General features: G+C 45.5%; 2 protein-coding genes and 2 non-coding genes across 8 annotated transcripts; 1 reads left to right on the top strand and 3 right to left on the bottom strand.

Annotated features, from left to right (window-relative positions):
* Positions 1–1,425: 1,425 nt before the first annotated feature.
* trnat-ugu (transfer RNA threonine (anticodon UGU)) lies at positions 1,426–1,499 on the bottom strand. Its single transcript has one exon. It is a non-coding gene; the product is annotated as a tRNA-Thr (tRNA).
* An 8,908-nt stretch (positions 1,500–10,407) lies between these two features.
* On the bottom strand, positions 10,408–17,034 carry LOC137312822 (transmembrane emp24 domain-containing protein 10-like; the record flags this gene model as incomplete). The annotated part of the gene is made up of 4 exons (XM_067979237.1): positions 10,408–10,656; positions 13,227–13,382; positions 15,100–15,220; positions 16,462–17,034. Coding segments are annotated over 4 exons (972 nt in total), but the record flags the coding sequence as incomplete, so codon positions are not given.
* Positions 16,398–32,405, top strand: LOC137312820 (zinc finger protein 79-like). Of its 5 annotated transcripts, none has more exons than XM_067979233.1 (3): positions 16,398–16,589; positions 19,074–19,231; positions 29,135–32,405. In XM_067979233.1, the coding sequence occupies exon 3, from the start codon at positions 29,485–29,487 to the stop codon at positions 30,112–30,114; it is 630 nt and encodes a 209-aa protein (XP_067835334.1). In that variant the 5' UTR covers positions 16,398–16,589; positions 19,074–19,231; positions 29,135–29,484; the 3' UTR covers positions 30,115–32,405. The 5 variants fall into 5 exon arrangements, with proteins under 5 accessions (XP_067835334.1, XP_067835336.1, XP_067835335.1 ...); XM_067979235.1 differs by lacking the exon at positions 16,398–16,589 and adding an exon at positions 16,781–16,933; XM_067979234.1 differs by lacking the exon at positions 16,398–16,589 and adding an exon at positions 18,042–18,283.
* Positions 32,406–34,837: 2,432 nt separating this feature from the next.
* Positions 34,838–34,931, bottom strand: trnay-gua (transfer RNA tyrosine (anticodon GUA)). Its single transcript has 2 exons — positions 34,895–34,931; positions 34,838–34,873 (listed from the first exon to the last, which is right to left on the bottom strand). It is a non-coding gene; the product is annotated as a tRNA-Tyr (tRNA).
* Between the last annotated feature and the right edge of the window lie 18,261 nt (positions 34,932–53,192).

Here is a 53,192-nt window from a genome sequence, read left to right as displayed (position 1 = left end):
CAAGTTTCAACCATTCATTTTGGAAAAGTAAACTGACAGTAGACAGCTGTTATATTGGTCACTGCAATCAAAAAGTTCAGCTCAGTGAGTTACTGGTTCAGTGGGTGACTTCTTCACCTGTCTCGGTGGTGCTATCGGTTGGTGCAAAAGTTTGATGTTTCGAGCCCTAATTTTATTTTCCCTCAGGATTCATCGCCTCAAAGTTCCAGGGTTTCAAAGTGTATTTTGTCTGCAAGAAAATGTACCGTGATCATTGCCGGCTGAGCAGAGCTGATATTCCACCATTTACCCTGTTGTCGGAGAGCAGGCACATGAATCATATAAAGGAATGGAACATTGGCTTCACGGAAATCACAATTCATAACCCATTTATTTTAAGCGGGTTTATTTTAAATGAGTCAACGCCTGCCTTAAATGGTAGACTCAGGACAGTCACACAAACAGGTTAAATCTTCATAGAATAATTACCACAGTCATTTTTAGACTGGACGCCTCACAGCGACTTTGCTGTCAGTGAAGAGAGACGAGAAAGACCAAAGTGCCGTTTGCCCCTCTCAGTGTGGCCCTGAAGGACTGTGTCCAGGCTGAAGTTATGTTCCCACCGGACGATCCTCCCCCCAGATAGTCCTTTCTGAGCTCTAGTCAGGTGATGCTGAACACTCAGGTGGGAAAGACCAAAATCTACAACAAGGTGATTAAAACAAAGCTGATTTATTTAACAGATATCCAGAATATTAAACTCCAGCCCAGTTATAGGGCTTATTAACATCAGGAGAAACAAACCCCAACTGTCAGAATGAACATGGTTCAGTCCTGGATGGGATTAACAGCAGAATCCAACCCCTGTAGTTATATGTGAACTCACTGGTGTCTCAGTACGTGTGATGACTGAGTGAATCCCTTCCCACACACGGAATCATAGAATCAGAGAAAGCTACAGCACAGAAGGAAGCCATTCGGCCCATCGTGTCTGTGCCGGCCGAAAAAGAGCTATCCAGCTTACTCCCACTTTCCAGGGCTTGGTCCGTAGCCCTGTAGGTTACGGCACTTCAAATGCACATCCATGCACTTTTGAAATGAGTTGAGGTTTTCTGCCTCGACCACCCTTTCAGACAGTGAGTTCCAGACCCCGATCACCCTCTAACTTTATCACTGTTATCCGGAGGTCGAGGAGACAACCATTCGCTCCTCTATGACATAAATCGTGAATTATACCCTGACCCCGACGAGCCCAGAAACAAGAACGTGTCCTTAAATTAAAGTGTTACAGACACATTCTATGAGAGGTCTGTCTGTGCGATGAAATGGTGTTTTTGAACAGTCATTCTGATATCGGTTTCCTCCTCAAACCTGAACAAATACCAATTCCAAAGTGTGACTTTGTCGCTGAATTCCACAAATTAGGTAAAAATAATAAATTACACAAGACACTGCTGGGAGTTGAACCCAGGATCGCCTGTTTACAAGACAGATGCTTTAACCAACTAAACCACAGCACCAATTCACAGCACCTGTTCCCCACCTCGTCTCACTAATATCGATCAGTGACACGTTACTGTCTGTTCGAGGCACAGACCGTTTTATCTTTGTCTGTTTCCCTTGTCCGTTTACCTGTGCATCCTGATACTGCCTGCATTTCTCACTGTGTTTATCTTTGTGTATCCATCAGTGTGTTGATACACGGATGATTAAGTGTGCTTGTGTTTGTTACATTAAATAAATTAGGGGTTCAGACAATTCGGGGTTCAGACAATTCTCGCTCTGACATTGGAGAACTATTGAGTCATAGAGTTATACAGCACGGATAGAGGCCCTTCGGCCCATCATTGAGCTGAACTTTACAGCGAAGTCTTGTTTATTGTGGTGCTGAAACGAAAAACCCGAAGAGGTCCAAAAAGGGAAAAGGAGAAAAAACTTGTGAGGGAAAATAACGACAACAATCAAGGTATTTACAGGTATATTAAGAGAAAGAAGGGTGACTAAGAGTAATGTGGGACCCTAAAAGACAGATGGAGGTGATATTGTAATTGAAAATCAGGAAATGGCAGAGTTGCTAAATATTTACTTTGCATCGGTCTTCATGGAAAAGGATGAGGCGAACATAGCAGAGACACGAGGAAAACTGTAAATAAATCAAGGGGATTCAGTGTAAATAAAATAATGGCAATGGAGAAAATAATGAGATTGAAGATTGTCAAATCTCCAGGACCTGATTTTACCATCCCAGGGGAATAAGAGGAATAGGTAAGGAACTTGTACTCATGATCGATCAAAACTCTCTTGATTCAGGAATTGTTGCTTTAATTGAAACATTGTCAATGTCACTCCATTATTTCGGATGGGTCGGAGAGATAAAGTTGGAAATTCTAGGCCTATCAGTCTGACGCCTGTTGTGGGGAAGTTACCAGTATCCGTTATTGGGGAAAGAATGACTGAGCACTTGGATAAATATGGAGTAATCAGAGAGAGCCAGCATGGATTTGTAAAGGGGAAGTCAAGTCTAACAAAGCTCGTTGAACTTTTTGAAGATGTAACTAACGTGCTCGATAATGGAGTGTCTCTGGGTGTTAGATGGACATTGACTTCCAAAGGCATCCAATAAGGGACCACATAAGAGACTGTCAACAAAAATGAGAGTGCGTGGAATTTAAGGCAACCTATTGAAATGGGTCGGGAGTTGGTTAGAAGGTGGGAGGCAGAGGCCCGGGATAATAAGGGATGTACTCAAATTGGCCGGATGTGATTAGTTCTGGAGCATCAGCTTTTTCCGATATGTATAAATGACGGAGATGAAGGAATAGAGAGCCGAACACTCACGTTTGTCGCTGACATCGAGTTAGGAGGCGCAGTGAGTAGTGTAGATGGGAGCATAAAGTTACAAAGGGAAATTGATAGATTCAGTGAGTTGGTAAAACTGTGTCAGATGGAGCTTACATAGAATTACATCGAATGTACATCACAGAAACAGGCAATTCGGCCCAACCAGACTATACCGGTGTTTATGCTGCAGACGAGCCTCCTCCAACCCCTCTTCATCTAACCCTATGAGTAAACTCTAATATTCCCTTCTCCTCTATGTGCTTATCCAGCTTCCCCGTAAATGCATCCATTCTATTCGCCTTAACTACTCCTTGTGGTGGCGAGTTGAACATTCTAACGCCTCTCTGGGTAAGTCTGTTTCTCTTGAATGCCAGATTGGATACATTAGTGACTGTATTAATGTTTCAGAAGATGGGATGATCGAGTGAATCTCTTCCCACACACGGAGCAGGTGAAAAGTCTCTCCCCAGTGTGAGTGCATCGATGTCTCAGCAGTTCGTTTCTGATTTTAAATCTCTTCCCACAGTCAGAACATTTAAAGGTCTCTCAGTGTGAACTCGCTGGTGTCTCAGCAGGTTGGATGACTGAATGAATCTCTTCCCACACACAGAGCAGGAGAACGGCCTCTCCCCAGTGTGGGTGCGTTGGTGCATCAGCAGGGTGGATGACCGAGTGAATCCCTTCGCACACGCAGAGCAGGTGAACGGTCTCTCCCCAGTGTGGGTGCGTTGGTGTGTCAGCAGAATACTTTTGCTTTTAAACCTCTTCTCACAGTCAGAACATTTAAAAGGTCTCTCATCAGAGTGAGCTCGCTGGTGTGACAGAAGGTGTGATGACCGAGTGAATCCCTTCCCACACACGGAGCAGGTGAACGGCCTCTCCCCAGTGTGAGTGCGTTGGTGTCTCAGCAGGTTGGATGCCCAAGTGAATCCCTTCCCACAAGCAGAGCAGGTGAACGGCCTCTCCCCAGTGTGAGTGCGTTGGTGTGTCAGCAGAATACTTTTGCTTTTAAACCTCTTCTCACAGTCAGAACATTTAAAAGGTCTCTCATCAGAGTGAACTCGCTGGTGTGACAGAAGGTGTGATGACCGAGTGAATCCCTTCCCACACACGGAGCAGGTGAACGGCCTCTCCCCAGTGTGAGTGCATTGGTGTTTCAGCAGAATACTTTTGCATTTAAACCTCTTCTCACAGTCAGAACATTTAATAGGTCTCTCATCAGTGTGAACTCGCTGGTGTGTCAGGAGGCCGGATGACTGAGTGAATCCCTTCCCACACATGGAGCAGGTGAACGGCCTCTCCCCAGTGTGACGGCGTCGATGAGTTTCCAGCTGTGACGGGTAATTGAATCCCTTCCCACAATCCCCACATTTCCACGGTTTCTCCGTGGTCCGGGTGTCCTTGTGTCTCTCCAGGTTGGACGATCAGTTGAAGCCTCGTCCACACACAGAACACGTGGACGGTGTCTCCCCACTGTGAATGGTGTGATGTTTTTTCTGGCTGTGTAACTGGTTAAAGCTCTTTCCACAGACAGTGCACTGGAACACTCTCACTCGGGTGTGTGTGTCTCGTTGCTTTTCCACTCACACTGATGTTTGAAACCTTCTCCCATGGATAGAACAGACAAACATTTCTCCTTCGACATTCAAAGGCCGATGATATTCAGGTCCTGATGAATCGAGTGACTCTGTCAGATCTTGACGTGATCTTTGGTTTGAGTTTCCCTCTGCAAATCCTCCCCTGTAAAAGTAGTTTATAAAAGTTATCACTGTAAGTACAGGATAGAAATTCAGATCAGACAACTCTACTTTCTATGGAACATTATTTCCTCTCTCATTCCTCAAAGCTGTAAATCCCCGTCCCACACACTCTCCCTCCTCCCTGTGCTGAAATCCAAACCCATCGCATCATCTTTCAGTGGCCCGAAACCATGAGTGAAAGGGTGAGAGAGGAATGTGAGAGAGTGAGTGTGTGAGAGTGTGAGTGTGAGTGAGTGTGAGTGTGAGAGAGTGTGAGTACAGCAGTGGGCTCGGTGTGGAGAATGAAGTGGGGCAGGTGGAGCATATTTCATTGGGGCAGCAGTGATCATAATCTCATTAGGTTTAGAACAGTTATGGAAAAGGACAGGGGACAGTCAAATGTGAAAATTCTTAACTGGAGGAGGGCAAATTCCAGTGAGTTAAAAAGGGATCTTGTCCGTGTGGATTGGTATCAAAAATTGGCAGGCAGAACAGTAATTGAACAGTGGGAGGCCTTCAAGGAGGAGTTGGTTTGGGTACAGAGTAGACAGATTCCCACGAGGAGGAAAGGAACGGCATCCAAAGCTCGAGCTCCCTGGATGACTGAAGATGTAGAGATCACCATTTCTCCTTTATTTACAGACTCTCCCTGACCGATCACCATTTCTTCTTCATTTACAGACTCTCCCTGACCGATCACCATTTCTCCTTCATTTACAGACACTCCCTGACCGATCACCATTTCTCCTTCATTTACAGACGCTCCCTGACCGATCACCATTTCTCCTTCATTTACAGACGCTCCCTGACCGATCACCATTTCTCCTTCATTTACAGACGCTCCCTCACCGATCCCCATTTCTCCTTCATTTACAGACGCTCCCTGACCGATCACCATTTCTCCTTCATTTACAGACGCTCCCTGACCGATCACCATTTCTGCTTCATTTACAGACGCTCCCTGACCGATCACCATTTCTCCTTCATTTACAGACGCTCCCTGACCGATCCCCATTTCCCCTTCATTTCCCGGCGGGTAGTGAGGGGGGGATAATGTTCACTGTTTTATATTCGGGTCTGGGGCCGCACTCGGGGTTTGTAAAGCCTGAGCCTGGGCCTGAGCCCGGACCCGGGCCCCGGGGTTTATTGAGCCTCTTGCTCCGATCCTCTGACCTGCACCGAACGCGCTCCTCCCGCAGCCTCGACTGGCCGCGCATGCTCAGGACACACTGACCGATTATGAGTCACTACTGCGCCTGCGCACTGGGCTCCACTGATTCGGATAGGGCACAATCTGAACCGCGCTGCATGCTGGGTGATGCAGCCGCCATTGATGATCTTAATATCAGACCGAAAAACAAAGACATTGGAAGCAGGGAGAGCGCGTTTGGACCAAGGATAATAAAATAAACTGAAACCCCAGCCCTTCGTGCCATTTAAACCGGCACAAACACACAGCGCAGACGTTCCACCAGTTTGGTGAAATCAGGAAATATTTTTTACGGTAACATTTATTAATTTCGTTTTATTAATTGTTGCAACTGACGGGTTCAATTAATGTTTATTTTCCAACTGCACCTCAGGATGTCAATTTCACCTCTAATCCCGTCCTGGTGATTAAGGAGAGTTCCGGACCAATCGGAGGAGCGGAAATCGACAGGAAGGGTGAGAGGGTGAGTTGGTCCTCCAACAAGTCGGAGTGTGTGAGGGGCGGGAGTTGAGGCACAGAATGGGCGGGTCTAAGCCCAGATGTCCCTCATCGTCTGAAACATAATATTTAAAACCTAATTCATCTTAAACTCCAGGAGACAACTCGACCTTTCTGTTGCGTCTTGAAACAGATCAAACCAGATGAGGTGGAGCAAACATTTCAACATTTGTTAGAAAAACATATTAATTATCAAAGGCAAAAATGAATCATTTGAGATAACTCAAGTCTACTGATAAAGTGAATGTAGTGGATGTTGTGTACATTGATTGTGAAAGGGTTTTTGGTAAGATGCCGGACAGGAGGCTTGTTGATAAAATTAGTACTTACCGTATTAAAAGGAATGAGGCAGTGTGGAAAGGAAGTTGTGTGAAGGGCAGAAAACAGAGAGTAGTGGTTAATGGATGTTCTCCAGACTGGAGGGATGGAAACAGTGGTGTCCCCCAGGGTCAGTGTTGGGACCATTACTAACCACAATATAGAGAATGATATGAGCTTGGGTATGTGGGACACAAGGTGAAAATCTCTAGATGACTCCAAAATTGGCACCGGGGCAACTGTGAAGAGGAGTCAGTGACTTCATTGTGACGTCCACGGGTTCGTAAATGGACCAGGTGAAATTTAATGCAGAGAAATGTGACGAGATGCATTTTGAGAGGAAGAAAAATGAGATGAAATGTAAACTAAATGGTGAAAGTTTAAAAGTAGAGCAGCAGAGAGACTTAGGGATGGAAGGTTCTAAATAATGCATTGTCTTATTAATTAACAAGTCTGAGAGTCAGCAACTTTAATACCTCATGAAGAAATATATGAGTAAATTCTCTTTCCTCTCCCATACCAGACTAAACATGCAAATCCCCCGTGTAGACGAGATCAGCCCTCTGGATGGAACCACGGACTCCCTGAGCTTGATCTCCGGTGTCTCCAGTCCCAACTGCCCCTTACTTCAGTAGCCCCTCACTTTTATACCCTGTTGTGATCCATCTCTGTCACTGGAGCTGGAACTTCCCTAATCTGTGGTTTACAAGGACACATTGCTTGGTTCCCAGCAGTTACTTTTCTTCAGTAGTGTTCTCATGATCCCTGAACTACCCTGCTTACTGTTAATCAGAATCATAGAATCATAGAAAATTTACAGCACAGAAGGAGGCCATTCAGTCCATTGTGTCCGCGCCAGCCGAAAATGAGCCACCCAGTCTAATCCCACTTTCCAGCACTTGGTCCATAGCCTTGTCGGTCACGGCACTTCAGGTGCATATCCGGGTACCTTTTAAATGAGTTGAGGGTTTCTGCCTCTACCACCCTTTCAGGCAGTGAGTTCCAGACACCTACCAGCCTCTGGGTGAAAAATGTTTTCCTCAGCTCCTCAATAATCCTTCTACCAATCACTTTAAATCAATGCCCTGCCCCTTGTTTATTGACCTCTCTGCTCAGGGAAATCGGTCCTTCCTATCCAGCCTATCTCGGCCACACATAAATTTGTACACCTCAATTAAATCAATCCTCAGCCTCTTCTGTTTCAAAGAGAACAATCCCAGCCTATCCAATCTTTCCTCATAGCTAAAATTATCCAGTCCTGGCAACATCCTCGTAAATCTCCCCTGCACCCTCTCGAATGCAATTACACCCTTCCTGTATTGTGGTGACCAGAACTGTACGCAGTACTCAAGTTGTGGCCTAACCATTGTTTTATACAGTTCCAGCATAACCTCCCTGCTCTTATATTCTATGCCGTGTCTAATAAAGGAAAGAATTCCATTTGCCTTGTTAACCACCTTATCTACCTGTCCTGCTACCTTCAGGGATCTGTGCACATGTATTCCAAGGTCCCTCACTTCTTCTACACCTTTCAGTATCCTCCCATTTATTGTGTGCTCCCTTGCCTTATTTGCCGGCCCCAAATGCATTACCTCACACTTCTCCGGATTAAATTCCATTTACCATTTTTCTGCCCACCTGACCAGTCCATTGATATCTTCCTGCACTCTACAGCTTTCCTCCTCACTATCAACCATGCGGCCAATTTTGTATCATCTGCAAACTTCTTGATCAAGCCCCCTACATTTAAGTCCAAATCATTAATACACATCACAAAAAGCAAGGGACAGAGTACTGAGCTCTGCGGAACCCCACTGGAAACAGCCTTCCAGTCAAAAAAACACCCCTTGATCATTACCCTTTTCTTCCTGCCACTGAGCCAATTTTGGATCCAACCTGCGCCTGGTTATCAGTATCTCAGTTTGGAGATTCAAACACGCACAGCCCACCAAACAAACTAGTTATTTTTTTCGCTATTCCCAATACTCTGGAATGCAGGCAGCTGGAGGCTGATCTTAAAATAGCTCCTGCCCCCCTCCCGGGGAGGAACGGCCAGTCCTGTTCCAGCATCACGCTGGGCGAGTTTGGGAAACACACGGACATGGAGCAGTTGGGACTGGGATTATCGGGGGGTCACATCAGATGGACGAGTGGCGTCTTGTCGATATTGTGAGTGATGTTGGGACTGAGAACTTGTCCGTCAAAGCGGAGAGCGATTTGACGAGCGCGGCTCTGGTGACTCTCTCTCTCTCTCTCTCACCCTCCGCAAAGTGCTTAAGCCCGGCCTTCGGGAATCTCGTTTCTTATTCCTGAATTTTGCCTCGGGCCAGTGCAGGGAAAGTTTTTATTAATGATCCAGCTTTCAGACTGATCGTGGTGTGAAAAGATGGGAAATACAGAATGTGAACTTGCACTGGATTACAATGAGAAGTGTTTCATTTTGGACTCTGTATAAATTCAGTATCTTTTTTTTGAAAATACACATTATTAAAATGAGTTTCTTTGTGTCTCACATTCCCCTTAAAGTTCTTTCATCCCCAGGGTCCTCACTCACCTCCTGTTAGTTCACAGTTGACTTCTGCTCAATTATCCGGTGGTGGGAATTAAGAAATGATTTCAATTTGAATTAACTGTTAATTCAAAAAGCAGCCACTTTAATTTAAGAGCAGCGGAGGCTGTGAAGGTTCGACAGGAATAAACCAGGCCTGGACTCGCAAGGAACAGAGATTGTGCCTGGAAACAATAAACCGTTTTGTTTTTCCAAAATAATTTATCAGAGACGCCGTTTCTTGTCGAAAGGGAAGAAAATTTGATCCGTTTGCCTTTCTCTCCCGACCTTTCCTGGGCCGTGAGGTCGAACAGCTTCTATCAGGTCACTGGTGCCAGGCCTGGGCACCAGTTAGACCTGCGTTGCCCACGCTGAGGAGGAGGCACTGTGCTTTCCCTGGCGGTTATAAGGTGTCCAAAATCAGAATACCAGGTTAATAGCACAGGGGAGAGAGATGTCACCGGTGGACACAATGCCTGGACTTTCCGGCAACAGGGTGAGGGCGGGAATTCTGCCCATCGCCCCCTGACCGCACCCTGGTCATTACCCAGTTTCCTGTGTCAGCGGCCATTAGTCACGGTGGGCCCCGGCCCCTGATGGAAATTCCACCGGCGAGCAGCAGCCCAGCGGCCCCCGGGGAAATTTGTAATAACTTTCAAAAGGGAACAGGATAAATATTTGAAGGGGAGAAATCTGCAGGACCGCGGGGAAAGAGCAGGGGGGAGTGGGACTAATTGGAGAGCTGCTTGAAGGAGCCAGCACAGGCACGATGGGCCGAACGGCCTCCTCCTGTGCTGTAAGATCCTATGAGGTTCAAGGTGCAGCGGGGTCAGGGTGGAGCGGCTGTCACCAGCTCTGCCTGATGACCATCAGGTGAAGTCCAACACAGTGAAGGAAATGCAGCCCCCAGTGCACTCTCCCTCCCTGCAGCATTCCTCCAGGAATCCACTCGACACTGTGCAGCATCACACCGGCAAATGAGTTGGAGAGGAACTTCTACAAACGTTAGATTTTTCCCAAAGAAGTTCGGACGTTTGTCTCTCTCTCTCTCTCCTGGGGAGCGACGGGGCCGGGTGGAATTAATCCCAGTACCTTCCGAAAACAATCAATCAATCATCGAAAGCTCAGGGCAGCGAACACTATTGGTCCCACCTCCTGATCCAGGGCATGTCTGAGGATACTGATTGTTTCCAGGACTCCCTCAGACTGGTCTGAAACACCGACCGTGGGCCAATTACTGACTGCAATGCTACGAATTAAAACACAACCTGCAGTTTAAACATTCAAAGCACCCCATTTAATATAAAGAGACATTATTGTAAATTAACCCCACCCACTGAACACTCTCCAGGCACAGACACACACACACGGGCCAACGTTTTACACACACACACATCGTTGTTACTCAATGAGCTTCTTGGCTTTGAAGAAGCGTCGCAGGTAGAAGACCTGCCAGGTGGCCAGGCCGACGAGGCAGCACATGGAGAAGATGCTGAAATACAGGACACGAGCACTGGTGGACTCTGCACGGAGGGAGGGAGGGAGAGGGGCTCATCAAACAGGTTGGAGGAGTGGATTCAATCTGCACTAAGATCACTTCACTGAAGGCAGCCCTCCCTCTTCCTTTCACCTTGCTGCCCCGAGCACCGTTTCCCTGCTCCTGGGTCACTGCTGCTCCGAGTCTGGCCTTTGGTCGATGCCTGGGGTCACTCCCTCCCCCGAATCCCCATCCTGGATCCACTCTCGCTAAACAGCTCAGGTGAGAGCAGGGACATGGCAGGCCTTTCATGGGAGCGTCACTCTGTCCACAACTGACACCCTGTCCCTTTCTAACAGGTCAATCCTATCACCTGGAATCTTACAGCACAGGAGGCCTCTCGGCCCATCGTGCCTGTGCTGGCTCTTTGAAAGAGCTGTCCCATTAGTCCCACTCCCCTGCCCTTTCCCCATAGCCCTGCAAATGTTTCCTTTCAGTGTTTATCCAATTCCCTTTTGAAAGTTATTATTAAATCTGCTTCCACCGCCCTTTCAGGCAGCGCATTCCAGATCATAACTCGCTGCGTAAAATAAAACCCTCATCGCCATCTGGTTCTTTTGCCAATTACCTTAAATCTGTGTCCTCTGGTTACCGACCCTTCTGCCACTGGAAATACTTTCTCTTTATTTAATCTATTAAAACTCTTCATAATTTTGAACACCTCTATTAAATCTCCCCGTAACCTTCTCTGCTCTAAAGAGAACAATCCCAGTTTCTCTACATAACTGAAGTCCCTCATCCCTGGTACCATTCTAGTAAATCTCCTCTGCACCCTCTCCAAGGCCTTGACATCCTTCCTAAAGTGTGGTGCCCAGAATTGGACACAATACTCCAGCTGAGGCCTAACCAGTGTTTTATAAAGGTTTAGTATAACTTCCTTGCTTTCGTACTCGATGCCTCTATTAATAAAGCCCAGGATCCTGTATGCTTTTTTTAAACAGCCTTCTCAATTTGTCACCTTCAAGGATTTGTGTCTGTGCACTCCCCAGGTCTCTCTGTTCCTGCATTCCCTTGAAAATTGTACCATTTAGTTTATATTGCCTCTCCTCATTCTTCCTACCAAAATGTATCACTTCCCACTTCTCTGCGTTAAATTTCATCTGCCATGTGTCTGCCCATTCCACCAGTCTATGTCCTCCTGAAGTCTGTTACTATCCTCCACATTGTTTATTACATTTCCGAGTTTCGTATCATCTGCAAAGTTTGAAATACCCTGAATACCCAAGTGCAAGTCATTAATATATATCAAAAAGAGCAGTGGTCCTAATACTGACCCCTGGGGAACACCACTGTATATTTCCCTCCAGTCTGAAAAACAACCGTTCACCACTACTCTCTGCTTTCTGTCCCTCAGCCAATTTTGTAACCATGCAGCCACTGTCCCTTTAATCCCAGGGGCTTCAAATGATCCCTTCTGTCTCTGGACCCCGTTTATACCGTCCTTCCCCAAAAACTTATTCCACAACTCTGCCCTCTGGTGTAGAAAGGTCCCAGCCCTCTGACTCCAACTCCCTGGTTTAGATGAGTGGAGGCCTCCAGCCCATGGAGCACCCCATCTAACGGCCCATGAAAGGACTCTGTGTTTTCCCTCCGCTACCCTACTGAGAGCCTCCCCTCCGGGTGTTCCATCCTGCCCACACTCGCCCCAGTTTGTACACACCTTCCCTTATCCTGCAGTCAAACTTGGAATGAAAATATGCAGAATCTTATCTGCCTCTACAAGGCCCCCTTGTCAGAAGATGGTGGGTTCGAGCCCCACTCCAGAGACTCGAGCACCTAATCCAGGCCGACACTCCCAGTGCAGTACTGAGGGAGTGCCGCACTGTCTGAGGTGCCGTCTTTTGGATGAGACGTTAAACTGAGTCCCTGCCTGTCCCTCTCAGGTGGACGTAAAAGATCCCACGGCCACTAATGGGAGAAGAGCAGAATTCTCCCCTGGGTGTTCTGGCCAATATTTATCCCTCAACCAACGCCACTAAAACACAGATTATCTGGTCATTATCACAATGCTGTTTGTGGGATCTTGCTGTGCGCAAGTTGGCTGCCCGTTTCCTAAATTGCAACAGTGACTACTCTTCAAAATAGTACATTATTGGCTATACAGTGCTCTGGGACGTCCCGAGGTCGTGGAAGGGGCGAAATAAATGTACGTTTTTTTAAAAAACTAAGTCCCTTTGACACTGGGGATCAGTCCTGCAGTCCTTTTAACCCCTGGTCCCCTGGTACCCAAGCCCTAGACCACCCCTCTTTACTCCGAGGGCGAGTGGAGGGCAGTTGGGGCAAGGGATGCTTTGCCACAAAGTGCCTGAAGCAGAGCCCACTGCATCTTTCACAGGACGACTGGATAACCGTATGAAGCTGAGGCTTGTGCTATGGGGGAGAGAAGGGGAGAGGGGCATATGTCCCGGGAGGTGGAGGGAGCTAAAACCCACAAACTTCTGACTCGGAGGGGTGAGTGACGCTGACCGAGGAACGAGACAGGGTCCCCGAGACCGAGAGCAGTAAGTGGAGAAGGGGCGGGTGTTGCAGACTGAAGCCTGTGCTGGGTGCTCCTACCATTGGTGTCCCTCATCTCTTCCTCTCGCTGCTTCATGTAGGCAAAGTCATTGACGATCGACTCTGACAGATCCTCCAATCGTCGCAGCTCCACCTCAAGTGGCTTCTCCGCCTTGGCGATCTGGGCAGGGAGAGAGAGAGAGAGAGAGAGACGGTCTGGAAGATCAGACAAAGATGTAGTAAATCCATTGTTGACTTGAGAGACCCACACTACAGAAAGGATATTGAAGCACTGGAGGCGAGGGGAGGAGATGCAGAGAGGGGCTAGGTTCTTAACACTCCCAATCTTGTTTCTTGATATCACGTGGAGTGAAACAAATTGGCTGAAGACTGGCTTCTGTGATGGTGGGGATATCGGGAGGAGGCCGAGACGGATTATCCACTTGGCACTTCTGGCTGAAGATGGTTGCAAACGCTTCAGCCTTGTCTTTTGCACTCACGCTGGACTCCGCCATCATTGAGGATGGGGATGTTTACAGAGCCTCCTCCTTCCGTTAGTTGTTTAATTGTCCACCACCATTCACAACTGGATGTGGCAGGACTGCAGAGCTTTGATCTGATCCGTTGGTTGTGGAATCGCTTAGCTCTGTCTATAGCATGTTGCTTCTGCTGTTTACCTTGCATGTAGTCCTGTGTTGTAGCTTCACCAGGTTGGCACCTCATTTTTAGATACGTCTGGTGGTGCTCCTGGCATGCTCTTCTACACTCGTCCTTGAACCAGGGTTGATCCCCTGGCTTGTTGGTAATGGTGGAGTGAGGAAAATGTCGGGCCATGAGGTTACAGATTGTGCTGGAATACAATTCTGCTGCTGCTGATGGCCCACAGCGCCTCATGGATGCCCAGTTTTCAGCTGCTAGATCTGTTCTGAATCTATCCCATTTAGCATGGTGGTAGTGCCACACAACACGTTGGATGGTGTCCTCAGTGCGAAGACGGGACTTCGTCTCCACGAGGCCTGTGCGGTGATCACTCCTACCAATACAGTCCTTTTATACTTGTTTTAACCGTCTGATTCACTTTTTTTATTCCTTATGCTATCTGCACTTGTGGAGAGAACTCTTATTTGGGCAACAGACCGACTAGACCATATCTAGAATATACTGTGTGCAGTTTTGGTCTTCTTATTTAAGGAAGGACATACTTGCTTTGGAGGCATTTCAGAGAAGGTTCACTCGACTGATTCCTGGGATGAGGGGGTTATCTTATGAGGAAAGGTTGGACAAGTTGGGCCTGTACAGGCTGGAGTTTAGAAGAATGAGAGGTGATCTTGAGGAGACGAGAAGGGGTAGATGCTGAGAGGATGTTTCCCCTTGTGGGAGAGACTAGAACTCGGGGACCACAGTTTAAAAATAAATGGTCTCCCATTTAAGACGGAGATGAGGAGAAACTTTTTCTCTCAGAGGGTCGTGAGTCTGTGGAACTCCCTTCCCCAGAGAGCGGTGGAGGCAGGGTCAGTGAATATTTTTAAGGCTGAGTTAGATAGATTCCTGATTAACAGGGGAGTCAAAGGTTATAGTTGGTGGATGGGAAAGTAGGGTTGAGGTCACAATCGGATCAGCCTTGATCTTATCAAATGGCAGAGGGGCCGAATGGCCTACTGCTCTTAATTCGTAGGTTCTGATGCTGTTTTTCTCACTTCTTAAAAATATCACACTTGTTTTTCATCACTGCTGTATTATTTTTTAATCAGTTATTTTATTATTTCCTGTATTTTTTGATGAACCTGAAGTATTTATATTACCTGTGACACTATTTGTGACCTGGACTTTGTTCTCATCCCTTTTTCTTATCAGTGAGCTATTTTCACTTTTATTATTATTTCTGCCCGAGCCCTCCCCGTACCCCAGGATCCCCCCCCTCGGACTCACTCACCCGGGGGCAGGCGGCTCTCGAAGCAGATCTCGAACATGTCGTAGTCGTCAGTGGTGAAGGCGAATTTGCCCTTCGTCGCCTCCTCCTTAGAGTACAGGATGTGGCCGGAGGAGTCCGTCACCTGGGGGAGGGGAAACAGAGAGGTTACACCCTGGCTCCAGCCCGGAACTGTCCCCCACAGCTCCCTCCCCACACCACCCTCCCAATGGTGGAAAGGTACAAAACGATCATTAAAAAGGATAATGGAACGTTGGCCTTTATCTCGAGGGCTGGAATACAAAGAGGTGGAAGTTATATTACAGCTGGACAGAGCTCTGGTCAGACCCCATCTGGAGACACTGCGTCCAGTTCTGGGCACCGTCCCCTCAGGAAGGATATATCGGCCTCGGAGGGGGTGCAGTGCAGATTCACCAGAATGATACCGGGGCTAAAAGGGTTAAATTACGAGGACAGGTTGCAGAGACGAGGCTTGTATTCCCTCGAGTGTCGAAGATTAAGGGGTGATCGAATCGAGGGGTTTAAGATGATTAAAGGATTTGATGGGGTCGATAGAGAGAAACTATTTCCTCTGGTGGGGGGAGTCCAGAACAAGGGGGAATAATCTTAAAATTAGAGCCCGGCCGTTCAGGGGTGATGTCAGGAAGCATTTCTTCACACAAAGGGGAGTGGGAATCTGGAACTCTCTCCCCGGAAAAGGGGGAGGCCGGGGGTCAATTGAAAATTTCAAAACTGAGATTGATGGATTTTTGTTGGGTGAGGGGATTAAAGGGAATGGAACCAAGGGGGGAAATGGAGTGAAATACAAATCAGACATGGTCGGACTGAATGGGGAACATGGTCGGGCTGAATGGGGGGACATGGTCGGGCTGAATGGGGGGACATGGTCGGGCTGAATGGGGGGACATGGTCGGGCTGAATGGGGGGACATGGTCGGGCTGAATGGGGGGACATGGTCGGGCTGAATGGGGGGACATGGTCGGGCTGAATGGGGGGACATGGTCGGGCTGAATGGGGGGACATGGTCGGGCTGAATGGGGGGACATGGTCGGGCTGAATGGGGGGACATGGTCGGGCTGAATGGGGGGACAAGCTCTCCCCCCCCTCCCTCTCCCCCCCCCCCCCCCCCTCCCTCTCCCCCCCCCCCCCCCTCCCTCTCCCCCCCTCCCTCTCCCCCCCCTCCCTCCCTCCCTTCCCTCCCCCCCTCCCTTCCCTCCCCCCCCCCCTCCCTCCCTCCATCCCTCTCTTCCCCCCCCCCCCCTCTCCCCCCCCTCTCTCTCTCCCCCCCCCCCCTCCCTCTCTCTCTCCCCCCTTGAGGTGGGGGCGGGCGGCCGGCTGTTCGCTCAGCTCGGACTCTCCGCTCACCAGCCTGTCCTTGTGGATCTCCTCCCGCAGACACTTCCTGGCGTTGGACGGCAGCTGGAAGGAGATGGCGCCGGCGGCCAGCAGCTGGTTCAGGGCGGCGAGGGGCAGGAGCAGGGCGGGGGGAGGAGGTGAGGGCCTGAGGCCGGGGACTGGGAGTCGGGGAGGGGCCTGAGGCCGGGGACTGGGAGTCGGGGAGGGGCCTGAGGCCGGGGACTGGGAGTCGGGGAGGGGCCTGAGGCCGGGGACTGGGAGTCGGGGAGGGCCTGAGGCCGGGGACTGGGAGTCGGGGAGGGCCTGAGGCCGGGGACTGGGAGTCGGGCCTGAGGCCGGGGACTGGGAGTCGGGGAGGGGCCTGAGGCCGGGGACTGGGAGTCGGGCCTGAGGCCGCTCTCGGGTCGCTCGGTTCCTGCGCGGTTTCCAGGGGCAACGGATTCCGGGCCCAGGCCCAGCGACCGTTACTATGGGCGGCCTGGTATTATGGGATGGAGGGAGAGGCCTGTCCCCAACTTTAGTTCTTTCAATGTGGACGCCGGGCAGGGTGGGATGTGTCGGAGGTCCCCGGGGTGTTTGGGTCACGGGGGGAGGGGGGAGACAGGCTGAGGGTGGGGGGGGACTCGGTTTGGGGTGAGGGAAGCGGGGGAGACAGGCTGAGGGTGGGGGGGACTCGGTTTGGGGTGAGGGAAGAGGGGGAGACAGGCTGAGGGTGGGGGGGACTCGGTTTGGGGTGAGGGAAGAGGGGGAGACAGGCTGAGGGTGGGGGGGGACTCGGTTTGGGGTGAGGGAAGAGGGGGAGACAGGCTGAGGGTGGGGGGACTCGGTTTGGGGTGAGGGAAGCGGGGGAGACAGGCTGAGGGTGGGGGGGACTCGGTTTGGGGTGAGGGAAGAGGGGGAGACAGGCTGAGGGTGGGGGGGACTCGGTTTGGGGTGAGGGAAGAGGGGGAGACAGGCTGAGGGTGGGGGGGACTCGGTTTGGGGTGAGGGAAGAGGGGGAGACAGGCTGAGGGTGGGGGGGACTCGGTTTGGGGTGAGGGAGAGGGGGGGGGGAGACAGGCTGAGGGTGGGGGGACTCGGTTTGGGGTGAGGGAAGAGGGGGAGACAGGCTGAGGGTGGAGGGGGGACTCGGTTTGGGGTGAGGGGAGGGGGGAGACAGGCTGAGGGTGGGGGGGACTCGGTTTGGGGTGAGGGAAGAGGGGGAGACAGGCTGAGGGTGGGGGGGACTCGGTTTGGGGTGAGGGAAGAGGGGGAGACAGGCTGAGGGTGGGGGGACTCGGTTTGGGGTGAGGGAAGAGGGGGAGACAGGCTGAGGGTGGGGGGACTCGGTTTGGGGTGAGGGAAGAGGGGGGAGACAGGCTGAGGGTGGGGGGACTCGGTTTGGGGTGAGGGAAGAGGGGGAGACAGGCTGAGGGTGGGGGGACTCGGTTTGGGGTGAGGGAAGAGGGGGAGACAGGCTGAGGGTGGGGGGGACTCGGTTTGGGGTGAGGGAAGAGGGGGAGACAGGCTGAGGGTGGGGGGGGACTCAGTTTGGGGTGAGGGAAGAGGGGGAGACAGGCTGAGGGTGGGGGGGCTCGGTTTGGGGTGAGGGAAGAGGGGGAGACAGGCTGTGAGGGTTTCAAATCAGTAAAATAGGTCCTTGAAATGTGGCTCATTCCAGCAGACAGGTCTCCTGGTCAAACCAGTCCTGCCCTGGGCTGTCGCTGGATTAACATGAGAATGGACAGGTCCCTGAGGGAGACACATTGAGATTCAGTCTAATATCTCAAATGATGTGGAGATGCCGGTGATGGACTGGGGTGGACAAATGTCAGGAATCTTACAACACCAGGTTATAGTCCAACAGTTTTATTTGAAAATCACAAGCTTTCGGAGGTTTTCTCCTTTGTCAGGTGAGTGTGGGATTCCATGAAAGGCACCGCTTTATAGTCAGAGCACAATGCCTGGTGATTACAGATAATCTTTCCAACTGCCCGTTGTCAAGGCAATCAAAGGAGTCGAATAGTGTTCAGACAGAGAGACACGACATACGGGACAATCAGTATATTCAGTAGTCCCGTATGTAACGTCTCTGTCTGAACACTATTCGAATCCTTTGATTGCCTTGACAACGGGCAGTTGGAAAGATTATCTGTAGTCACCAGGCATTGTGCTCTGACTATGGAATCCCACACTCACCTGACAAAGGAGAAAGCCTCCGAAAGCTTGTGATTTTCAGATAAAACTGTTGGACTATAACCTGGTGTTGTAAGATTCCTTACATAATATCTCAAAGGCTGAAGCAGGGAGCTCCCCGGGGGTAGGGGATGGCCGTGTGTCTCGTCCCAAACCCTCCCCAGGGGCGGGGACAATCTCTCAGTCTGCCGGGGTCCTCCAGCCTGTCCTGAGTGTATTTCTCTCTCTGTCTCTCTCCCAACTTTTCTCTCTCTTTAGATTCTCTTGTTTGTAACCGGGATTTGTGTTTCAGTGTTGGGGCTGAGGGATTGTCGGTGTAACTGGGAGAGGGAGTGGGAGGGAGGGGGGAGAGAGAGGGGAGTGGGAGGAGAGGAAACTCTGGGCTCTTGCTGTGCCTTTTTAATCCCTTGCTTTTGTGTTGTAATCAATTCCCTCTCTCCCCTCAGGAAACTTTTCGATGAAATGCTGCAAGGAGATGATCCAGGAAAGAGACATTTTGTGAGAAGGAGGAGGATGAGGGGGAATCCTGGGCCAAGAATCGTTCTCTCCGCTGGGAACTGACTGACTGAGACCTTCACCGCAGCCTGGACCTGATGGGGGTCACGTGAGTAATGTCTGGGTTACTCTGGGATCACTGGGATATTCAGGGGACACTGGGGGTTCACTGGGACATTGTGCAGGAGCTGACACTGAGACACACACTGACCGTCTGACAGTGCAGCGCTCCCTCAGTACCGACCGTCCAACTGAATATCACCATCTGTTCACTGCAAGTGCAACTTTTCAGAAATAACACAAAGTGGATCAAACTATTATTCAGAGGCTGACAATGTGACATATCTCGGGTCTTAATTGAAATTAAAAGCACTTTCAGGGAGCGTCCTGCAGCACGCAGAGGGCCCAAATGTGAAAACAGCCTCCAAATGTTTTCTTAGTTTGAAGTTTAATTTTTGAAAAGGTCACTGACAACTCAGAAAGAAATCGTGTTAATTCTCAAGCCATTTTGGGCCCCCATGTGAAATTATATTGTAATGGAACCACACAGACACATGGGGAAGCTCGGGTGCAAACTGATTGGAATTTGAGATTTTAATCCCATATTCATTTGTGGCACAGCTCAGCTCAATTCAAACCCAATGTCTGTGCAAGGGACACGTGTCTCCTGACTGTACAGTCTGTGTCTGTGTGTGTGTGTGTGTGTGTGTGTCTCAGTCTCACTGGTCTCATAACATAACTTTAAAGCAGTAAAATTAACCAGAACTTGCTCCAAAGACAAAACCGATCCGCACCCATGAGGACGGTCTCAACCGGGATCTTGGGTTCATGTCACGCTGCACGTAACCCCACCAGCGAACAAAAGCTATCTGTTTTTAATATAACGGGTCATATGCTGGCTTTCTCTGCCTTCTGGATGTTTCTGCCTCTCTCTTTTCTGTTTTTATTTGTGTTGACTGTATATTCGGGGGCTCTGTAGGTAACACCTCTCTGTCTGAACACTGTGATTGCCTTGGCAACGGGCAGTTGCAAAGACTATCTATAATCACCATGTATTGTTCTGTGATTTATAAATGCGTAGGCTTCGAGGAGTTCCTGACATTTACCTGAGGAAGGAGGAAGCCTCCAAAAGCTTGTAAATTTCAAATAAAATCGTTGGACTATAACTTGGTGTTGTAAAATTGTTTACAATTGTCAACCCCAGTCCATCACCGGCATCTCCACATCATGGCTAAAACCGATCCAGATCTTGAAGGTGTGATGATTTCCTCCTTCTCTCTGCTCTGTTGGTGGGAGGCTCATTTCCAGTCCCAGGTATTTGTCTATTCCCCATGTCTGATGGGTTGGTTCCTGTGAACAGTTTGTCAGAGAGTGTTTCACTGCCTCAGGGTGTTTACAGAGAGAGAGAGAGAGAGAAGCAGCTCCCATCCTGGTCTGAAAGACCCAGTCAATGAGAGATTTATGAACAATCCAGCCCAGTGCAGTTAAACCTTGTCCCCCATTAATCCAAACACACCATATTGTGAGCAAAATTCAATATTTCACAGGGCCAGTGAGTCCAAGACACAGATTGTACCCACCTCCCTAAACTCAACTCCTTACTGTAAAAAGTGTCTGTCAAAACACAGCCCGTTTAGGGACTGAACCCCTCAAATAACCGTTACACTCAACATTGCAATCTCTCAGTGAATCGTTCCCTTTTACCCACTGTGTGCTGTACATGTACAGGAGCTGACACTGAGACACACACGGGCCGTACCGTACCTGAGTACTTTTCAATCAAGAGAAATTCAGAAAGACAACAGAGAGAGAGGGGCAGAGAGAGAGAAAAGGACAGAGAGAGGGGGGGCGAGAGGCAGAGAGAGAGAGAGAAAAAGGCAGAGCGGGGAGAGAGTCAGAGAGAGAAAGACAGAGAGGGTGAGAGAGAGAGGAGCGAGAGGCAGAAGGAGAGAGGGGGACAGAGAGAAAGAAAAAGAGAGAGAGAGGGGCAGAGAGTGTGGTAGAGAGGCAGAGAGTGGATTGGTCCTGCCTGGTGATTTACCCATTTCCCGCGAGCAGCCAGGCCTCTCTGGGCTGTTTAATGGCTTCTCACCAGCAAGGGAGGGCCCCCATCTCCCACCTCGCAATAAACTCTTTCAATCAGATGCTTCCTCTCACCCTCACACATTACCACTGTTGCAAGCCGCACACCCACAACCCACAGGTCACACACACTGGCACCTATTCAACCATGACAGGCACATCACCCAAACAACCACCAGGTCCCTCACCGACACACGTCCCGTTTTCTTGCAGGGAGTCCCTCTCTCTCTGTCCCCCCTCTCTCTGTCCCCCCTCTCTCTGTCCCCCCTCTCTCTGTCCCCCCTCTCTCTGTCTTTTTCTCTCTCTGTCTTTTTCTCTCTCTGTCTTTTTCTCTCTCTGTCTTTTTCTCTCTCTGTCTTTTTCTCTCTCTGTCTTTTTCTCTCTCTGTCTTTTTCTCTCTCTGTCTTTTTCTCTCTCTGTCTTTTTCTCTCTCTCTCTTTTTCTCTCTCTGTCTTTTTCTCTCTCTGTCTTTTTCTCTCTCTGTCTTTTTCTCTCTCTGTCTTTTTCTCTCTCTGTCTTTTTCTCTCTCTGTCTTTTTCTCTCTCTGTCTTTTTCTCTCTCTCTCCCACTCTCTCTCTCTACCGCTATCTCTGTCACTCTCTCTCTCTCCCTCAGCCCTCTCACTGTCTTTTTCTCTCTCTCTCTCTGCCTCTCTCCCGCTCTCTCTCTTCCCCTCTCTCTTTGTGACTCCCTCTCTCCATCCCTCTCTCTGTCCCCATCTCTCTCTTTCTTTTTCTCTCCACCTGTCTCTCTCTCTCTCTCTCTCTCTCCCCCCCCCTCGCTGCCGCTCTTCCTCTCTCTGTCCCTATCTCTCTCCCCCTGTCTCTCTCTCTCTCTCGCTGCCTCTCTCCCTTCTCTGTCTTTTTCTCTCTCTCTCTCTCTCTCTCTCTATCTTTTTCTCTGTCTCTCTGTCCCTCTCTCTCCCTCTGCCTCTTTGCCCCTCTCTCTCTCTGTCTCTCTCTCTGTCTTTTTCTCTCTCTCTGTCCCTCTCACCCCTCTCTTTCTCTCTCACCCCTCCCACTCTGTCTTTTTCTCTCTCTCTCTGTCTCTCCCCCTCTCTCTCACCCCCCCCTCTCTCTGCCTCTCTCCTGCTCTCACTCTGTCTCTCTCTCTTCCCCTCTCTTTCGCTGCCTCTCTTCCTCTCTCTGTCTTTTTCTCTCTCTCTCTCTCTCTCTCTATCTCTCTCTGCCTCTCTCTCTGTCTTATTCTCTGTCTCTCCCCCATCCTCTGTCGTTTTCGCTCTCTCTCTCTGCCTCTTTCCCCCTCTTCCTCTGTCTCTCTCTCTCTCTGTCTTTTTCTCTGTCTCTCTGTCCCTCTCTCTCCCTCTGCCTCTTTCCCCCTCTCTCTCTGTTTCTCTCTTTCTCTGTGTGTGTCTCTCTCTCTCTGCCTCTCTCCCTCGTCTCTCCGTCCTTTTCTCTCTCTCTATCCCTCTCTCCCGCTCTCTCTGTCTTTTTCTCTCTCTATCCCTCTCTCCATCATTCTCTCTCTCTCTCTGCCTCTCTCCTCCACTCTCTCTGTCCCTCCCTCTCTCAGCCTCTCTTCTCCTCTCTCTGACCTTTTCTCTCTCTCTCTCTCCCCCTCTCTCTCTCTGTTTTATTCTCTATCTATCTGTCCCCCTCGCTTTCTCGCTGCCTATCTCCCCCTCTCCCTCTGTCTTTTTCTCTCTCTGACCTTCTCTCTCTCTCTCTCTCTCTCTCCCCCTCTCTCTCTCTGTCCATTTCTCTCTCTCCCCCTCTCTCTCTCTCTCTCTCGGCCTCTCACACCCTCTGACACTGAGACACACATGGGCCGTACAGTACCAGACAGGAGTGAATCGTTCCCTTTTACCCACTGTGTACTATACATGTACAGGAGCTGACACTGAGACACACACAGGCCGTACAGTACCTGAGTACTTTCCTAACAAGAGAAATTCGGAAAGACAACAGAGAGAGAGGGACAGAGAGAGAGGGGGTGAGAGGCAGAGAGAGAGAGAGAGAGAGAGAAAAAGACAGAGCGGGGAGACAGAGAGAGAGGAGGCGAGAGGCAGAGAGAGAGAGAAAAAGATGGAGACAGGGCGAGAGAGAGGCAGAGAGTGAATTGGTCCTGCCTGGTGATTTACCCGATTCCTGCGAGCAGCCAGGCCTCTCTGGGCTGTTTAATGGCTTCTCAACAGCAAGGGGGGCCCCCATCTCCCACCCACCAAAAAACTCTTTCAATCAGATGCTTCCTCTCACCCTCACACATTACCACTGTTGCAAGCCGCACACCCACAACTCACAGGTCACACACACTGGCAGCTATTCAACCATGACAGGCACATCACCCAAACACCCTGCAGGACCCTCACCGACACAAGTCCCGCTTTCTGGCAGGAGACCCCCTCACACTCTCTCTCCCCCTCGCTCTGTCTTTTTCTCTCACCCTCTGTTCGCTGTCTTTCTCTGCCTCTCTCCCCTCTCTGTCATTTTCTCTCTCTCTCTTTCTCTCTCTCTATCTCTCTGCCTCTCTCTGTTATTCTCTCTCTCTCCCCCCACTCTCTCTGTCTTTTTCTGTCTCTGCCTCTGTCTCTCTCTGCCTCTCTCCCCTTCTCTCTGTCCCTCTCTCTCCCTCTGCCTCTTTACCCCTCTCTCTGTCTCTCTCTCTCTGCCTCTCTCGCCCTGTCTTTGCCTTTTTCTCTGTCTCTCTCTCGCTCTCTTTCTATCTCTCTCTCCATCATTCTCTCTCTCTCTCTCCTCCTCTCCCTCTCTATCCCCCTCTCTCTCTCTCGGCCTCTCTTCCCCTCTCTGACTTTTTCTCTCTCTCTCTCCCCCTCGCTCTCTTTCTCTCTCTCTCTGTTTTTCTCACGACCTATCTGTCCCCCTCGCTGTCTCTCTGCCTATCTCCCACTCTCCCGCTGTGTTTTTCGCAATCTCTGTCTCTCTCTCTCTCTCTCTCTCTTGCTGTTACTCTCTCTCTCTCTATCTCTGTCACCCTCTCTCTATCTCGGCCTCTCACACCTTTGACACTGAGACACACACGGGCCGTACAGTACCAGACAGGAGTGAATCGTTCCCTTTTACCCACTATGTACTGTACATGTACAGGAGCTGACACTGAGACACACACGGGCCGTACAGTACCAGACAGGAGTGAATCGTTCCCTTTAACCCACCATGTGCTGTACATGTACAGGAGCTGACACTGAGACACACAGTAACAAACTTTATATGGTATCAGGAGTTAACCCCTTACATGCTGTTTCTAGCAATACAAAAATATAAGTTAAAGAAGATGGTGGGGAGGGCAGGAATGCTGTGGATCCAATCGCTCATCTCTGCCCAGCTCCGTCATGCCAGAATATCAGCATCTGTTCGAGCCCAAATTCCTCCCTTCGTTCATTGCAAGTGCAACTTTTCAGAAATAACACAAAGTGGATCAAACTATTATTCAGAGGCTGACAATGTGACATATCTCGGGTCTTAATTGAAATTAAAAACTCTTTTAGGGAGCGTCCTGCAGCACCCAGAGGGCCCAAATGTGAAAACAGCCTCCAAATGTTTTCTTAGTTTGAAGTTTAATTTTTGAAAAGGTCACTGACAACTCAGAAAGAAATCGTGTTAATTCCGAAGCCATTTTGGGCCCCCATGTGAAATTGTATTGTAATGGAACCACACAGACACATGGGGAAGCTCGGGAGCAAACTGATTGGAATTTGAGATTTTAATCCCATATTCATTTGTGGCACAGCTCAGCTCAATTCAAACCCAATGTCTGTACAAGGGACACGTGTCTCCTGACTGTACAGTCTGTGTGTGTGTGTGTGTGTGTCTCAGTCTCACTGGTCCCATAACATAACTTTAAAGCAGTAAAATTAACCAGAACCTGCTCCAATGACAAAACCGATCCAGATCTTGAAGGTGTGATGATTTCCTCCTTCTCTCTGCTCTGTTGGTGGGAGGCTCATTTCCAGTCCCAGGTATTTGTCTATTCCCCATGTCTGATGGGTTGGTTCCTGTGAACAGTTTGTCAGAGAGTGTTTCACTGCCTCAGGGTGTTTACAGAGAGAGAGAAGCAGCTCCCATCCTGGTCGGAAAGACCCAGTCAATGAGAGATTTATAAAACAATCCAGCCCAGTGTAGTTAAACCTTGTCCCCCATTGATCCAAACACACCATATTGTGAGCAAAATTCAATATTTCACAGGGCCAGTGAGTCCCAGACACGGATTGTACCCACCTCCCTAAACTAAACTCAACTCCTTACTGGAAAAAGTGTCTGTCAAAACACAGCCCGTTTAGGGACTGAACCCCTCAAATAACCGTTACACTCAACATTGCAATCTCTCAGTGAATCGTTCCCTTTTACCCACTGTGTGCTGTACATGAACAGGAGCTGACACTGAGACACACACGGGCCGTACAGTACCAGACAGGAGTGAATCGTTCCCTTTTACCCACCGTGTGCTGTACATGTACAGGAGCTGACACTGAGACACACACGGGCCGTACAGTACCAGACAGGAGTGAATCGTTCCCTTTTACCCACTCTGTGCTGTACACGTACAGTACAGTTGTGGTGGTGGTTGTTGTGGTGGCCCAAACGCAAAGGCCGCCGCTCTGGCATCGCTCTGGGATCCCCGGCTGCACCCTGGCCTCACTCTGGGCTGACTGGGTGCACTCTGGGACCCCGGCATCACTCTGGGGTCACTGGGACATTCTGGGGTCACTGCGGGATCACTGGGACATTCTGGGGTCACTGCGGGATCACTGGGACATTCTGGGGTCACTGCGGGATCACTGGCGACACTCTGTCGGCCTCTTGCCGCCATCTGATAAGATGACGGCGGCGGCCATTTTTTCCAAGATGGTGGCCGTGCTTGCCGCCATTTTATCCAAGATGTCGGCCGCGCCTGCCGCCATGTTTTCCAAGATGGCGGCCGTGCTTGCTGCCATTTTTTCCAAGATGGTGGCCGCGCCGGCCGCCATTTTGTCCAATACGGACTCTGCGCTTGCCTCCATTTTGTCCAAGCTGGCTTCATTTATTATATAAATAATTGAAAAGTTTAAAATGTAAAATAAATAACTCAATATTTTAATTCATTAAATAAATGCTTATTTTATTATATCAATAATCAAATTGTTTTCAAGTGTTTAATTTATTATATGAATACTTCAAATGTTTCATTTATTATAAAGTGAATTCAATAGTTTAAATTATTCGATTGATTAATTTATTATGTAAATAACCGAGTTTAATTTATTGTATAAAAAATTCAACAGCTAAATTTATTATGTAAATAGTTCAATTGTTTAATATTTTATAAATAATTCAAGCGTTTAATTTTTATGTAAATTATTGAATTGTTTAATTTATTATATGAATAATTAAATTGATATATTTGATAAATAATTCAGTAGTTTAATTATATAATTGAAGTGTATAATTTACTATATAAATAGCTCCGTTTAATTTATTGTATAAATAATTCAATTTGTGAATTTATTATACAAATAAACAAGTGTTTAATTTATTATATGAAGCATTCAAGTGTATAATTTATTACGTAAATACTTCATTTGTTTAATTTATTATCTAAATAATTCAACTGTTTCATTTATTATATAAATAATTCAATAGTTTAATTCATTATATAAATAATCATTTGTTTAATTTCTTACATAACTACGTCAGTTGTTAAATTAAACTATTGAATTATTTTCATAATAAATTAAATATCCAAATCATTCAATAGTTTAATTTATTATATAATAATGCATGTCTAATTTATTATATAAAAAAATCAATTGTTTAATTTATTATATAAATAATTCAAGTGTTAAATTTATTCTATGAAGAAACAATGGTTTAATTCATTATACAAATAATTTGTGTTTAATTTATTATATAAATAATTCAACAGCTTAATTTATTACATAAATCACACAAGTGTTAAATTTATTATATAAATAACCAATTATATTGTTTAGTTTATTATATAAATAATCCAAGTGTTAAAATTATTATATAAAGAGGTCAAGTGTTTAAATTGTATAATTAATTCACAGGTTTAACTTATCATACAAAGATTCAAGTGTTTATTTAATCATATTAATAATCCATTATTTAATTTATTGAATGAAGAATTTCAAAACGTTATTCATTATATAAATAATCAAGTGTTTCATTTATTATATAAATAATCAAGTGTTTCATTTATTATATAAATAATCAAGTGTTTCATTTATTATATAAATAATCAATTGTTGACTTTATTACATAAAGAAGTCTCGTGTTTAATTTATTATATAAATAATTCACCTAAATATTGAGTTCTTTATATAATAAATTAAACGAAGGAATATTTATATAATGAATTAAACTATTGAATTATTTCTATGATAAATTAAACACTAATTTTTTATGTAATAAATTAAAGAATTGATTATTTAATGAATTGAACTATTCAATTATTTATGAAATGAATTGAATGATTGAATTATTTAGAAAATAAATTAAACACTTGAATTATCTGCTTCCAATGTCTTTGTTTTTCGGCCTGATATTAAGATCATCAATGGCGGCTGCATCACCCAGCATGCAGCGCGGTTCAGATTGTGCCCTGTCTGAATCAGTGGAGCCCAGTGCGCAGGCGCAGTAGTGACTCATTATCGGTCAGTGTGTCCTGAGCATGCGCGGCCAGTCGAGGCTGCGGGAGGAGCGCGTTCGGTGCAGGTCAGAGGATCGGAGCAAGAGGCTCAATAAACCCCGGGGCCCGGGTCCGGGCTCAGGCCCAGGCTCAGGCTTTACAAACCCCGAGTGCGGCCCCAGACCCGAATATAAAACAGTGAACATTATCCCCCCCTCACTACCCGCCGGGAAATGAAGGGGAAATGGGGATCGGTCAGGGAGCGTCTGTAAATGAAGGAGAAATGGTGATCGGTCAGGGAGCGTCTGTAAATGAAGGAGAAATGGTGATCGGTCAGGGAGCGTCTGTAAATGAAGGAGAAATGGGGATCGGTCAGGGAGCGTCTGTAAATGAAGGAGAAATGGTGATCGGTCAGGGAGCGTCTGTAAATGAAGGGGAAATGGGGATCGGTCAGGGAGCGTCTGTAAATGAAGGAGAAATGGTGATCGGTCAGGGAGCGTCTGTAAATGAAGGAGAAATGGAGATTGGTCAGGGAGCGTCTGCAAATGAAGGGGAAATGGGGATCGGTCAGGGAGCGTCTGTAAATGAAGGAGAAATGGTGATCGGTCAGGGAGCGTCTGTAAATGAAGGAGAAATGGAGATCGGTCAGGGAGCGTCTGCAAATGAAGGGGAAATGGTGATCGGTCAGGGAGCGTCTGTAAATGATGGAGAAATGGTGATCGGTCAGGGAGCGTCTGTAAATGAAGGAGAAATGGTGATCTCTATATCTTCAGTCATCCAGGGAGCTCTAGCTTTGGATGCTGTTCCTTTCCTCCTCGTGGGAATTTGTCTACTCTGTACCCAAACCAACTCCTCCTTGAAGGCCTCCCACTGTTCAATTACTGTTCTGCCTGCCAATTTTTGATTCCAATCCACCTGGACAAGATCCCTTTTTAACTCACTGGAATTTGCCCTCCTCCAGTTAAGTATTTTCACATTTGACTGTCCCCTGTCCTTTTCCATAACTGTTCTAAACCGAATGAGATTATGATCACTGCTGCCCCACTGAAACATGCTCCACCTGCCCCACTTCATTCTCCACACCGAGCCCACTGCTGCTCTCACACTCACTCACTCTCTCACCCTTTCACTCATGGTTTTGGGCCACTGAAAGATGATGCGATGGGTTTGGATTTCAGCACAGGGAGGAGGGAGAGTGTGTGGGACGGGGATTTACAGCTTTGAGGAATGAGAGAGGAAATAATGTTCCATAGAAAGTAGAGTTATCTGATCTGAATTTCTATCCTGCAATTACAGTGATAACTTTTATAAACTCCTTTTACAGGGGAGGATTTACAGAGGGAAACTCAAACCAAAGATCACGTCAAGATCTGACAGAGTCACTCGATTCATCAGGACCTGAATATCATCGGCCTTTGAATGTTGAAGGAGAAATGTTTGTCTGTTCTATCCGTGGGAGAAGATTTCAAACATCAGTGTGAGTGGAAAAGCACCGAGACACACACACGAGTGAGAGTGTTCCAGTGCACTGATTGTGGAAAGAGCTTTAACCAGTTGCACAGCCAGAAAAAACATCGCACCATTCACAGCGGGGAGAAACCGTACACGGGTTCTGTGCTTGGACGAGGCTTCAACTGATCGTCCAACCTGGAGAGACACAAGGACACCCAGACCATGGAGAAACCGTGGAAATGTGGGGACTGTGGGAAGGGATTCAATTACCCTTCAGAGCTGGAAACTCATCGACGCAGTCACACTGGGGAGAGGCCGTTCACCTGCTCCGTGTGTGGGAAGGGATTCACTCAGTCATCCGACCTGCTGAAACACCAGCGAGTTCACACTGGGGAGAGACCTTTCAAATGTTCTGACTGTGAGAAGAGATTTAAAAGCAAAATTGAACTGCTGAGACACCAACGCACCCACACTGGGGAGAGGCCGTTCACCTGCTCCGTGTGTGGGAAAGGATTCACTCAGTCATCCAACCTGCTGACACACCAGCGAGTTCACACTGGGGAGAGACCTTTTAAATGTTCTGACTGTGAGAAGAGGTTTAAAAGCAAATTTAATCTGCTGAAACACCAACGCACTCACACTGGGGAGAGGCCGTTCACCTGCTCCGTGTGTGGGAAAGGATTCACTCAGTCATCTGCCCTGCTGACACACCAGCGAGTTCACACTGGGGAGAGACCTTTTAAATGTTCTGACTGTGAGAAGAGGTTTAAAAGCAAATTTAATCTGCTGAAACACCAACGCACTCACCAGCGAGTTCACACTGGGGAGAGGCCGTTCTCCTGCTCTGTGTGAAAGAAGAGATTCACTCGGTCATCCCTCCTTCTGTCACACCAGCGAGTTCACACTGAAGAGAGACCTTTAAATGTTCTGACTGTGAGAAAAGATTTAAAATCAGAAATGATCCGCTGAGACATCGACGCACTCACACTGGGGAGACAATTGTAAACAATTTTACAACACCAAGTTATAGTCCAGCAATTTTATTTTAAATTCACAAGCTTTCGGAGATTTTCTCCTTCCTCAGGTAAATGTTGAAGAAGAGCAGGGGAGAGACTGTTCACCTGCTCCGTGTGTGGGAAGGGATTCACGAATTCATCCCACCTTCTGAAACATCCACTTGTTGACACTATTGAGTGACCTTTTAACTCAGTGACTGTGAGAAGAGCTTTAAAAGCAGAAATGAACTGCTGACACATCAACGCATGCCCATTGGTTGAGAGACTGTTCACCTGCTCCGTGTGTGGGAAGGGATTCACTCAGTCATCACATGTGCTGAGACACCAGCGAGTTCACATATGACTGCAGGGGTTGGATTCTGCTGTTAATCCCATCCAGGACTGAACCATGTTCATTCTGACAGTTGGGGTTTGTTTCTCCTGATGTTCATCACCCCGATAACTGGGCTGGAGTTTAATATTCTGGATATTTATGAAATAAATCAGCTTTGTTTTAAACACCTTGTTGTAGATTTTGGTCTTTCCCACCTGAGTGTTTAGCATCACCTGACTGGAGCTCAGAAAGGACAATCTGGGGGGAGGATCGTCCGGTGGGAACAGAACTTCAGCCTGGACACAGTCCTTCAGGGCCACACTGAGAGGGGCAAACGGCACTTTGGTCTTTCTCGCCTCTCTTCACTGACAGCAAAGTCACCGTGCGGCGTCCAGTTTAAAAATGACAGTGGTCATTATTCGATGAAGATTTAACCTGTTTGTGTGACAGTCCTGAGTCTACCATTTAAGGCAGGCGTTGACTCATTTAAAATAAACCTGTTAAAAATAAATGGGTTAAAGTCTGAATTAAAATAGCAGAGGGAGGAGTTCACAGGAGCCTGTTAACTGCTGGTACAATTATACAACAGTCATTCGATCTCCAGATAAAGAAGGACCTGCAGTGTGTTCCAGAATTCCCGGTTTTATTGATGTGTGCGTGTTAGACACCAGGATCACTAAAAATACACGATCCGGACCATCCACAGGGTGGGGGCGATCCCGACAGTTACTCTGGGATCACTCCCACTGCGGAACTCCACCACTGACCCTGCTGAAGGTTGCAGGCTCAGGGAGTGGGGCCTCCAGGAGTGGACTGTGAGAAAGCTGACAAAGATATGCTGAGGTACCAGAGGAATCCTTACTAAGGAACCGTCTGGGTCTCAGTGTGGGTCTCGCGGTGAATGATTCCTGACTCCCCGAACTGTCTTACATTTAACCCAGATCGGATCAGGATGAATTCAGTTTACAGGAGAATTGGGTCAAATATCACCCACAATCGAGGGAGACAAAAGCAGCCATTAGAGAAGCTCAGAGATCTTTGGAAAAGAAGATGGTGCCCAATTCTGAGAATAATAGCAAATGTCTTTCCAGCTACGTCAGGAGTCAGAAGACCATTAAAGATGCTTTAGGGCCACTGAAAGACAGTTCAGGACAGATTCCCGGGCTATGGCAGAGCTGTTGAATGATTATTTCTCATCAGTCTACACTCCTGTGGATGAGGCTCAGATTCCAGCTGTGGGATGTGCTGTCAACAATAACATCATAAATATTAAAATAGAATGGGATGTCACTTTGGATAAAATATGAACTCTCAAAATGCATTGTGCTCCAGGTCCAGATGATATCCACCCCCGGGTGTTTAAAGAGATGGGACGGGTGCTCTGTGAGCCCCTTGCCTGTATCTTCAACAGCTCAAGAGTCAGGGATTGTCCCCTGAGATAGGAAGGGAGCTCACGTAGTTCCCATTTTCATTGAAGGGTCAAATCAGAGCCGGGGAATGACAGGCCCATCAGTGTAACCTCGATCAGAGGGAAGATGCTTGAAGGGATCCTAAGAGATGCTGTTTATGATCACGGGGAAAGAGAAGGAGCCATTAGAGATACTCAACACGGCTTCTGGGAAAGAAAATGGTGTCTTACAAACTTGCTTGAGTTTTTTGAAGAAGTTGCTGGGTTAGTGGATGAGGGTAATCCGGTTCACATTGTCTATCTCAGGGATGTCAAACTCATTTCCTGTGGTGAACCTGACCCGATATCCTGGCACTTGGCCTGGGCCACATTCAGCAAAAGTTATTAAACTAGAAATAGATGAAGATGAACTGTATTGGTATTTACTTACATTTAGATTTTATTTACAGCTACTGCTGCTCCCGATACCTGGCACCTCTGAGCTTGAACTATTGCACCAACATTTAGAGTAAATGACTGGGCTGAGGCCTGTTTTGGATAAAAACATGAGGACCACTTGTCATTACAGAACTGTGTGCCCCAAACACTAACCGTGGAAGTGAATTCCACAGACTGCCTACTCCCTATGTAAAGAAGTTTCTCTTGACTACTGCTCTAAAACAGAGAGTGGGGTTAATTGTAGCGACTCACACTGTATAAGGTGGAAAGTGGGGCTCCACAAGGATTGGTTCTGGGACCACTGTTCACAATTCACATCAATGAATTGGACTCGGGAATCGGAAGTACAATTTCAAAATTTACAGATGACACCAGATTGGCGGGGTGGGGTGGAGTTTGGATAATATTGATGAAGATTGCGACCAAATACAAAATACATTAATAAACTTGCAAAATGGGTGTATAATTGGCCAATGAATTTTAATGCAGATGACAGTGAAGTGGAGCATTTTGGTAGCAAGAATTTGGAAATTGTGCCCTGTATCCCCAAGTCCAAGTCATTAATGTATATCAAGGAAAGCAGTGGTCCCAGCACCGACCCCTGGGGAACACCACTGTACACCTCCCTCCATTCCGAAAAACAACCGTTCACCACTACACTCTGTTTCCTGTTATTTAGCCAATTCTGTATCCATGCTGCTACTGCCCCTTTTATTCCATGGGCTTCAATCTTGATGACAAACCCATTATACGGCACTTTATCTGACACCTTTTCGAAGTCCATACACACCACATTAACTGCATTGCCCTCATCTACTCTCTGTTACCTCATCAAAAAACTGTATCAATTTAATTAAACACGATTTGCCTTTAACAAATCCGTGCTGGCTTTCCCTAATCCTTGTCCAATTGACTGCTAATTCTGTCCCGGATTATCGTTGCTAGAACTTTCTCCACTACCGAGGTTAAACTGACTGGTCAGTAGTTGCTGGATTTTTTCTTTCACCCTTTCTTGAACAGGGGTGTAACATTTGCAATTCTCCAGTCCTCTGGCATCACCCCCATTTCTAAGGATGTTTGGAGGTTTTTTGCCAGTACCTCTGCAATTTCCACCGTTACTTCCCTCAGCAACCGAGGATGCATCCCATCCGGACCAGATGACGAATCTACTTTAAGTACAGTCAGCTTTTCCAGTACCTCCTCTTTATAAATTTTTAGCCAATCCAGTGTCTCTACAACATCTTCCTTTACTGACACTCTGGCAGCGTCTTCTTCCTTGGGAAAGACAGATGCAATGTATTTATTTAGTACCTCCGCCATGCCCACTGCCTCCCACTGCTACTAATTTGTTATAATCTGGGCCAGTGGTGCAATGGATAACGCATTAGGTTCGATTCCTACCTGGCTTAGATTTTTTTATGCAATATGTTATGGCCTTCAATACCTTGCAAGCTGTCCTACTTGGTGGTGCTGCCTGGCTCCATACCTGGTAAGTGCCTTCTCAGTGCAGCAAGCAGTGCATCAGTGTCATAATCTGAAGGGCTTGAATTCAATCTTCAGAGAAGGCATCAAGGATTACGAAGCTTTTTTTCCATCTCTCACCTCATCTTTCCATCTTTGCTGCATCGCAAAATCAAGAACCTTTGCTGACTGCAGCACATCAAAAGATTTGCTGCCCCTTGATCTCTCTGTACCCAAACACACAGTGAAGTTTAGGAAGTCCATGGGCGATGGACTCACTGACAACACTCTTGTTTCTGTATAATTGCCCCAAGACAAACGGTGAGTGGAGAATATAATCAACGATCCCGCTACTTCTCACAGGCCAAGTGAGCGCTCCACCAGTTGAGCTAATTCCTCGTTTGCTGTTTGTAAATCGCCCCTCACAGTTCCTGCCTCACACTCGCCTTCAAGCTGCTCCAAGACCAGCAGAGAAATCTTGCCTTGGGTTGCCGCTCCCTGAATATATTAAATACTTTGCTCCAATCGGCGGTATCGAGCATCAGCAAGTGAGGAACAGCAGAACGGGAAGCCACAGTAATCATGAGTGATGCTGAGAAGAGCCCGAGCCTTCGGAAGGAAGACGAGGTCACCGGAAAGCAACAGCCGCCCGAGCTCGAGGAGCAGCGAGAGCCCTGACTGACTGACTGATCGAAGACCATTTTGCCTGAAATTGAGGGCGATTTGAAGTGTTGCTGCTCAAAGGCACTCCCTGCTGGTGAGCAGAGGGAAATGCTCGAGTGAAACAGCCGTGCTCGGGCAGACACAGAAAGCTTTTCGGTTTTGGAAAGGAGAAGAGGTGTCCTGTGCCTGAGTGACAACATGTTAATCTGTGAGCTGCCTGTGAAGTTCAGAGAGTGACCTTGAGGTAATTGCTGCTTATTCCAAAATCACACTCACTCCTTCGAGCCGGAATTGAACCAGCGACCTAAGGATGACTTTATTTTGTTTTATTCACTACAGTCCTCCGCTCTACCAGCTGAGCTATCGAAGGGAAGTGATAAACAGTGCTGTCTTTGGTGATTGTTCACCGTGCGCCTGTTGACACGTTCAGACTCGTGGAGTCCGGTGCTGATCGAAGACTTCTTTTGCCTGAAAGCGAGAGCTGAGTGTTTTGAAGTGTTGCTGCTCAAAAGCGCTCCCTGCTGGTGAGCAGAGGCAGAGCAGCCTTGTTTGGGCAGACACAGAAAGTTTTCAGGTTTGAGAAAGGAAAAGAGACGTCCTGTGCCTTCATGGCAACATGTTAATCTGTGAGGTGCCTGTAAAGTTAAGAGAGCGACCTTGAACTAATTGCTGCTTATTGCAAAATCACGCGTTCTCCTTCGAGCAGGAATTGAACAAATGACGGAAGGATGACTTTGTCTTATTTTCCACGACAGTCTTGTTGCTCGACCAGCTGAGGTATCGAAGGGAAGCGGCAAAAATGTTTCACTTTGGTGATTGTTCACCGTGCACCTTTGACACACCCGGACTCGTGGATTCCAGTGCTCATGACTGAGGCTGACTCGGTACCTGCTCATACCGCAGTGCTGTGGGAGTGGGAGCTGCTCCGTGTTCTCCACAGCCTGGGCCAGTGACACAATGAATAATGGGACTGATTATTGATCTGGAGATTGTGGGTTCAAGTTTACGGAGGGTGTAAAGTGGAAGGCCGGGCCTGGAGAGCATTGGAATAGTCGAGTCTGGAGGTAAACAAAGGCACGGATGAGGGTTTCAGCAGCAGAACTTCATTCTGGAAGTTGGGATTTGTTTCTGCTGATGTTAATAACCGCTACAACTGGGCTGAAATTCAATATTCTGGATCGATGTCAAATAAATCAACTTTGTTTCAAACAGAATGGGTCAATTACTTGATGAATTCAAGATAAGAGACTAATTGATGTCCTCATTACCGATTATTTTGCCTTTTCTCCTTTCTCACTGGAGATTATTTCAGTTCTCATACCTTCAATTACTCTCATGGCCAAGTCCCAGCTCCCCGGTCCTTCCCGAGTGCCTCTCCCAGCCTTGGGATCCAGGGAAGGTATCAGTAATGTACCCGGGATCACTAAACACAAAACCCAGTCTGTGAATCACTTTCAGCGACTGGACTTATCGTGTGTCCCACAGCATCTCTCTCACCTTCGATGTGTGAATAGAGCATCAGGCCTGGGAATCTTGTCTTCAATTTAAATACACTCAGCAAATGTATTTAACAAAATACAAACAAGTAAACACATCACGGCTCAATAATCCAGCACTAAATTCAAAGGAGTAAGTCTGTTATCAAACTCCTTGAGTGGACAGAATAAAGAAAAATCCCAACTCTGAGATCCCCTCGAATCCTTTGCAAATACCTTATAAATCTTGACAATAATCAACAAGTCTAATTGAATGTTGACCTTTATCTTGAGTGGGGTTGGAATACAGAAGTGATGCTTCAGTTGTCATGAACCTTGGTCAGACCCCACCTGGAGAACTGGGCACCGAACCGAGGGAGAGATAAATCGGCCTTAGAAAAGGTACAGTGCAGATTCACCAGAATGATGCCGGGGTTAAAAGGGTTAAATTATGAGGAGAGGTGGCATAAACTTGGTTTTTATAACACTGAGTTTGGAACATTGAGATGTGACCTCATCGAGGTGTTTAAAATAATAAAGGGATTCAATAAGTTAGATACAGAGAAATGATTTCTTCTGGAGGGGGAATCCAGAACAAGAGAGCACAAGAAATCGGAGCAGGAGTGGGCCATACGGCCCCTCGAGCCTGCTCTGCCATTCAGTAAGAACTTGGCTGATCTTCTACCTTAACTCCACTTTCCTGCCCGATTCCTTGATTCACTTGGTGTCCAAAAATCTCTCGATCTCATTCTTGAATATATTCAATGACTGAGCATCCACAGCCCTCTGGGGTAGAGAATTCCAAAGATTCACCACCCTCTGAGTGAAGAAATTTTTCCTCATCTCAGTCCTAAATGGCCGATCACTTATCCTGAGACTGTGCCCCCTCGTTCTAGACTCTCCAGCCAGGGGAAACTTCCTCTCAGCATCAACCCTGTCAAGCCCTCTAAGAATTTTAGACGTTTCAATGAGATCACCTCTCATTCTTCTAAAATCCAGAGAATATCGGGCCATTCTACTCAATCTCCCCTCATACAACAACCCTCTCATCCCAGGAATCAATCTAGTGAACCTTCGTTGCACCCCTTCGAAGGCAAGTATATCCTTCCTCAGGTAAGGAGACCAAAACTGTACACAGTGCTCCAGGTGTGGTCTCACCAAGGCCCAATATAATTGCAGCAAGACTTCCTCACTCTTATTCTCCAACACACTTGCAATAAAGGCCAACATAATATTTGCTTTCCAAATTGTTTGCTGCACCTGCATATTAACTTTCTGTGATCCATGTACAAGGACACCCAAATCCCTCTGAACACCAACATTTCTTAGACTCTCACTTTTCAAAAAAATATTCTGCTTTTCTATTCTTCCGACCAAAGTGAATAATTTCCACATTTCCCCACATTATACTCCATCTGCCACCTTCTTGATAATCTTAAAATTAGAGCTCGGTCATTTACGAGCAAAATAAGGTGGCAATTTTTCAAACAAAGGTTAGTGGAAATTACAAACTCACTTCTCCGAAAGGCTGTGGATGCTCGGGCTCGATTGAAATTTTCAATATTGAGATTGATAGATTTGTGTTGTGTGAGGGGTGAAAGGGACGTGGAGCAAAGAAGAGCAAATGGAGTTGTGGTACAGATTAGTCCTGATCCAATTGAATGGCGGAGTGGACTTCAGGGGCTAAATGGTTAATTCCAGTTCCTGAAACAAGAAACTGACATCAATCACCTCCAGTCTGATATAAAAAAAACACAGTCACTGACACCAATCTCCTCCTGTTTGATATAAACCAACCCCACAGTCACTGACACCAATCACCTCCACACTGATATAAACCAATCCCACAGTCACTGACACCAATCACCTCCACTCTGATATAAACCAATCCCACAGTCACTGACACCAATCTCCTCCTGTCTGATATAAACCAACCCCACAGTCACTGACACAAATCGCACTGAATGGTGGAACAGGCTCGAGGGGCTGAATGGCCGACTCCTGTTCCTAATGTTCCGATGTCACACTGAAGTTGCGAACATTCCTCTTCACAGTTCTTAATGCTCCCAATCTTGGTGTTGTCAGGAAATGTTGATCTTATGCCCTTGTACCCAAGCCCAGGTCATTGCTCTGTATTGAGAAGAGCAATGGTCCCAACACTGCCCCTGGAGGACACCACTGTTTACATCCCCACAGTCTGAAAAACATCCATTAACCAATACTCTGCCCTTTATCAAACTTCCCATCCACACTGACCCATTCCCTGTAACACAGTGAGCTTTAATCTGATCAACAAGCCTCCTGTCCGGCATCTTATCAAACACTTTTTAACAATCCATCTTCACAACATCCATTGCATTTTATCCCTACACTGTGATATTTCCAACAATAATCCCTGCTGTCTGTCCTGAATTAATCCATTTTATCCCTACACTGTGTTATTCCCTCCAATATTCCCTGCTGTCTGTCCTGAATTAATCCATTTTATCCCTACACTGTGTTATTTCCTCCAATAATCCCTGCTGTCTGTCCTGAATTAATCCATTTTATCCCTACACTGTGTTATTCCCTCCAATATTCCCTGCTGTCTGTCCTGAATTAATCCATTTTATCCCTACACTGTTATTTCCTCCAATAATCCCTGCTGTCTGTCCTGAATTAATCCATTTTATCCCTACACTGTTATTTCCTCCAATAATCCCTGCTGTCTGTCCTGAATTAATCCATTTTATCCCTACACTGTGTTATTTCCTCCAATAATCCCTGCTGTCTGTCCTGAATTAATCCATTTTATCCCTACACTGTTATTTCCTCCAATAATCCCTGCTGTCTGTCCTGAATTAATCCATTTTATCCCTACACTGTGTTATTTCCTCCAATATTCCCTGCTGTCCGTCCTGAATTAATCCATTTTATCCCTACACTGTGTTATTTCCTCCAATAATCCCTGCTGTCTGTCCTGAATTAATCCATTTTATCCCTACACTGTGTTATTTCCTCCAATATTCCCTGCTGTCTGTCCTGAATTAATCCATTTTATCCCTACACTGTGTTATTTCCTCCAATAATCCCTGCTGTCTGTCCTGAATTAATCCATTTTATCCCTACACTGTGTTATTCCCTCCAATAATCCCTGCTGTCTGTCCTGAATTAATCCATTTTATCCCTACACTGTGTTATTCCCTCCAATATTCCCTGCTGTCTGTCCTGAATTAATCCATTTTATCCCTACACTGTGTTATTTCCTCCAATAATCCCTGCTGTCTGTCCTGAATTAATCCATTTTATCCCTACACTGTGTTATTCCCTCCAATAATCCCTGCTGTCTGTCCTGAATTAATCCATTTTATCCCTACACTGTGTTATTTCCTCCAATAATCCCTGCTGTCTGTCCTGAATTAATCCATTTTATCCCTACACTGTGTTATTTCCTCCAATAATCCCTGCTGTCTGTCCTGAATTAATCCATTTTATCCCTACACTGTGTTATTTCCTCCAATAATCCCTGCTGTCTGTCCTGAATTAATCCATTTTATCCCTACACTGTGTTATTTCCTCCAATATTCCCTGCTGTCTGTCCTGAATTAATCCATTTTATCCCTACACTGTGTTATTTCCTCCAATAATCCCTGCTGTCTGTCCTGAATTAATCCATTTTATCCCTACACTGTTATTTCCTCCAATAATCCCTGCTGTCTGTCCTGAATTAATCCATTTTATCCCTACACTGTGTTATTTCCTCCAATAATCCCTGCTGTCTGTCCTGAATTAATCCATTTTATCCCTACACTGTGTTATTTCCTCCAATAATCCCTGCTGTCTGGCCTGAATTAATCCATTTTATCCCTACACTGTGTTATTTCCTCCAATAATCCCTGCTGTCTGTCCTGAATTAATCCATTTTATCCCTACACTGTGTTATTTCCTCCAATATTCCCCGCTGTCTGTCCTGAATTAATCCATTCTATCCCTACACTGTGTTATTTCCTCCAATAATCCCCGCTGTCTGTCCTGAATTAATCCATTTTATCCCTACACTGTGTTATTTCCTCCAATAATCCCTGCTGTCTGTCCTGAATTAATCCATTTTATCCTTACACTGTGTTATTTCCTCCAATAATCCCTGCTGTCTGTCCTGAATTAATCCATTTTATCCCTACACTGTGTTATTCCCTCCAATAATCCCTGCTGTCTGTCCTGAATTAATCCATTTTATCCTTACACTGTGTTATTTCCTCCAATAATCCCTGCTGTCTGTCCTGAATTAATCCATTTTATCCCTACACTGTGTTATTCCCTCCAATAATCCCTGCTGTCTGTCCTGAATTAATCCATTTTATCCCTACACTGTGTTATTTCCTCCAATAATCCCCGCTGTCTGTCCTGAATTAATCCATTTTATCCCTACACTGTGATATTCCCTCCAATAATCCCTGCTGTCTGTCCTGAATTAATCCATTTTATCCCTACACTGTGTTATTCCCTCCAATAATCCCTGCTGTCTGTCCTGAATTAATCCATTTTATCCCTACACTGTGTTATTCCCTCCAATAATCCCTGCTGTCTGTCCTGAATTAATCCATTTTATCCCTGCACTGTGTTATTTCCTCCAATAATCCCTGCTGTCTGTCCTGAATTAATCCATTTTATCCTTACACTGTGTTATTTCCTCCAATAATCCCTGCTGTCTGTCCTGAATTAATCCATTTTATCCCTACACTGTGTTATTCCCTCCAATAATCCCTGCTGTCTGTCCTGAATTAATCCATTTTATCCCTACACTGTGTTATTCCCTCCAATAATCCCTGCTGTCTGTCCTGAATTAATCCATTTTATCCCTACACTGTGTTATTTCCACCAATAATCCCTGCTGTCTGTCCTGAATTAATCCATTTTATCCCTACACTGTGTTATTTCCTCCAATATTCCCTGCTGTCTGTCCTGAATTAATCCATTTTATCCCGACACTGTGTTATTTCCTCCAATAATCCCTGCTGTCTGTCCTGAATTAATCCATTTTATCCCTACACTGTGTTATTTCCTCCAATAATCCCTGCTGTCTGTCCTGAATTAATCCATTTTATTCCTACACTGGGTTATGTCCTCCAATAATCCCTGCTGTCTGTCCTGAATTAATCCATTTTATCCCTACACTGTGTTATTTCCTCCAATATTCCCTGCTGTCTGTCCTGAATTAATCCATTTTATCCCTACACTGTGTTATTTCCTCCAATATTCCCTGCTGTCTGTCCTGAATTAATCCATTTTATCCCTACACTGTGTTATTTCCTCCAATATTCCCTGCTGTCTGTCCTGAATTAATCCATTTTATCCCTACACTGTGTTATTTCCTCCAATATTCCCTGCTGTCTGTCCTGAATTAATCCATTTTATCCCTACACTGTGTTATTTCCTCCAATAATCCCTGCTGTCTGTCCTGAATTAATCCATTTTATCCCTACACTGTGTTATTTCCTCCAATAATCCCTGCTGTCTGTCCTGAATTAATCAATTTTATCCCTACACTGGGTTATTTCCTCCAATAATCCCTGCTGTCTGTCCCGAATTAATCCATTTTATCCCTACACTGTGTTATTTCCTCCAATATTCCCTGCTGTCTGTCCTGAATTAATCCATTTTATCCCTACACTGTGTTATTTCCTCCAATAATCCCTGCTGTCTGTCCTGAATTAATCCATTTTATCCCTACACTGTGTTATTTCCTCCAATATTCCCTGCTGTCTGTCCTGAATTAATCCATTTGATCCCTACACTGTGTTATTTCCTCCAATATTCCCTGCTGTCTGTCCTGAATTAATCCATTTTATACCTACACTGTGTTATTTCCTCCAATATTCCCTGCTGTCTGTCCTGAATTAATCCATTTTATCCCTACACTGTGTTATTTCCTCCAATAATCCCTGCTGTCTGTCCTGAATTAATCCATTTTATCCCGACACTGTGTTATTTCCTCCAATAATCCCTGCTGTCTGTCCTGAATTAATCCATTTTATCCCTACACTGTGTTATTTCCTCCAATAATCCCCCCTGTCTGTCCTGAATTAATCCATTTTATCCCTACACTGTGTTATTTCCTCCAATATTCCCTGCTGTCTGTCCTGAATTAATCCATTTTATCCCTACACTGTGTTATTTCCTCCAATATTCCCTGCTGTCTGTCCTGAATTAATCCATTTTATCCCTACACTGTGTTATTTCCTCCAATATTCCCTGCTGTCTGTCCTGAATTAATCCATTTTATCACTACACTGTGTTATTTCCTCCAATAATCCCCCCTGTCTGTCATGAATTAATCCATTTTATCCCTACACTGTGTTATTTCCTCCAATATTCCCTGCTGTCTGTCCTGAATTAATCCATTTTATCCCTACACTGTGTTATTTCCTCCAATAATCCCCGCTGTCTGTCCTGAATTAATCCATTTTATCCCTACACTGTTTTATTTCCTCCAATAATCCCTGCTGTCTGTCCTGAATTAATCCATTTTATCCCTACACTGTGTTATTTCCTCCAATATTCCCTGCTGTCCGTCCTGAATTAATCCATTTTATCCCGACACTGTGTTATTTCCTCCAATAATCCCTGCTGTCTGTCCTGAATTAATCCATTTTATCCCTACACTGTGTTATTCCCTCCAATAATCCCTGCTGTCTGTCCTGAATTAATCCATTTTATCCCTACACTGTGTTATTCCCTCCAATAATCCCTGCTGTCTGTCCTGAATTAATCCATTTTATCCCTACACTGTGTTATTTCCTCCAATAATCCCTGCTGTCTGTCCTGAATTAATCCATTTTATCCCTACACTGTGTTATTCCCTCCAATAATCCCTGCTGTCTGTCCTGAATTAATCCATTTTATCCCTACACTGTGTTATTTCCTCCAATAATCCCTGCTGTCTGTCCTGAATTAATCCATTTTATCCCTACACTGTGTTATTTCCTCCAATAATCCCTGCTGTCTGTCCTGAATTAATCAATTTTATCCCTACACTGTGTTATTTCCTCCAATAATCCCTGCTGTCTGTCCTGAATTAATCCATTTTATCCCTACACTGTGTTATTTCCTCCAATAATCCCTGCTGTCTGTCCTGAATTAATCCATTTTATCCCTACACTGTGTTATTTCCTCCAATATTCCCTGCTGTCTGTCCTGAATTAATCCATTTTATCCCTACACTGTGTTATTTCCTCCAATAATCCCTGCTGTCTGTCCTGAATTAATCCATTTTATCCCTACACTGTTATTTCCTCCAATAATCCCTGCTGTCTGTCCTGAATTAATCCATTTTATCCCTACACTGTGTTATTTCCTCCAATAATCCCTGCTGTCTGTCCTGAATTAATCCATTTTATCCCTACACTGTGTTATTTCCTCCAATAATCCCTGCTGTCTGGCCTGAATTAATCCATTTTATCACTGCACTGTTATTTCCTCCAATAATCCCTGCTGTCTGTCCTGAATTAATCCATTTTATCCCTACACTGTGTTATTTCCTCCAATAATCCCTGCTGTCTGTCCTGAATTAATCAATTTTATCCCTACACTGTGTTATTTCCTCCAATAATCCCTGCTGTCTGTCCTGAATTAATCCATTTTATCCCTACACTGTGTTATTTCCTCCAATATTCCCCGCTGTCTGTCCTGAATTAATCCATTCTATCCCTACACTGTGTTATTTCCTCCAATAATCCCCGCTGTCTGTCCTGAATTAATCCATTTTATCCCTACACTGTGTTATTTCCTCCAATAATCCCTGCTGTCTGTCCTGAATTAATCCATTTTATCCTTACACTGTGTTATTTCCTCCAATAATCCCTGCTGTCTGTCCTGAATTAATCCATTTTATCCCTACACTGTGTTATTCCCTCCAATAATCCCTGCTGTCTGTCCTGAATTAATCCATTTTATCCCTACACTGTGTTATTCCCTCCAATAATCCCTGCTGTCTGTCCTGAATTAATCCATTTTATCCCTACACTGTGTTATTCCCTCCAATAATCCCTGCTGTCTGTCCTGAATTAATCCATTTTATCCCTACACTGTGTTATTTCCACCAATAATCCCTGCTGTCTGTCCTGAATTAATCCATTTTATCCCGACACTGTGTTATTTCCTCCAATAATCCCTGCTGTCTGTCCTGAATTAATCCATTTTATCCCTACACTGTGTTATTTCCTCCAATAATCCCTGCTGTCTGTCCTGAATTAATCCATTTTATCCCTACACTGGGTTATGTCCTCCAATAATCCCTGCTGTCTGTCCTGAATTAATCCATTTTATCCCTACACTGAGTTATTTCCTCCAATATTCCCTGCTGTCTGTCCTGAATTAATCCATTTTATCCCTACACTGTGTTATTTCCTCCAATAATCCCTGCTGTCTGTCCTGAATTAATCCATTTTATCCCTACACTGTGTTATTTCCTCCAATAATCCCTGCTGTCTGTCCTGAATTAATCCATTTTATCCCTACACTGGGTTATTTCCTCCAATAATCCCTGCTGTCTGTCCCGAATTAATCCATTTTATCCCTACACTGTGTTATTTCCTCCAATATTCCCTGCTGTCTGTCCTGAATTAATCCATTTTATCCCTACACTGTGTTATTTCCTCCAATAATCCCTGCTGTCTGTCCTGAATTAATCCATTTTATCCCTACACTGTGTTATTTCCTCCAATAATCCCTGCTGTCTGTCCTGAATTAATCCATTTTATCCCTACACTGTGTTATTTCCTCCAATATTCCCTGCTGTCTGTCCTGAATTAATCCATTTGATCCCTACACTGTGTTATTTCCTCCAATATTCCCTGCTGTCTGTCCTGAATTAATCCATTTTATACCTACACTGTGTTATTTCCTCCAATATTCCCTGCTGTCTGTCCTGAATTAATCCATTTTATCCCGACACTGTGTTATTTCCTCCAATAATCCCTGCTGTCTGTCCTGAATTACTCCATTTTATCCCTACACTGTGTTATTTCCTCCAATAATCCCCCCTGTCTGTCCTGAATTAATCCATTTTATCCCTACACTGTGTTATTTCCTCCAATATTCCCTGCTGTCTGTCCTGAATTAATCCATTTTATCCCTACACTGTGTTATTTCCTCCAATATTCCCTGCTGTCTGTCCTGAATTAATCCATTTTATCCCTACACTGTGTTATTTCCTCCAATATTCCCTGCTGTCTGTCCTGAATTAATCCATTTTATCACTACACTGTGTTATTTCCTCCAATAATCCCCCCTGTCTGTCCTGAATTAATCCATTTTATCCCTACACTGTGTTATTTCCTCCAATATTCCCTGCTGTCTGTCCTGAATTAATCCATTTTATCCCTACACTGTGTTATTTCCTCCAATAATCCCTGCTGTCTGTCCTGAATTAATCCATTTTATCCCTACACTGTGTTATTTCCTCCAATATTCCCTGCTGTCTGTCCTGAATTAATCCATTTTATCCCTACACTGTGTTATTCCCTCCAATATTCCCTGCTGTCTGTCCTGAATTAATCCATTTTATCCCTACACTGTGTTATTCCCTCCAATAATCCCTGCTGTCTGTCCTGAATTAATCCATTTTATCCCTACACTGTGTTATTTCCTCCAATAATCCCTGCTGTCTGTCCTGAATTAATCCATTTTATCCCTACACTGTGTTATTTCCTCCAATATTCCCTGCTGTCTGTCCTGAATTAATCCATTTTATCCCTACACTGTGTTATTTCCTCCAATATTCCCTGCTGTCTGTCCTGAATTAATCCATTTTATCCCTACACTGTGTTATTTCCTCCAATAATCCCTGCTGTCTGTCCTGAATTAATCCATTTTATCCCTACACTGTGTTATTTCCTCCAATATTCCCTGCTGTCTGTCCTGAATTAATCCATTTTATACCTACACTGTGTTATTTCCTCCAATATTCCCTGCTGTCTGTCCTGAATTAATCCATTTTATCCCTACACTGTGTTATTTCCTCCAATATTCCCTGCTGTCTGTCCTGAATTAATCAATTTTATCCCTACACTGTGTTATTTCCTCCAATATTCCCTGCTGTCTGTCCTGAATTAATCCATTTTATCCCTACACTGTGTTATTTCCTCCAATATTCCCTGCTGTCTGTCCTGAATTAATCCATTTTATCCCTACACTGTGTTATTTCCTCCAATAATCCCTGCTGTCTGTCCTGAATTAATCCATTTTATCCCTGCACTGTGTTATTCCCTCCAATATTCCCTGCTGTCTGCCCTGAATTAATCCATTTTATCCCTACACTGTGTTATTCCCTCCAATAATCCCTGCTGTCTGTCCTGAATTAATCCATTTTATCCCTACACTGTGTTATTCCCTCCAAAATTCCCTGCTGTCTGCCCTGAATTAATCCATTTTATCCCTACACTGTGTTATTCCCTCCAATAATCCCTGCTGTCTGTCCTGAATTAATCCATTTTATACCTACACTGTGTTATTTCCTCCAATATTCCCTGCTGTCTGTCCTGAATTAATCCATTTTATCCCTACACTGTGTTATTTCCTCCAATAATCCCTGCTGTCTGTCCTGAATTAATCCATTTTATCCCTACACTGTGTTATTTCCTCCAATATTCCCTGCTGTCTGTCCTGAATTAATCCATTTTATCCCTACACTGTGTTATTTCCTCCAATAATCCCTGCTGCCTGTCCTGAATTAATCCATTTTATCCCAACACTGTGTTATTCCCTCCAATAATCCCTGCTGTCTGTCCTGAATTAATCAATTTTATCCCTACACTGTGTTATTTCCTCCAATAATCCCTGCTGTCTGTCCTGAATTAATCCATTTTATCCCTACACTGTGTTATTCCCTCCAATAATCCCTGCTGTCTGTCCTGAATTAATCCATTTTATCCCTACACTGTGTTATTTCCACCAATAATCCCTGCTGTCTGTCCTGAATTAATCCATTTTATCCCTACACTGTGTTATTTCCTCCAATAATCCCTGCTGTCTGTCCTGAATTAATCCATTTTATCCCTACTCTGTGTTATTTCCTCCAATAATCCCTGCTGTCTGTCCTGAATTAATCCATTTTATCCCTACACTGGGTTATGTCCTCCAATAATCCCTGCTGTCTGTCCTGAATTAATCCATTTTATCCCTGCACTGTGTTATTTCCTCCAATATTCCCTGCTGTCTGTCCTGAATTCATCCATTTTATCCCTACACTGGGTTATGTCCTCCAATAATCCCTGCTGTCTGTCCTGAATTAATCCATTTTATCCCTACACTGTGTTATTCCCTCCAATATTCCCTGCTGTCTGTCCTGAATTAATCCATTTTATCCCTACACTGTGTTATTTCCTCCAATAATCCCTGCTGTCTGTCCTGAATTAATCCATTTTATCCCTACACTGTGTTATTTCCTCCAATATTCCCTGCTGTCTGTCCTGAATTAATCCATTTGATCCCTACACTGTGTTATTTCCTCCAATAATCCCTGCTGTCTGTCCTGAATTAATCCATTTTATCCCTACACTGTGTTATTTCCTCCAATATTCCCTGCCGTCTGTCCTGAATTAATCCATTTTATCCCTACACTGTGTTATTTCCTCCAATATTCCCTGCTGTCTGTCCTGAATTAATCCATTTTATCCCTACACTGTGTTATTTCCTCCAATATTCCCTGCTGTCTGTCCTGAATTAATCCATTTTATCCCTACACTGTGTTATTTCCTCCAATATTCCCTGCTGTCTGTCCTGAATTAATCCATTTTATCCCTACACTGTGTTATTTCCTCCAATAATCCCCCCTGTCTGTCCTGAATTAATCCATTTTATCCCTACACTGTGTTATTTCCTCCAATATTCCCTGCTGTCTGTCCTGAATTAATCCATTTTATCCCTACACTGTGTTATTCCCTCCAATAATCCCCCCTGTCTGTCCTGAATTAATCCATTTTATCCCTACACTGTGTTATTTCCTCCAATATTCCCTGCTGTCTGTCCTGAATTAATCCATTTTATCCCTACACTGTGTTATTTCCTCCAATATTCCCTGCTGTCTGTCCTGAATTAATCCATTTTATCCCTACACTGTGTTATTTCCTCCAATAATCCCCGCTGTCTGTCCTGAATTAATCCATTTTATCCCTACACTGTGTTATTTCCTCCAATAATCCCTGCTGTCTGTCCTGAATTAATCCATTTTATCCCTACACTGTGTTATTCCCTCCAATAATCCCTGCTGTCTGTCCTGAATTAATCCATTTTATCCCTACACTGTGTTATTTCCTCCAATAATCCCTGCTGTCTGTCCTGAATTAATCCATTTTATCCCTACACTGTGTTATTCCCTCCAATAATCCCTGCTGTCTGTCCTGAATTAATCCATTTTATCCCTACACTGTTATTTCCTCCAATATTCCCTGCTGTCTGTCCTGAATTAATCCATTTTATCCCTACACTGTGATATTCCCTCCAATAATCCCTGCTGTCTGTCCTGAATTAATCCATTTTATCCCTACACTGTGTTATTTCCTCCAATAATCCCTGCTGTCTGTCCTGAATTAATCCATTTTATCCCTACACTGTGTTATTTCCTCCAATAATCCCTGCTGTCTGTCCTGAATTAATCCATTTTATCCCTGCACTGTGTTATTCCCTCCAATAATCCCTGCTGTCTGTCCTGAATTAATCCATTTTATCCCTACACTGTGTTATTTCCTCCAATAATCCCTGCTGTCTGTCCTGAATTAATCCATTTTATCCCGACACTGTGTTATTTCCTCCAATATTCCCTGCTGTCTGTCCTGAATTAATCCATTTTATCCCTACACTGTGTTATTTCCTCCAATATTCCCTGCTGTCTGTCCTGAATTAATCCATTTTATCCCTACACTGTGTTATTCCCTCCAATATTCCCTGCTGTTTGTCCTGAATTAATCCATTTTATCCCTACACTGTGTTATTCCCTCCAATAATCCCTGCTGTCTGTCCTGAATTAATCCATTTTATCCCGACACTGTGTTATTTCCTCCAATATTCCCTGCTGTCTGTCCTGAATTAATCCATTTTATACCTACACTGTGTTATTTCCTCCAATATTCCCTGCTGTCTGTCCTGAATTAATCCATTTTATCCCTACACTGTGTTATTTCCTCCAATATTCCCTGCTGTCTGTCCTGAATTAATCCATTTTATCCCTACACTGTGTTATTTCCTCCAATATTCCCTGCTGTCTGTCCTGAATTAATCCATTTTATCCCTACACTGTGTTATTTCCTCCAATATTCCCTGCTGTCTGTCCTGAATTAATCCATTTTATCCCTACACTGTGTTATTTCCTCCAATAATCCCCGCTGTCTGTCCTGAATTAATCCATTTTATCCCTACACTGTGTTATTTCCTCCAATATTCCCTGCTGTCTGCCCTGAATTAATCCATTTTATCCCTACACTGTGTTATTCCCTCCAATATTCCCTGCTGTCTGCCCTGAATTAATCCATTTTATCCCGACACTGTGTTATTCCCTCCAATATTCCCTGCTGTCTGTCCTGAATTAATCCATTTTATCCCTACAATGTGTTATTCCCTCCAATAATCCCTGCTGTCTGTCCTGAATTAATCCATTTTATCCCCACACTGTGTTATTCCCTCCAATATTCCCTGCTGTCTGCCCTGAATTAATCCATTTTATCCCGACACTGTGTTATTCCCTCCAATATTCCCTGCTGTCTGTCCTGAATTAATCCATTTTATCCCTACAATGTGTTATTCCCTCCAATAATCCCTGCTGTCTGCCCTGAATTAATCCATTTTATCCCTACACTGTGTTATTCCCTCCAATAATCCCTGCTGTCTGTCCTCAATTAATCCATTTTATCCCTACACTGTGTTATTCCCTCCAATATTCCCTGCTGTCTGTCCTGAATTAATCCATTTTATCCCTACACTGTGTTATTCCCTCCAATAATCCCTGCTGTCTGTCCTGAATTAATCCATTTTATCCCCACACTGTGTTATTCCCTCCAATAATCCCTGCTGTCTGTCCTGAATTAATCCATTTTATCCCTACACTGTGTTATTCCCTCCAATATTCCCTGCTGTCTGTCCTGAATTAATCCATTTTATCCCTACACTGTGTTATTCCCTCCAATAATCCCTGCTGTCTGTCCTGAATTAATCCATTTTATCCCTACACTGTGTTATTCCCTCCAATATTCCCTGCTGTCTGTCCTGAATTAATCCATTTTATCCCTACACTGTGTTATTCCCTCCAATATTCCCTGCTGTCTGTCCTGAATTAATCCATTTTATCCCTACACTGTGTTATTTCCTCCAATATTCCCTGCTGTCTGTCCTGAATTAATCCATTTTATCCCTACACTGTGTTATTCCCTCCAATAATCCCTGCTGTCTGTCCTGAATTAATCCATTTTATCCCCACACTGTGTTATTCCCTCCAATAATCCCTGCTGTCTGTCCTGAATTAATCCATTTTATCCCTACACTGTGTTATTCCCTCCAATATTCCCTGCTGTCTGTCCTGAATTAATCCATTTTATCCCTACACTGTGTTATTCCCTCCAATAATCCCTGCTGTCTGTCCTGAATTAATCCATTTTATCCCTACACTGTGTTATTCCCTCCAATATTCCCTGCTGTCTGTCCTGAATTAATCCATTTTATCCCTACACTGTGTTATTCCCTCCAATATTCCCTGCTGTCTGTCCTGAATTAATCCATTTTATCCCTACACTGTGTTATTTCCTCCAATATTCCCTGCTGTCTGTCCTGAATTAATCCATTTTATCCCTACACTGTGTTATTCCCTCCAATATTCCCTGCTGTCTGTCCTGAATTAATCCATTTTATCCCTACACTGTGTTATTTCCTCCAATAATCCCTGCTGTCTGTCCTGAATTAATCCATTTTATCCCTACACTGTGTTATTCCCTCCAATATTCCCTGCTGTCTGCCCTGAATTAATCCATTTTATCCCGACACTGTGTTATTCCCTCCAATATTCCCTGCTCTCTGTCCTGAATTAATCCATTTTATCCCTACACTGTGTTATTCCCTCCAATAATCCCTGCTGTCTGTCCTGAATTAATCCATTTTATCCCTACACTGTGTTATTTCCTCCAATATTCCCTGCTGTCTGTCCTGAATTAATCCATTTTATCCCTACACTGTGTTATTTCCTCCAATATTCCCTGCTGTCTGTCCTGAATTAATCCATTTTATCCCTACACTGTGTTATTCCCTCCAATAATCCCTGCTGTCTGCCCTGAATTAATCCATTTTATCCCGACACTGTGTTATTCCCTCCAATATTCCCTGCTGTCTGCCCTGAATTAATCCATTTTATCCCGACACTGTGTTATTCCCTCCAATATTCCCTGCTGTCTGTCCTGAATTAATCCATTTTATCCCTACACTGTGTTATTCCCTCCAATAATCCCTGCTGTCTGTCCTGAATTAATCCATTTTATCCCTACACTGTGTTATTCCCTCCAATAATCCCTGCTGTCTGTCCTGAATTAATCCATTTTATCCCTACACTGTGTTATTCCCTCCAATATTCCCTGCTGTCTGTCCTGAATTAATCCATTTTATCCCTACACTGTGTTATTCCCTCCAATAATCCCTGCTGTCTGTCCTGAATTAATCCATTTTATCCCTACACTGTGTTATTTCCTCCAATATTCCCTGCTGTCTGTCCTGAATTAATCCATTTTATCCCTACACTGTGTTATTCCCTCCAATATTCCCTGCTGTCTGTCCTGAATTAATCCATTTTATCCCTACACTGTGTTATTTCCTCCAATATTCCCTGCTGTCTGTCCTGAATTAATCCATTTTATCCCTACACTGTGTTATTTCCTCCAATATTCCCTGCTGTCTGTCCTGAATTAATCCATTTTATCCCTACACTGTGTTATTTCCTCCAATATTCCCTGCTGTCTGTCCTGAATTGATCCATTTTATCCCTACACTGTGTTATTTCCTCCAATATTCCCTGCTGTCTGTCCTGAATTAATCCATTTTATCCCTACACTGTGTTATTTCCTCCAATATTCCCTGCTGTCTGTCCTGAATTAATCCATTTTATCCCTACACTGTGTTATTTCCTCCAATATTCCCTGCTGTCTGTCCTGAATTAATCCATTTTATCCCTACACTGTGTTATTTCCTCCAATATTCCCTGCTGTCTGTCCTGAATTAATCCATTTTATCCCTACACTGTGTTATTCCCTCCAATAATCCCTGTGTCTGTCCTGAATTAATCCATTTTATCCCTACACTGTGTTATTCCCTCCAATATTCCCTGCTGTCTGTCCTGAATTAATCCATTTTATCCCTGCACTGTGTTATTCCCTCCAATATTCCCTGCTGTCTGTCCTGAATTAATCCATTTTATCCCTACACTGTGTTATTTCCTCCAATAATCCCTGCTGTCTGTCCTGAATTAATCCATTTTATCCCTACACTGTGTTATTCCCTCCAATATTCCCTCCTCTTTGTCCTTTATTAAAGTCCAGTTTTTCCCTCGAGTTTGACATCAATCAGGTTTAAAATTGATGCAGAGTTTCAGCCAATGAGGGAGATCCGGGCTCAGCCCCGCCCACTCGGTGCCGCAAGTCCCGCCCCTCACCCGCTCCCATTGGTTGGAGGACCAACCGCCCGCTCGGTCCTCCAGCCCCTCTCCGCTCTTCCTATTGGTCCGGAGCTCCCGTCAATCACCCGGGCAGTGTGAGCTGAGCATGCGCGGCGGGCGGGGAGTGAGGCCGAGATCGTGTCGGCAACAGGTGAGAGATGGGCGGGGGGAGCGGGTTAATAAACCCCGGGGGAGGGGGCGGGGGCTTCACAAACCCCGAGTGCGGCCCCGGGCCCGAATATCAAACAGTGAACATTCTCCTCTCTCTCTCTACACTCCGGGGGCTCCGGTTTCGATCAGACCCGAAACTCAACACACGGCCCGCGGCCTCCGAGCATGCGCAGTGTCAGCGTCAAACCTCGTGACTCATCGAATCAGGGAGCGTCTGTAAATGAAGGAGAAATGGTGATCGGTCAGGGAGCGTGTGTAAATGAAGTAGAAATGATGATCGGTCAGGGAGCGTCTGCAAATGAAGGAGAAATGGAGATCGGTCAGG

This window comes from Heptranchias perlo, unplaced genomic scaffold (assembly GCF_035084215.1).
Source record: "Heptranchias perlo isolate sHepPer1 unplaced genomic scaffold, sHepPer1.hap1 HAP1_SCAFFOLD_439, whole genome shotgun sequence".
Taxonomy (NCBI): Eukaryota; Metazoa; Chordata; class Chondrichthyes; order Hexanchiformes; family Hexanchidae; genus Heptranchias; species Heptranchias perlo.
This window is presented reverse-complemented; position numbering and strand designations above follow the sequence as displayed.

What these genes read in the sequence shown, in the direction of transcription:
- LOC137312820 (XM_067979233.1), top strand. Translation starts at nt 29,485, where the DNA reads ATGGAGAAACCGTGGAAATGTGGGGACTGTGGGAAGGGATTCAATTAC.